This window comes from Cibotium barometz, chromosome 44 (assembly GCF_041138505.1).
Source record: "Cibotium barometz isolate CiBa-2024 chromosome 44, ASM4113850v1, whole genome shotgun sequence".
Taxonomy (NCBI): domain Eukaryota; kingdom Viridiplantae; phylum Streptophyta; class Polypodiopsida; order Cyatheales; family Cibotiaceae; genus Cibotium; species Cibotium barometz.
In genome coordinates, this window is record NC_141089.1 from 18646273 (window position 1) to 18718361 (window position 72089).

At 44.5% G+C, this 72089-nt stretch overlaps 1 protein-coding gene across 1 annotated transcript; it reads left to right on the top strand.

Annotated features, from left to right (window-relative positions):
- Window positions 1-4443: 4443 nt before the first annotated feature.
- LOC147613031 (uncharacterized) lies at window positions 4444-43650 on the top strand. Its single transcript, XM_086782325.1, has 2 exons — window positions 4444-4695; window positions 40973-43650. The coding sequence occupies exons 1-2, from the start codon at window positions 4513-4515 to the stop codon at window positions 42845-42847; spliced, it is 2058 nt and encodes a 685-aa protein (XP_086638451.1). The 5' UTR covers window positions 4444-4512; the 3' UTR covers window positions 42848-43650.
- The last annotated feature ends 28439 nt before the right edge of the window (window positions 43651-72089 follow it).

Genomic DNA, 72089 nt, shown 5'->3' on the forward strand with positions numbered 1-72089 from the left:
ACGGCCATCCTTTGGTTCTTGTACGGCCATCGCACGAGCACCCTGGTAAGTGTGTACGGTCCAAATTTTGGGACAGGGTTCCCAAATTTGGGACGTCAGCCTCGATTTGCGTGCTAGCGTGCCTTAGGGGTGATTTTTTTTTTGTCCGGGATGTTCTCTTGGTCGCTGGGGTGCAGACCGTTCGTCAATCGGACACCCGGTCGTGCATTTATTAAGGTTTAAAGGTCGTCGCTTTTTAACTAAAAATGACTGAAATTTGCATATAAGCTTGAATCCGGTGTCCGTTTTGGATGCTGTAAAATCCTATATTAGGATAAAATCACGCGTAGATTCCAAATTTGGGGTCAAAATTTAAAGATTCTAAGTAGAAATTACTCATTTAATAAAATCATTGATTTTTATACCATAAAAACTCATAAATTTATCTATTACATGGACATTTCTTTATTAGTGAAGATGGGTATATTACATCCTTCCCCCCTTAAAGAAATCGAGACGTCCTCATCTCGTCATGAATTGGGGATAATCCTTTAAGAGTGTAGCTTCATCTTCCCACGTTGCATCCTCTTCAGGGCCACTGTACTAGATGTTCTACAAGAGTTATATTTCGGAGTTGCCTTTCCCTAGAATCTATGATCCTACTAGGCTGTAATTCAAGGACTCCTTGAGTAGGGATTACAACTTGTTCATCATCAATAATATGTTCGAGAGACTAGGTACATAAGGTTTTAACAAACTTACATGAAATACATTGTGGACTTTGATATGGGCTGGGAGTTAGAGTTTATAGGCACTTTTACCTAGACACTTGATAACTGTATAGGAACCACAATACCTAGGGCTGAGCTTCTTATATTTCCCAAGTGATAGAGAACTTCGTTTGGGTTGCACTCGTAGAAGAACTTTGTCTCCTTCCTTGAAGATCCTTTTCAGACCTCTTGGTGTCAGCATAATGCTTTTGTCGATCTTGGGCAACTTTAATATCCTTTTGGATTGCCTTGGTTTGTTCCTCCATCTCTTCGAGCATTTTCCTGGATGCCTCAACTCTTATGGTCGGATCAGAGAAATTTAGAGGAGACAAGCATTCTTGCCCCCCGTAGAGTGCTTTGAATGGTGACATTCCTATGCTCTGATGATAAGATGCATTGTAGGCAAATTCTACCAGAGAAAGGTATTGAATCCACCTTCTTGGTTCCCGTCCACAATATGCTCTGAGAATGTCTTCAATTACTTGATTGAATCTCTCAGTTTGGCCATCCGTCTCTGGATGATAAGCTGTGCTAAAGCAAAGTTAAGTTCTCAGGGCTTGAAATAAGGACTGCCAGAACTTTGAAGTGAAGTCAGAATCCCGGTCACTTACTATCCTTTTTGGGAGACCATGAAGTTTGAGGACTTCCTTGATGAATATTCGAGCAACATCAGAAGCTTTGAAGGTCTTCTTTGCTGGTATAAGGTGAGCTACTTTGGTAAGTAAGTCCACTACTACCAGAATGGAGTCATATCCTCCTTGAACAGTGGGGAGACTTGTGACAAATTCCATACTAATGCACTCCCACTTCATTTCGGGAATATCCAAGGGTTGAAGTTTCCCAGGCATCTTGACCCTTTCAGCTTTGATCCTTTGGCATGAGAGACATTTCTTCAAGTACCGAAGGACAACCTTATTACCTTACAAGGGTTACATGCGGCGAGAGCACCTCCAAGAGAAAAACACTAATGTGAAAAGGTAGAAAAAATGCAGGTTCAGTAGAAAAATGCAGCTTGTAAAGACGATAAACGCAATCACCTTCTGAAACTAAAAATGCAGGAGGAGAGGGAATTAAAAAAAATGCTAATGAGGGCAGCGGGACCTGGTCATCTCTGATACCATGTTGGAGTATGCACAAGTGGAAGCATAGACAAGGAGAGAGAGAGAGAGAGAGAGAGAGAGAGAGAGAGAGAGAGAGAGAGAGAGAAATTGTTGGCAAGATCACCTTTATTAAGCAAGAGGCTTGTACAATGGCAATAGCAAGCAAAAGGAGCATTACAATGTGTAGGGATTGGATAATAAAAGTGATGATGAGGAGGCCCTTTATATAGGGATGAGGAGGCCCTTTATATAGGGATGCTAGGAGGTTGCTAGCTGCTCCACAATCCATAAATCAAGAGAAAATGCATAAAAGCCCAATAAATAGGCACAGTCTCCAAAACACTGAGATGGACAATATTCTAACAATTATGCCTGCCCTATTTTTGCATTTTAGTAAGGTAAAGAAAAGGTGGCTTAAAGGAATGCCCCTTTTTTTTAAGAGTTTAAATTGTGCCCCCCCAATAAAAAGTGTGCCCTTGGGGAAAAAACATCCTCAAAAGAAACAAAAAAGACATGTGCACTTGTGCAAGTATAACTTTATCATTTACAGCATTTGCAGCTTTATCTCAGTTGTTCTTGAGGTAAACTATAAGGGCTAAATTTGCACTTGGGGTTTGTTGTTATTGAGGCAAAAAATTGGGAGACCTCAAAGAAGTGAGAGAGTGAGCTCAATTATACACATGAAGTTTAAGTTAAAGAGGTACTAAATGGAGGAGGAGCTTCCCTCCACCTCATTATAGACAAGAAATCACTACCTAGAAAACATAACTACCCTAGAAGAAGACCTTTAGGCTCCCTCTCCAATGGAAAAGGGGATGCCTATGTACGTTGCATATAGGATGAAGACAAGATTGTAGATCCATAAAGGGTAAAGCCATTTTCGTTACAGAGGATGAAGATAATGATTTTGTGGATCTACAAAGTGGGAATCCATTCATTGAGCAAATTTGTTATGTAACTCTTTGATAATAATAAAAATCCATTGGCCATCCTTGATTTGCATTGTCTAGCATCATACATAGGTTAAAAAGGCTGCATCACAACAAAAAGAACCCTATGTTCCATGCTTGCAAAAAAGCACATTGAGATTTAGTATCACTTTGTGTGCAAGTTGATTTTGGATGAAGAGTGGAGATGGTCTACTACCCAACACCCAAAGATTGTGCGGTATCTTCATAAAGGATGCAAACATTTTACTAGATGCTCCTTTTGTTTTAATGTAGAGAGGAAGGAACAACATGTTCCACCATCACAAGCCACAATATGACAATCAAACTTGCATCACAATTGCAAAATGAACCTTGTGTTTCATACTTGCACAAAGCACATTGAGATTTATTAGTATCACTTGTGTTTAAGTTGATTTTGGATGGAGAGTCGAGATGGCCTACTATCCAACACTAAAAAATTATGAAGTATCTTCATAAAGGCTCTTGGGAGAGATCTTCTAGAATGACACCTTCATCGACTCAGCGTTGGGCCAAAGATGTAGTTTACCTTTTTGTGTGGGTGGGTTAGGAGGGGGAGAGGTGTTTGAAATTAATTCTTCACCCTGGGCATTAGTAGAGCCAGTTAGCTCTATTTTATGAGGCTCCCTTTATGAGGAGAAATTGCTTTGTGTTTGAGGAGCCCAATAAGTTTGAATATGGACTGGTTGAGTGTGATAAGATAGTTAAGAAGATAGTTCAATAGGTTTGACATCCACTCAAATAGGCTACATGCAATTAAGATAGTTAACAAGAGCTTCAATATGTTTGACATCCACCCAAATAGGTTACATGAAATTACAAGTTGCTATTTCCATATTTGATCACACCAAGGGTAGAGAGAGATTTTCTTAAGACACATTATTCTTGGATAGCGGGGCTCAAAATAGGTGCCAAGATGATCTTGAATATGTATAAAAGTTATGCCAAATCTATGGTCTTTGGTTTATTCTAACATTATCCCAATTGGGTGATGAGATCGGTTGGGTCTAGTCAGATCCAATGTAGGCTATCATCATATATCCCTCCATGGGAAATGAATAATGCAGCTCTCCATCTGATTAGTTAGGGATCTCCGTTTATTGTATGTGCACCCTTATTCCACAATGCATACAACCCTTTGTCTCAATGTCTTTTTATTAGAATGCCATTGAAGCTTCCAGCAAATCGGAGCACATGAGTCGAAAGCAACTGTCATCACTTGTAGTCATTGGTTTGAGCACATGAGTCGAAAGCAATTGTCTTCACTTGTAGTCATTGGTTTTTGAAGGAGGAACTAAGTATTCTTCTCTCCATAACTTAGTTACTCCATGTGTTTCATTTTGCAATTTGGTGTGCCTAGTATTTGTCGTCTAAAAATCATCCTTAAAACATACCAATGATTAATCCAATAAAATTCGCCGAATTGTACCTAGCACTCGAAAAAAAAAGTTTTTTCAACTTTTAAAATTAAAGGCAATGCTTAGGTTTAACCGAAATTTAGACTTAAAAATCTATAAAAATCGTACAAATGTCGTCAAAATTTATAACTAAAATGTACAAATTTCAACTTTAAAATTAAAAACAATAACTAAAATGTCAACCAGGATTTCTAAGTTTTAACCAGGAAAATTAAACTACGAATCGGGTTATGTGAGCCCTGGTCGTGAGCTTCGCACTTTACAGAACTTGAGAGCGATGGCCAGGGATCGACTGGTGAAGTGGGCATGGAGGCCGGAGAACAGCTACCCGTGGGCAGTCCGTATGCGAGGCCGCCATGGCATAAAAGCCGAGTTCTTGGAATGCACACAGAGAGCTCTCTACTGCACCCACAACCCTTCTTGCAGCACACCACAATACAGTAGGAGGAAGGGCCCTAAGGTTGGTAATGCTGCTGTTATTTCACTTCAAAACAGCTTTAAGGTTACATGTAACTAAGGACCCTGTGGTTGCTCTTGTTGCTTTTTTCTCACCATCTGTTAAACCTGAATGTGTCCTTGTCAACCTTGCTACTTTTTCCAGTCACATCTCAAATATCCCACCTGTTAAAAAGGACTCTAAGCCTCTGCTACCTACCTGGAGGCACCTTGGGCTTTGCTCCCAAATCAATAGAAGACACTTACCCAAATGCCTGGTGACATGAAGAAGAGGGAGGAATGGGCACCCGCATGAGGCCTTGTTTAGGAACCGGTTGGCCCTAGTACTGTTTTCTGTTTGCTCCCCTAATGCTTTTTTCTTTATCTGTCAATAAGGACCTTAATTCAATTTTCACATCACTGATCAACAACCATCTATGAAGGAAGACCCTAATGCTGTTTTTCAATCACTTATCAACAATCCATCTACAAGATCCAAAGCTTGATCATCTTGTTGTTTTGTGTCATGTGTCATTAACCCAGTTGTGGTAAATCGACGTGAATGTCAATAAGGATGCTGTTTATAACAATCCACTTGTGAAAAAGGAATGCAAACACTGTTTTCTGGAGTTTCTGCCCCCATTTCTGTTGCATAATCTCCTTTTAAAGGTATCCATAAGAGCTGATTACAATCCTCAAGAGGAGGTAGAATATACAAAAGATCATGAGAGGGGGGGAGCTCTCTCCATGGCTGTCTGTTCTTGGAGGGAGACTACATGGGATGGGGAGCTTGGAAAAGACACATTGGGGGCCTCTAGTGCCACTCAACACCGGAGGCCTCACTCCAAGTGTGAAGGAAGGTGGCCTGGTGTTGGTGCTGTTGCATGCACTTCGAATCATCAAACAAATGCATCAAGTGTCCATGCAGGGTGTGGGTGATGTCCATCCAAATTGAACTAATGGTCTACACTGGCAGGGTGACAGAGCTCCTTCGGTGGATCTCTCTCTCTCTCTCTCTCTAGCACATTCATCCCCAGATTCTGCTCTTTTATGGTGCCCATTTGGTCCCTTTTGCATGGCCCTTGCTTGTGGGCTGGCCACCCCTTTTTCTAGTATTTTTCTGGGATTTTTCCCAGCCTTTCTGGCATTTTCTAGTCGGCCTTGTACAGTAGCTCCAGTCGGCCTGTTTTGCAGCTCCAATTGGCCAGCTTACCCCTACTATAAATAGTGGGTGCTGGCCTCTCATTGTTCATTCAGTCTTGTACATATTTTGCTCCCTCACTTATGAGACTTGTAGTGTCTCTTGCTTGGGACTGTTTTGGTTCAGTATATTCAGCTGCCAGCATAGTTCTTTCCATATATCTCTCTCTCTCTCTTGCACTCTCTGTTCAGCACATTCTAGTGCCACTCTGCTTCCGCTCTGTGCACTCTTTCATGGTATCATCGCTCCCGGTTTAGCAACCTCTTTGCTGCCCCAGATTCAACACCCTCTCCTTTGCGTTTTCTCTCAGATTTGCAGCCCTTTGCTGCTGCGTTTTCTGGACAGCACCTGTTGGTCTTTTCGCCTACAGTTTGGCTTCACCGACACAGCCATCAGGTACTCTTTGATCAGCGTTTTCTTTTTCCACGTGGAGATTGGACATAGGCGGCCTGTTTTTTCAGGACAGCAGCCTTTTGTGTGCTGCGTTTTCCTCTCCAGTGGGCTTTCCCCTTTGCAGAGGGGGTCTGCGGTGTTGCAAGCTTTGGTGGCACTCTAGGTACCTGTGGAGGACACTTCTTCTTCAGAGTTTGTGCATTTTTTGAGATTGAGCCCAAGCTTTTGTGATGGCTGCACTGACTTCTCTTCATATGTTTGCTGAGTCTGCCAAGTTGGATGGTTCCAACTACACCCTATGGGTGAAGGTGAAATTGGCCTTGCGTGGCGTGGATCTTTGGGATTGGCTTGTTACACCGGCCAATGCCACCCCTCCCACCCTACATATTGATATTTGGCAGTCGAATGACCGACGCGTTTTCTCCTTTCTGATGTTGAACTGTCAGGATTCTGTTCTCTCTCATGTGCGTACAACAGATGCTGCACATGAAGTTTGGAAGGCTTTTGCAGATCTCTATGAGATTAAGTATCCGGGTCAGATTTTGGCATTGGAAAAGCAACTTATGAACTTAGTAGTTTCTGCCTTTCCATCTTTATCTGCCTTCATCTCGAAGATGAAAGATCTTCGGGACGAGCTTGCTGTTTGTGGCAAGGACATCTCCACAAAGGACATGGCTATTCGGCTGCTCTTCAAACTTCCAGAGAGGTTTGATGCATACTTTCAGTCTCTTGTTTCTTCTCCTCGTCTTGTTCCAGTTACTTGGGAGGAAGTTCTCCCCGCCATTATGCAGATTGAGTCTCGCTGTGAGGAGCGGACTGGCACCTCTGGTGGCCCTGATGGAGCTTTGGCAGCACGAGATAAAGGAAAGAATCAACAAAAGAAAGGAAATGGGAGTTCTGACAAGAACTCCTGTCAGAACTCCAAGGATTCCGACAAGGATAAAGACAACAAATCTTCAAAGAATAAGGACATTGAATGTCATTATTGTGGCAAGAAGGGTCACAAGTCACCCCAATGCCACAAGAAGAAGCGTGATGAAGCAGCAAAGAACTCTTTCTCAACGGTGGTGTCTCAACCCAAGAAGGATGATGGCATTCTTCTCTTAGCAGGTACTCGGCGTATACTTGCTCTTGTGACTTCTCAGTCATGGTCTTGGATTGTTGATAGTGTTGCTACTGCTCATATGACACCCCATCGAGATTGGTTCGAGGACTTCACTGCCAGATTAGGCGAGATCACTCTGGGTGATTCTTCCTCAGTGCCAGTGCATGGACATGGCACTATTCCCATCTTCTGTTCTGACGAGGACAAGAGGTACTTCTCTGACGTTCTGTATATTCCAGATTTGGCTTTTAACCTTTTGTCAATGAGTGCTCTTATAGCTCAGGGTGCGGAGGTGATCTTTTCTCGTTATGAGATTACCATTCGTGATAAGGCGACTGGTAGCATCTTGGCTCAGGCAGTCCAAGATAGTGCTTCTTCTAGTGCTTCTTCTGCTCTTTGGCATGCTCGGTTTGGCCATTTGATCTATCAGCTTCTGTAGCGAGCTTCGAAGGATGGGTTGGTTGAGGGATTACCGACCATCAAGGCTCCATCTTCTGCCTCTTCCTCTTGTTTACAGGGGAAGCAACACCAAGCCGCCTTTCTGAAGCAGGCGACACACAGATCTTCGACATCACTTGCTCTCATTCATGCAGACTTATGTGGTCCTATGAGTACCGCGTCTTTGAGTAATGTCACATGCGGAAGCCTCTGTGGCCAGATCATCACTCATAAGAAAACGCAGCACTCCCACTGGATGCTTGATGCACAAACAACTGGATGAAAACGCAAGAGAGAAAGTAGTGACCTAACCTACTCAAAATCTTATTCATATACTTGTCTGTTACAATGCCATGTTGGAAGCTCAGCTTTCCTTGAAAAAGGTCACTTGTACTCCTACCTATGACCCAAGTCCCAAGGGGGAACTTGAATGACTGACTAAGAGACCTGGCCCTCTTTATATAGGCCCTTATAATCTGGCTGACTGGACCAAACCTGGCCGACCAGCATTTAATGCTGCCGACCAGCACTTCTAGGCGTTTTCCTCTTGTCGGGCTGCTGTTGGCTGCCTACCGACTGTGGCTATACTAATGAATGCTCCACGTTGCCCTTCACAGCCTTGTGAGGCTGCCGCCTCGTCCACGCCTTCTCATCCACTGCTGCTGGTCACTGGCTCTACAGTCCTCTTGGTCCCACTCAGCCCTAAAAAGGTGTCTGACCCTGTCCTACTGCTTGTCCAGATCAGAAGAAGCATGTCCACGTGGCATGCACGTGACATCCCCCCTGCTAAACTTGATGACGGGGATCCAACCTGCCTCTTTGGATGACTGTCATCATCCCTCATTCCCTGCCGTGTCTCCTCACTGTCATCCTTGGATGTCTGGCAACTTGACTTGACCTGGAAACATTGCTATCCTCCGCGATTGCTCCCCTTGAAGAACCTGCATCCTGATCCACTGAGTCCCCCTGCCTTCATGCCTTTTCCCTTGAACACAGGGTCTTGGTGTCCTTCCTTGAGGCTAATCACTGGCATCTTCGCTCCACCCTTGGATGACTACCATCCCTTGGAACCAGTATTCCTATGGGCTCACCGGTATGCCCTTTGGCATCCACCCACGGATTGCCTTTTCCCTATGGCTTTGCTAAACACGGACCATCCTCCTTGGAGATCTACCCTTAGGTGTGTTCCTTGCCTCGGACTGTGCACCTTCTCTTGGGACTGCTCTTGGAGCACTGGAAATCCTGCTGAGTGCTGACGCTCTGATACCAATGTCACATGCGGCAGCCTCTGTGGCCAGATCATCACTCATAAGAAAACGCAGCACTCCCACTGGATGCTTGATGCACAAACAACTGGATGAAAACGCAAGAAAGAAAGCAGTGACCTAACCTACTCAAAATCTTATTCATATACTTGTCTATTACAATGCCATGTTGGAAGCTTAGCTTCCCTTGAAAAAGGTCACTTGTACTCCTACCTATGACCCAAGTCCCAAGGGGGAACTTGAATGACTGACTAAGAGACCTGGCCCTCTTTATATAGGCCCTTATAATCTGGCGGACTGGACCAAACCTGGCCGACCAGCATTTAATGCTGCCGACCAGCACTTCTGGGCGTTTTCCTCTTGTTGGGCTGCTGTTGACTGCCTACCGACTGCGGCTATACTACTGAATGCTCCACGCTGCCCTTCACAGCCTTGTGAGGCTGCCGCCTCGTCCACGCCTTCTCATCCACTGTTGCTGGTCACTGGCTCTACAGTCCTCTTGGTCCCACTCAGCCCTAAAAAGGTGTCTGACCCTGTCCTACTGCTTGTCCAGATCAGAAGAAGCATGTCCACGTGGCATGCACGTGACATCCCCCCCTGCTAAACTTGATGACGGGGATCCAACCTGCCTCTTTGGATGACTGTCATCATCCCTCATTCCCTGCTGTGTCTCCTCACTGTCATCCTTGGATGTCTTGCAACTTGACTTGACCTGGAAACATAGCTATCCTCCGCGATTGCTCCCCTTGAAGAACCTGCATCCTGATCCACTGAGTCCCCCTGCCTTCATGCCTTTTCCCTTGAACACAGGGTCTTGGTGTCCTTCCTTGAGGCTGATCACTGGCATCTTCGCTCCACCCTTGGATGACTACCATCCCTTGGAACCAGTATTCCTATGGGCTCACCGGTATGCCCTTTGGCATCCACCCACGGATTGCCTTTTCCCTATGGCTTTGCTAAACACGGACCATCCTCCTTGGAGATCTACCCTTAGGTGTGTTCCTTGCCTCGGACTGTGCACCTTCTCTTGGGACTGCTCTTGGAGCACTGGAAATCCTGCTGAGTGCTGACGCTCTGATACCAATGTCACATGCGGAAGCCTCTGTGGCCAGATCATCACTCATAAGAAAACGCAGCACTCCCACTGTGGATGCTTGATGCACAAACAACTGGATGAAAACGCAAGAGAGAAAGCAGTGACCTAACCTACTCAAAATCTTATTCATATACTTGTCTGTTACAATGCCATGTTGGAAGCTTAGCTTCCCTTGAAAAAGGTCACTTGTACTCCTACCTATGACCCAAGTCCCAAGGGGGAACTTGAATGACTGACTAAGAGACCTGGCCCTCTTTATATAGGCCCTTATAATCTGGCCGACTGGACCAAACCTAGCCGACCAGCATTTAATGCTGCCGACCAGCACTTCTAGGCGTTTTCCTCTTGTCGGGCTGCTGTTGGCTGCCTACCGACTGCGGCTATACTACTGAATGCTCCACGCTGCCCTTCACAGCCTTGTGAGGCTGCCGCCTCGTCCACGCCTTCTCATCCACTGCTGCTGGTCACTGGCTCTACAGTCCTCTTGGTCCCACTCAGCCCTAAAAAGGTGTTTGACCCTGTCCTACTGCTTGTCCAGATCAGAAGAAGCATGTCCACGTGGCATGCACGTGACAAGTAAGGCGTTGTACATGCTCGTGATGGTGGATGATTTTACCAGATATACTTGGGTTTTCTTTTTGAAGACCAAGGATGAGACTTTTCAGCACTTTTGTGATTGGAGAGCCGAGGTGGAAAAAGAGACCGGTCACTCGGTCAAGGCTCTCAGGACCGATGGAGGGGGTGAGTTCACATCCCAGGAGTTTAAGCAATATTGCAAGACACATGGCATTCGGAGACATCTTACTACATCATATACTCTGTCACCATTTGGCCACCCGAATGGTTCACTCTTGCTTTCACACTATGTACATATTGGATTGGTGTCCATGGCTTATGGAATGTGCCTATGCATGTGATTGACACGTGTCATGCTGTATAGTTGGATATGATATTCCGCTGGGACTTGATGTTATCATGCCCGGAATATCTGGAGGACTTGGCTTTCCGCTGGGACTTGTGTCTTTGTGTACATACCTAGAAACGCCTGGAGGATTGGCTTTCCACTGGGTCTGGTATCGCATATACTTGCCTGGAAATGCCTGGTCTTATATGGTTTCATGAACGGAAATTGCTCTTGCCCATGCTGCATTGCACAGCATCTTTATGTGCTTGCCTGTAAATGAAATTGCATGCTGTTTTCATGCCTGCATGACCTATGTGTAGTTCCGGGCTAGGGGACGCCCGCCCGTGAACCGTGCGTGTGAAATTGTCTGCTGACATGGTTGTGTGGCATGTGAACAGGTAGTAAGTATTACCTAATCTAGGCTCAAATAGCCCTTAGGACTTAGCCAATATTTATAAGTGAGTGCGTTCCCATTTCATTAAAGTTTGGGCGTCCAAAAGTCACTTATAAATTATGACCGCTTCCAAGTTCACACTCACTGAAGTCTCGAGACGGACAAGACTCAATGTCCAGGACCTGATCCTCCCCTTTTACTCATAAATGGGCATCTCCCCATGTCCCTTCACTTGATTGGACCCCAATTCACTTACTTATTAAGAGAAATTCGTGTTTTCTCTTCATGAGGATTTTTGGAGGCTGAAAACTCTGTTTTTCCACCATTTCTCTCCATTTCCAAGCTCTCCATAGCCATACCCAACTTTGCTAGGGTGTTTTTCAAGCTTCCAAGAGTGTTTCCAAGTGCTAATCACTCTCCTACTCACTCCCAATGACTGAAATTCAGCAAAACAGCTCTCATTTTTGCTGTAATTTCTGGCCTTTTTGTTGAAAACCCTAATTTCAGCCTTCCTTTCTCAAGTTGAACCATAGGGGAAGCTTTCCCAGGGTTCCCTTCATCCTCTTGAAGACTTTTGTCGCGAAGGATTGCGGCAAATCGAAGATATCAACACTTCTAAAGCTTCAACGCGAAGGCTTCCGCTTGCAACAAGTTCTATGAAGACTGGTAAGCTAATTTGACAATGTGTTGTCATTACTTATTCAGTAGAAGGGCAGGACTCCTTGTTTAGCCACCCTGTGTAGTATTTCTCTTGTCCTATGTGCTCTTGAAGATGTTGCTACCTTGCTTGGTAGAACATAGAGCCAATGGTAAAGAATATGGGCACTGAAGTCGGGCCGGGCATCAAGGCAGCTCCTTGGTGATCTACATCGACATACCATTGTTTTCTAAATGCTGAATTTCATATGCATTGGCATGGAGGATTTGGCAATGGATGCCCGTGAAGCTATGTATTGAATTTCTCCAAATGTAACTTGGTTGAACACAATGCTAATCAATACACTTAAATACACTAAGATTTGAAGGACATTTTGCTCATATACAAGAAGTAACTTGCTGAATTGACAAGAGACACACAATGAGCCGAAACGGCCGATCCCTCCCTTGAGTAAATTTGTATTACTATTGGAGAAATTCAATACGTAGCTTCACGGGCATCCATTGCCAAATCCTCCATGCCAATGCATATGAAATTCAGCATTTAGAAAACAATGGTATGTCGATGTAGATCACCAAGGAGCTGCCTTGATGCCCGGCCCGACTTCAGTGTCCATATTCTCTACCATTGGCTCTATGTTCTACCAAGCAAGGTAGCAACATCTTCAAGAGCACATAGGACAAGAGAAATACTACACAAGGTGGCTAAACAAGGAGTCCTGCCCTTCTACTGAATAAGTAATGACAACACATTGTCCAATTAGCTTACCAGACTTCATAGAACTTGCACGCGGAAGCCTTCGCGTTGGAAGCTTTAGAAGTGTTGATATCTTCGATTTGCCACAATCCTTCGCGACAAAAGTCTTCAAGAGGATGAAGGGAACCCTGGGAAAGCTTCCCCTATGGTTCAACTTGAGAAAGGAAGGCTGAAATTAGGGTTTTCAGCAAAAAGGCCAGAAATTACAGCAAAAATGAGAGCTGTTTTGCTGAATTTCAGTCATTGGGAGTGAGTAGGAGAGTGATTAGCACTTGGAAACACTCTTGGAAGCTTGGAAAACACCCTAGCAAGTTGGGTATGGCTATGGAGCGCTTGGAAATGGAGAGAAATGGTGGAAAAACAGAGTTTTCAGCCTCCAAAAATCCTCATGAAGAGAAAACACGAATTTCTCTTAATAAGTAAGTGAATTGGGGTCCAATCGGGTGAAGGGACATGGAGAGATGCCCATTTATGAGTAAAAGGGGAGGATCAGGTCCTGGACATTGAGTCTTGTCCGCCTCGGGACTTCAGTGAGTGTGAACTTGAAAGCGGTCATAATTTATAAGTGACTTTTGGGTGCCCAAACGTTAATGAAATGGGAACGCACTCACTTATAAATATTGGCTAAGTCCTAAGGGCTATTTGAGCCTAGATTGGGTAATACTTACCACCTGTTCACATGCCACATAACCATGTCAGCAGACAGTTTCACACGCACGGGCGTTCCCTAGCCCAGAACTACACATAGGTCATGCAGGCATGAAAACAGCATGCAATTTCATTTGCAGGCAAGCACATAAAGATGCTGTGCAATGCAGCATGGACATGAGCACTTTGCGTTCATGAAACCATATAAGTGTAGGCATATGCTCACTTATGGTAGTGCTATGTGTGAACAGGGCTTAACTAAGGGCACTTTTTCCCATGTGGTTTTTCCCCTTGGACATCAAGTGTGAAAGGACACATATAATATTTTGTAGTTCTATATTATATGGATGTGGCACACATGCAAGGGTTGACTTGCATTTTGTGGATACCACACTTTTGGCTCTCTCTCTCTCTCTCATTTCTGTGTGTGAGCTTCTCAACCTTGCACCTAACCCTAATGTGCAGGTTTGTGTGTGTGAGTGTGTGAGTCCAACACCCAACATTTGGTATCAGAGCTGGGAGCTGGGAGATGGCCTTGGAAATCTGCTGCTGGAAAAATTTCTGTGAAATTCCGTCCACAGGCTGCCAATTTCCGTCGCCTGCGTTTTTCCGTCCGTCAGATTCCGTCGCCGCTGTGTTTCCGTCCGTCGAAGCTCAGCCGTCCGGCCGCCAGGATCGGGCGGCACTACTGGGGAGCCCACCACCGCCGCCAAGCTCGCGGGCGGCGCCGCCCTCAACGGCTGCCGTGGTCCCGTCAACGCCACCAGCCCAGGCCGGTCGACGCTCAGCACAGGTTAGCCGTCCCATTCTGTCGACGGCTGCAGGCTAGCCGTCCCAGCGCCCGTTCGCGCTTGCCGTCACCGTCGCCCGTTCGCGCTGCCCTCCTCACCGTCTCCCGTTCGCGTTGCCGTTCCGTTCCGTCTCGCTCCCGCCAGCGACTACAACGGCTTCCCGTTCTGACCTGCTTCTCTGACTCTAGTCGCCCTCCGTTCGCGCCTGCCGTCCTCACCGTCGACCGTTACAGGCCATTCGCGTTAGCTCACGACTCCAGCACGCCTAGCTGATGACAACGCTTACCTCCTCGCTAGCCCACGACTCCGCCTACCTCTTCGCTAGCGATTCCAGCGCTGGCCTCTCTCTTGTTCGACTCCAATGCCCAAAGCCCGCCTCTGCTGGTCCGCCACTGCCCAGAGCACACCTCCGCCAGCTGCCACGTGCATAGGTGAAGAATCACCTGCAGCTCAGTGTGCTCTCCACCTGCATCGACTCCCTCCAACGCCTTCACCTGCAACGACTCCCTTCAACAAGGTCTCTTCCCGGCTGCCCAGGTACCTTTGTTTCAGCAAACAGAAAAATAAACATTTGGTTTGCAGGCAGATTTTGCCAGGAAGATTTGTAAGCTTGCAGGTGGTACAGGATTAAGGCAAATTTGGGGGTTTTTGAAATTGAGGTCAAAATCAGCAAATTGAACCTCTCTAATTTGCAGAAATTTGGGGGTTTTTCAAATTGAGGTCAAAATTGGCAAATTAAAGCTCTTACATTTGCAGAAATTTGGGGCTTTTCTGAAAATTGGCCAATTAGATGCACATTGAAGCGATTGGAGTGCATAAAAATTGGGGATTTTCTGATTGGAGCATGTAATTGGGCATTACAGCTGCGATTTGTCGCGTATGTATACACATTGAGTGTAATTGGACAATTTGGTGCAGGTTTACACTTGCTTTGGTTTGCAGGCATACATTTGCACAGGACATTTGGTTGCCTGGCAGTGCACATTGGTGCTTGGTTTGCTTGCAGCTATACTTTGTTGACATGGCACAGAATGCTACAGATGTATTTGGTGTGCTCACCCAGTAGGACAAGCTGGATGGATCTAATTACTCCCTCTGGAGTTTTATGATCTGTAATTTGCTGGTAGCCAAAGGGCTTTGGGGCATCGTGTGTGGTGATGACACACGCCCACATACCATTCAGCCAGCCACGCCTCAAAGGGGAGGTGCTCAAAGAGCTCTTGATGTAGATCCTGCTCCCACATGAGTAGAAAAGATGGGACTCTAGAGATGCACAAGCCATGTCATTGATAGCCCTTTCAGTGAAAAGGACTATTATTCCGCACATTCGTTCATGCAAGACATCGAAGCTTGCATGGGACACATTGGAAGCAATGTATCAGGTACGCAACGAGGCAAGAGTTGCCTACTTGAAGAGGCAATTGGATCTTCTTTCTATGGATGAGGGTGATTCCATGGCAGATCATCTCACCAAAGTGAAAGATTTGCAGGAACAATTGCTCAACATTGATGAGGTTATCCCAGACAGACAGATGGTCACCAACACTCTTCATTCTTTACCGCCTTCCTACTTGGGCTTTCACACCTCTCTCAACCTCTCGATGAGAGGAGGTGGTGATCCCGTCGGCTGTACCAATCCTTGTACTTGTTGTACTTGCTGTACCACCCATTGTACCGGCTCTACCAACTTCTATACTTGCTGTACCAGCCACTGTACTTGTTGTACTAGTCACTGTACATGCTGTACCAACATTTGTACTTGTTGTACCTGATGTACCAGCCACCGTACCAGCTATACCAGCCACTATACCTACTATACCAACCACTGTATCGCCATTGTACCTGCTGTACCGGCTGAATGGAGAGTTGTACTTGTTGTACCAGCTCTATTGCATGAAGACCCGTGGTTTTTGGGGAAGAATCAGTACCCACACGGAGGTATATGGATTATGTTGTTGGCTCGGCATTTCTACAGCCTATGTTCCGGCTTGGTTGCCTCGTGTTGGGTTGTGTTATGGCATTTGTATATGGATAATCTGGCATCTCCCGTGGGGAGAGCAAGGCCCTCAAAGCTTGTACATGATATTATTCTCCTTGGGTAATAAAATACTCCAAGAGGGGGATCGGCCCATTCCGGCCTCTATGTGGTGTCACATGTGCAAGCTCCATTTTCAGCATTTGTGGATGTTTTGTCCAGCTTTTATGTTTTATGCAAAGTGATGATGGATGTGTTAAGGCTATGGCCATGTTAAAGTGTTTTAATATGCATTGATGGTATCAACAAGTGTGTCAAAGGCCGCGAGTTACATCATGCCTACTACACGTATGATTGAGAGATATTTCTTTTGGCCAAGCATGCGTAAAGACATTGAGGCATAAGTACGAGCATGTCTTACTTGCCAAAAGGTGAAATTTGATAGGCAAAAGCCTCCAGGTTTGCTTCAGCCATTGCCTCACAACCATGGGAAAGCATTGCTATGGACTTCATTATGCATTTGCCTAGATCCCAGCATGGGAATGATGCTATTTGGACCATTGTGGACAGGTTTAGCAAGCAAGCTCACTTCTTGCCTGTCAAGAAAACCATTAAAGTTGATCATACGGTGAAGCTTTTTCTTGCTCACATATTCAAGCATCATGGTATGCCAAAGTCCATCATTGGGGATAGAGATCCCAGGACTACGAGCCTCTTTTGGAGGGCTTTATTTGATAACATGGACACTAAGCTTGAGTTTTCATCAGCTTATCACCCCCAAACGGATGGCCAAAGTGAAGCTGCAAATTCAGCCGTGTTGGACTTGTTGAAGTGTTATGTGGCAAATCAAAAGACTGTGTGGGAGAAGTATCTTCCACTTGTAGAGTTTGCCTACAACAACACAGTTCATGCCTCCATGAGAAAGGCCCCGTTTAAGATAATTTATGGCAGAGTGGTCTTGCCACCCATCCTTCATACAAAGGATGAGATTTTTACAGCTGAAGAGTATGTGAATGACTTGGATATAGCCTTTGCTCAGGTGCGGACAGCCATTGCAAGGTCACAAGACAAGCATAAGAGGGCTGTTGACAAGCATAGAAGGGACATGCAGTATTGCTGAAATTTGAGAAAGCTAGGCTTCGAAAGAGACCAGGACGAGAGGGATCATATCCAAAGCTTTCTACTCGATATTATGGACCCTTCAAAGTGGTTGACAAAATCAATGAAGTGTCCTTCAGGCTTGCTTTACCCAGCCATTGGAAGATTCACAATGCTGTCAGAGGAGCCTGTCACACAGAAGATCCACCAGAAGTTGATGAGCTTGAGGAGATCCTTTAGCCAGAGCAGATTGTATTTCACAAGGAGAGAAAGTTACCACATGGGAAGCTTTCCAGAAGATACCTTGTGAAATTTAAAAATTATTTGCCAATTGATGCAAAATGGGTAAACGAGGATTATTTTGCTGACTACCCTCAGCTTTTGCAAGCATATCTTGAGGCTTTTCAGTTGAGAACAACTGTTTAGAAGCCTGGGGGGATGTCACCATTTGGTCCATCTCCATTTCTGGAGCCACTTCTATGGTACTGTCACTCCATAGAGCGGCCAGATTTGTGCCATGTTCACATGGGGCCAGGCCAGTGTCCCATGTGAAAGGGCTAGTCTTTTGGTGTCACATGGACGGAAGCCAGATTAGTGCCACCCGTGTGACCAGTGCTGCGTCACATGGACGGGAACCAGTTTCGTGCCACCCGTGTGTGACTTGCTTCGTGCTGTATGGACGGGAGCCTGTTGGTGACACCCGTGTATCGCCAGGATGGCATCTTACCTATGGGACTGTCACTCCATACGAAGACCAGGACATATCTTTATATTTCTGTCACGCCAGTTTTGTGTCCGACAGGAACTTCTTGTACAAGTTTCATGAAAGGGAGATTTCATCCATTATATGTACACATGCATTTATGCCTCCATGCATAAATTTGTTTTTGCATGACTTGTTTGCGTGTGTCTGCCTGTATGCCGTGCTAGTACATTGGACGGGGACGCTCCCAATGTATCGTGGAGTGCTGTTTGCTGACTCGATGGTGTGGCGTGTGAACAGGTGGTAAGTACTTTCATTTTGGCCCCTTTAAAAGGTAAAATCCATAAACTATGGTAAACCTTAATATTTATAAGGTAATGTGTTCACATGCATATTAAAAAGGGGCTAGACATTTTCTTCTGAGGGTGCCCATAGTATTAAATTGGTTTTAAGGCTTTATAACCTTTTTAAAAAAAGGTATTGCATGGGATATGAATTTTTTAGCCCCACATGGGTGGTGGCTGGACTTGCTTTCCATCGCCTGCTCTTTCTCTTTCCATCGCCTAGTTCTCTCCATTATTCTTGGTACTTGCCGGCTGCCCCTACCTGTACCTGCAGCACCTGCCTACTGAACCGGCTGCCCCTACCCGTACTTGCAGCTGTACTTGTCTGCAGGGCAGCACCCGCCTGCTGTACTTGTAGCTGTACCTACCTGCAGGGCTGCACACGTACCTGTACCTGCTGTACACATACCCGCCTACTGTACCTGCTGTAATAGCTGTACCAGCAGCACCCATTGTACCTGCTGACCGTACAGTACTTGCTGCCTAAACATCAACTGTACCTGCTGCCCATACAAATTCAGTATTCAGCCATGTTGCTCCTGGCTTGTGTACACCTGGTGATGTTGATTTACTTGCATAAGGTGTTGCAAATGGTGTTATCTACAGCCTATTAGTTGTACAAACTGCTGCTATTGAAACCAAAGAACGAGACTACAAAATAGAGGAAGGGCTCTTCTGTTGTTTTATCTGCAACAAGCTACTCCAGGTGCTATGTTTAAATTTATGTAAAATTTAACTTTTAAATTAAGCTTCAAGTTCTACAAGTTTTGTGTAGTGCAGGAATAGAGAATTTCTTTTTCATTTCCATTCCTTGGAAATTTTCTTGTTGGTTTGTTTTCCCCTATGTGTGCGTGCTAACCGCGCCCTCAAGATCAGAGGGCCAGTGAAGGTTAGCCAAAAACCTAGGGGAAAAACCGGGTGCAAAGCTAATCTGGGAGAACCAGGTCATGTCTCTCCGCGGTGTACCACTTTGCCTGCGTTAGTACGGACATGCCTGTTTGTGCATGGTCCCAGAAGACCAGTGAAAGGCAGGTGTACACCCAGTGAAGGTGGGAATGAGCCTGTGATTTGAGGCTACTCCGACCAACACATCTTCATCGACTTGAACCAGCTTGTTTGGTTGTTTTCACTCCCTGGTGGAGAAATCTGGCCTATCAAGCCCGTGACACTTGTACATATAAATACTCCAAGAAATACAAAATGTATTGAGGGGGGGGGCCGGCCCTTTCCGGCCCCAGTGCTAGTGTCATGTGTATTTTCAGTATTTCCAGTATTTATGTTGCTGTTGTTGTTTCCATTGTTTAATATCAGTTAAATTAAGTGTTCTAAATATGTGTATATTGTCTTTCGATCTGTAGGCCTCCTGTAGGGAGCGGTCACATATGCACAGGCAAAAGCGTAGACAAAACAAGAGAGAGAAGAGGGAGCAAAGGAGAGAGCTTGTGGACAAGATCACCTTTTATAATAGCAAGAAGCTTTACAATGGCAATAGCCAGCAAGTAGTGTGTTGTGCTTGGATTGGTTACATCAAGTGAATATGAGAGACTCCTTTTATAGTGATGAGAGTGAGTTGGCTGACTGCTCATGACTTCCTAAATTAGGAGAAAATAAATAAAATACCCAATAAATAGTGAAAGCCTCATAACACTGAGATGCACAATTTCTAACAATAAGGAGGCTGGAAGTCCGTCCTCTCTCGAGCATTTGCCCCTAGGTAATGCCGTCATAGCCTCTGCCAACTCCTCTGATGTGAAGGGGGTCAAGAGCAAAGTCCTAAGAGCGCGAGGGGCCACCTCTCTCATATGCTGCCACACCCGCTCGCGCATCCAGCACCTTTGAGGAAATGAGGGCACCATGTGAAGAATGCTGAAGGAATCTGTGGTGATGGCTCTCACATGAGGGGGTATATAACAATGGATCCATCTGGGCCTCGCAACCTGTGGCGGATGCCCTCTCTTCATCTGTGTGGCCCTGCAATCTCAAATAAATCTCCAATGATCATGTCTTCCACCTGTGTCCAAAAAGAGGATCTTACATGGTATCCGTACTCCACCCACAGCTTCTCTATGGATCTGAACACTGTACGTGCAATAGCTAGCTGACTCTCAATGCACAGGCTATCTGGTGCACTCTCCTGAAGCTGTTGTAGAGAAGCAAGACCCCTGCGAATATGCCTCTCTTGCTCTTGGAAGCCAGCCAATCTACTCTACGCTACCTCCTATAATAGACTGCTAATCTCACCAAGGCCTGCATCTAGGGTGCCTGTGGCTTCTCTTGAGTGAAAATCTCGCCTCTCCCAAATTCCCTTTATCCTACTGCAAATCTCAAGGTCCTGGATGAGGCTATTTGGAATTCGGGTACTCACATGTTTATCCTGCCTCCAAGGGTCGTCCACGAAGAGAATAACCAGTGTGGTCAGAAAAAGTAGAGCTAACCAAAATACTAATCATGCCACCACAACCACAAGCCCACTCATCTACATAGAACTGATCTAATTTGGATAGGTTCGGGCCAGTACTCCTCCTAGGACTGCATCCAAACTCTAGAAGATGCCAAGGGTCCTGTCCCTTGAGAGCAAGAATCAACTCCTTCCATGCCAAGTACTCCGTATCCGATACTGTAGCCGTGCCACCTCTGAGTCTATCATCAACTGGCTCTGCCTGGTGCAACATTCGGCGCGTACACCGTATGCATTTAGGAAGCCCACACAATCCTCTCCAATCCTGATGGTCACCCACTGAGCTTGTCCAGTGACAATGGTGCCTGGGTCAACCACTGCCCGTGAAAGCTGCTCACTAATGGAAATGCATACTCCACCTTGTGTCCCAGAGGGACCAAAAGAGTGGGACTAGAAGTTGTGACTCTTGCCCTGCAAGATCTTCTTGCATCGGCGGGTACGTCCCTCTAAAAGATGGTGCACTTGAGTGAAGAGAATGTCAATGGGTCCTCCAGCTACTGCTCTATGGAACTCCTCTCTAAGGACACCACACCTCTGAAAGAACTATGGGCCCCCCAGACCCTGAATGTTCCATGAAACATTCTGTATAACTAAGAACGGTGGGAAGCAGAACTGTCGAAACTACCCTCCACTTGAAGAGCCTTGGGCATGGGTTTCGATGGAGAGTAATCATGGTTGGTGTTGGGGCGAAGCCACGCCAGATGGGCACATATCTTGGCCTCCATGTGAATCCACTTTGTTCGAGCCCTGGAGTATGCATACTTTGGACTTCCCTTGTCACAGTGCAGGTATTTGTAGGAGGGGGAAAATAGTACTGCCACTGAAACATGAAAAAATATAAAAAGCAACACCTCCAGGCTGGAGAACATCAGTGATACGCAAAGGCAAAGGCCAAACGTGCGTAAACACATCCATGATACACAAGTTGTGCAGATGATGCAAAAGCTCTATGGCCTACCCCTGTATAGTGGTGGACATTGACTTGGTGCTCCAGTCCGTCCCTGTGCTACACTCAGGCAGAAGATCATCACGCCTCTCTGGGGTGGATAGTCTGGAATGGTATAACACGACCCATATGCAAATGGGAGCCACCGTCTCCTCGAACATACTAGCTCCCTCAATGGAGAGGCACGGAAAAAACTGTAGTCAACTAGCTGCCCCAACACCCTACCAGAGAGGCAGTGATGGTCATCTACCGGCTCCGAATAACGATGAATCAAATGGCAGATTGAGCTGGTCAGCTGTCTCCGCATCGGGTTAGGCACAGTTGGAGGGTGGCAGGAGTGCTCTGGAGAGGCGGAAAAGAGGGGGATGGGATGGGGGTAGAAGGGTTCACTTGCAGGGGGATGGGGATGGGGGTGGGGTCGGTCCCACTACAGGTAGGTTCCTCGAAGGAACTAAGGAGGGCCCATCAGCATTGGGGGGTTGCTGAGATAAGTGCTTGAAATGGTTCTCTAACACAACTGTATCCTCCTAGCCTGGTGCGCCGCTTTCCTCTCGAAGTCGGCCGGCGATCTGCCACTCTCCTGCGCTGGTCTCACCTAAGGTCGAGGCCCGGTGCTCTAGTACTTGGGGACCTATCTTGCCCACCCCTTGGGGAGGATCTAAGCTGGGGCCCGCGGGGGGGTGGGCCAATTGGAGGCGGCCTCCTGGACTGCCAACGAGGGCAAACTCTGGTGAGGTATCCCATTTGGCAACATATGAAACATTGGCATAGGACCAAAGTACTCAACTCTCTGCAAAATCGGGTCCCCCGGGCCCCCGCAGACTAGGGAGTGAAATGGTGTGAGGCACTGAGTCTGAGAAAGCAATGCATATATGAAGGGATGGAATCCCAGCCGTCCATGACCAAAAGCAACAGTGGAGGGGGATTCCATTACTCTCCCGATAGCACCACCTATCATCCGGAGGAGAGGAAGGCATTCCTTCCTAAGACCTAGAAAGCAAGCAAAGGGTCGGACGTCAGGCTTACCCAAAACATAGACCCAATCATAGTTGCAAATACTACGAAACTACATAACACACTCCGATTGTCTGCAATCCTCAATCTTGTTCTTCCTTCCTTCCTGTAATAGATTTCTCGAATCAGCTGCCGCTTCCCCTCAATCCAAAAACCCACCAAATAGGAATATAGATGTATCCAAAAACCCTGGGTCAAATTTGATAGGCAAAAGGCACCAGGTTTGCTTCAACCATTGCCTATTCCCACGCAGCCATGGGAAAGTATTACAATGGATTTCATTATGAACTTGCCACGTACCCAACAGGGTAATGATGCAATTTGGACAATTGTGGACAGGTTTAGCAAGCAAGCTCATTTCTTGCCGGTCAAAAAGACCATCAAAGCTGAGCATATGGTTAAAATATATCTTGCACAAGTGTTAGAACATCATGGAATGCCGAAGTCCATTGTGGGGGATAGAGATCCCAGGACTACAAGTCTCTTTTGGCATGCCTTATTTGATAATATGGGCACCAAATTGGACTTCTCATCAGCTTATCACCCTCAAACGGATGGGCAAAGTGAGGCTGCAAATTCAGCCGTGTTGGATCTCTTGAAATGTCATGTGGCGGATCAAAAGTCTTCTTGGGAGAAGTACTTACCGCTTGTGGAATTTGCATACAACAACACAGTGCATGCATCTACGGGAAGGGCCCCGTTTGAGATTCTTTATGGTAAGGTGGTTTTGCCACCCATCCTTCGCACAAAGGATGAGATATTTGCAGCTGATGAGTATGTAAGAGACTTGGATATTGCTTTTGCTCAGGTGCGGACAGCCATTGCGAAGTCACAAGACAAGCATAAAAAGGCTTCCGATAAGCATAGAAGGCAATTGGATGTTAAAGAGAATGATTGGGTATTGCTGAACTTTGAGAAAGCAAGACTTGCAAAGAGGCCTGGCAAAGAGGGTGCATATCCTAAGCTTGCAACCAGGTATTATGGGCCTTTTCGAGTGATCGAGAAGATCAATGAAGTGGCTTTCAGATTGGCATTACCTAGTCATTGGCACATACACAATGCTTTTCATGTGAGTCTCCTTTGCAAGTATGTAGGGCCGGAGCCCAGTGAAATGGTCATTGAGGATCCACCAGAAGTGGATGAGCTTGAGGAGATCTTGCAGCCGCCAGAGCAGATTGTGTATCACAAGGAACGCAAGCTTGCAGGCAAAGTTGTGAGGCGTTACCTTGTGAAGTTTAAGAACTATCTTCCCATTGATGCTAAATGGGTAGATGAAGAGTTCTTCAAAGATTGCCCGCATGTGCTTCAGACATATTTGGATGCATTTCAGTTGCGGACAACTGTTTAGAAGCACGGGGGAATGTCACCATTTGGCCACCCGAATGGTTCACTCTTGCTTTCACACTATGTACATATTGGATTGGTGTCCATGGCTTATGGAATGTGCCTATGCATTTGATTGACACGTGTCATGCTGTATAGTTGGATATGATATTTCGCTGGGACTTGTTATCATGCCCGGAATATCTGGAGGACTTGGCTTTCCGCTGGGCCTTGTGCCTTTGTGTACATGCCCGGAAACGCCTGGAGGATTGGCTTTCCACTGGGTCTGGTATCGCATATACTTGCCTGGAAACGCCTGGTCTTATTGTTGGGTGTTGGACTCACACACTCACACACACAAACCTGCACATTAGGGTTAGGTGCAAGGTTGAGAAGCTCACACACAGAAATGAGAGAGAGAGAGAGAGCCAAAAGTGTGGTATCCACAAAATGCAAGTCAACCCTTGCATGTGTGCCACATCCATATAATATAGAACTACAAAATATTATATGTGTCCTTTCACACTTGATGTCCAAGGGGAAAAACCACATGGGAAAAAGTGCCCTTGGTTAAGCCCTGTTCACACATAGCACTACCATAAGTGAGCATATGCCTACAAATCACACACACAAACCTGCACATTAGGGTTAGGTGCAAGGTTGAGAAGCTCACACACAGAAATGAGAGAGAGAGAGAGAGCCAAAAGTGTGGTATCCACAAAATGCAAGTCAACCCTTGCATGTGTGCCACATCCATATAATATAGAACTACAAAATATTATATGTGTCCTTTCACACTTGATGTCCAAGGGGAAAAACCACATGGGAAAAGTGCCCTTGGTTAAGCCCTGTTCACACATAGCACTACCATAAGTGAGCATATGCCTACAAATCCCCCCTGTAGTGGAAGTGTAAACCTGTACAAGGTAGCAGATCACTCTCTGTATGAGAGTAAGTCCAAAGCTTTGCGAAAAGCTTCAAACTTTTCTCGAGGTAAAGCCTTTGTGAATAGATCTGCAACATTATCCTGTGTAGGGCAATAAGATAAACTGATCTCCCCTGCATGTAGCCTCTCTCTGACATAGTGATAATGAATCTCTATGTGCTTGGTACGTGCATGAAATACTGGATTTCGTGCCACGGCCATAGCACTCTGGCTATCAGTGAGAATGGTGGTGGGTGTCTGCTGACACTCACGAAGATCAGCCAATAGTCTCCTCAACCATACACAATCTACTGTAGCTGTAAAGACTGCCCTGTACTCAACCTCACAAGTAGATGTAGCAACAGTGGGTTGCTTTTTACTCAACCAAGATATGCATGAGCTGCCAAGAAAAAAACAATTCCCACTGGTAGATTGCCTGGTATCATAATCACCAGCCCAATCTGAATCACTGTATGCATAAAGCTGCAAGCTGCCCCCCCTGGGATAGAACAAACCAAGATCCAGGGTACCCTTAAGATATCGAAAAATGCATTTGATTGCTTGCCAATGCTTTGTGCCTGGGCTGTGCATGAATTTGCTCAACAAAGACACTCCAAAAGATATGTCTGGCCTCGTGTTACACAAGTAAATGAGGCATCCCACTGCCTGGCTATAAAGGCCGGCATCAAAAGGCTCTCCAATATCATGCATAGTAAGCCGTACACCTGGTTCTACCGGAGTAGAAATGGGCTTACATTCATCCATGTGAAACCTTTTTAGCAAACTTTTTATGTACTTAGTTTGCTGCATAACAATGCCATCATCTATATGCATAAACTGTATGCCGAGATAGTAGTGTAAAGGCCCCAAATCTGACATATCAAATTCAGCTTTCAAATCAGCTTTGAAATCTGAAATTTGTGCTTTGCTTGTACCTGTAATGAGCATGTCATCTACATACAAGATGACTATGAGAATATCGGCATCGGTTTTCTTCACATATAATGTGCTTTCAGTTGGACTATTCTCATAACCTTGGCTGGTTAGATGAGCATGTATCTTATCATACCAAGCTCTTGGAGCTTGTTTTAACCCATACAATGCTTTGTGCAACCTGCATACTTTATGTTCCTCACCAGGAACTACAAAACCAATGGGCTGATTTACATATACTTCCTCCTGTAAATCCCCATTTAAGAATGCAGTTTTGATATCCAATTGATGCACTTTCCATCCTTTATGGGCAGCCAATGCAATCACAGATCTTATTGTGGTCATTTTCGAAGTAGGAGCAAAAGTCTCTTCATAATCTATTCCCTTTTTCTGGGAGTAGCCTTTAGCCACAAGTCTTGCTTTGTACCTGTCAATAGTACCATTAGACTTTCTTTCGACTTTGTACACCCACTTTGTTCCAATTACATGCTTGCCTTTAGGCAATTCTACAAGATCCCATGTATTGTTCTTCATGATAGAAGAAATTTCAGCTTGCATAGCTTGCAACCAATGCTCATTCTCATGTGCTTCTTCATAAGAAGAAGGCTCTTCTGAATCAAAGAGACCACCCATTGCGAATGCAGACTCCCCACGATATACATTCAAAGCATGGCTGGAACTAGCCCTTGTTCTACCTGTGAGTGGAGCTGCAAGTTTGCTTTCTTGCAAAGTTTTCAGCAACCATCTTGGCACTGACTTGGCTGTGTCTATGGCTGTTTGCTCTTCCCTGACAAGATCTTCCACTTCTTTTACAGAAGGGGGCTGAATGGTTGGCTGGTCCACATGTTCTACATGTGGATTTTCTTGTGTAGGGGCTGGCTGATCTGAATCCCCCCTAATTGCAATGGGTAAAAGTCCATCAAACATGTCTTGTATGCCTGTATCATTGCTTTTATACAAGCTGACCATGGGCTGTTCTGAATTTTCAGCAAATACCACATCTCTACTCACAAAAATCCTTCGTGTAGTTGGATTATAAAGACGGTATCCTTTGCTTTCATTGCTGTAGCCCACAAAAATGCATCTAATTGCTTTGTCATCAAGCTTTGTTCGGAGTTGTTCTGGCACATGTGCATATGCCAAACACCCAAATGTACGCATATAATCCACTGTTGGCTTTCGGCTATACCAAGCCTCAAATGGTGTTATGGTTTTCAAAGCTTTTGTTGGACACCTGTTCAACACATGAGTTGCACACATTATAGCTTCCATCCAAAATTTGTGAGGCAACTTTTGTGCTTTCACCATGCATCTTGCCATCTCCATGAGAGATCTATTTTTCCTCTCAGCTACACCATTCTGTTGCGGTGTATAAGGCACAGTACATTGGTGTTTGATGCCCTTTTGAAGCATATAATCCTTGAATGCATTTGACATGTATTCTCCACCTCTATCTGAGCGGAGTGTTTGGACTTTACATGCACACATATTTTCAGCCATTGCTATTTCAGCTCTAACAGCTCCATCTTTGGGGAATGGTTTCCGTTGCATCTTTCCCAAAATACACCCCTCACATACATGTCTTGGTGGAGACTCAAGAGGCGGCATATTATCAACCATATGATGCTTCTGCAAAAGCATCAAACTCTGAAAATTTACATGCCCAAAACGAGCATGCCATAGCTCTGCATCATGCATAGCAGGAGTGTGGGCAGCCACTGTATTTACATCATAAGTGCGCTTGTCATAGCTGTCCAGCTTATACAAGCCTTTGTATCGTGTTCCAGAAGTGACTATTTCATAACCCTTTGATGGGTCTTTTACCAAACACTTCCCATCTTCAAATTCAACCTTTAAACCTTGGTCGTTTATGGCCGAGACGGAGAGCAGATTTTTCTTTATTCCTGGAACATACAATACATTTTTCATACATATATTGGCACCATTGGCTGCAATAAGTATGACATTACCAATTCCCTTTACTGGATATGTGGTATGATCTGCACATGATACAGTGCGGCCATTTGAAGCATAAACCAAGTGCTGACATACATCTTTGCATGAAGTGATGTGGCTCGAAGCACCACTATCAAAATACCATGATGCATTCTGTCTGTCAGATGCAATGCAAGACATATCAGTGTCTGAAGCACCTGGTGTGTCACTAGTGCATGTGACCAAAAAAGTGTACTCTTCCTGGATTACATTAGCTGATTGCGGTGCTTTGTCATCCGAAGAGTCTGCTACTGCATTGCCTGCTTCTTTCTTTTTCTCTTTTGCAATCCGCTTCCTACATTCACTGATGTAGTGTCCAGGCTTATGGCAGTAGTGACATTTGCCCTTCTTTTTGGGCTTGTTTGCATCCCCTTTGTCAGACTTTTCACCACTAGAAGAGGGCTGTCCATGACCAGCCTTGCTAGACTGTTGTCCCCCATGCTTAAAGCTCTTTGCTTTACCCTTATCCTTGGCTGTAAATGCCTTTTCTCCACCACGGTTGCTCGATATGTTTGCTCTTGTTTGCTCTTCCTGCAAGAGTAAACCCACGAGCTCTTCAAAAGTAGTACAATGGCTGGTACAGCAGGTAAAAAGGCTGGTACAACAAGTACAATGACTAGAAATCATAATAAATGATTAAATACCCTTGCCTTCAGTATTTCTTCGCGATGGAAGCCTCCAAAACAGTCCCCAACAGCCGGTATTCTTCATGGGCAGCCTTCAAGTGAGAGAGAAAGAGTGTAGCCATCATTAGGGAAGCCTTCAACGGTGTGCTCAATTCCAGGTATAACGACGCCAACAGAATTTCCATTGGAGTCGGGCCAAAAATAGCAACTCTCCTAAATTATAGGAGTGTGGTCCTTTGTATTCTAGGATAATCCCCCATTCCCAAAGCTTGTACTTTCCAAATATTCAGACATCCTGGAGTCCACCAGACCCCTTTCATACTGGGAAAGGTCCAGGTTGGTGACACATGATACCTCTATGACCAGCATAAGGTGGAGCATGACATTCCTCCATAACCTTTGGACGCATATCCTTCACCACACATAAGCAGTTATCCTTCATAAGATAACCTTCTTTGATCACATAAGAGGCATGTGAGTGACTAGCCATCAAATCAGTCCATATATGACAAAAATCAACATCCAATTGATACAAATCTCGCATGGCAGATAAGTCCCCATGAGAGGCCACTGAAACTGCAGCCACATAAGGCCTCCTGGACAATGCATCTGCCACTACATTCAGCTTTCTCGGAGTATGTACAATTTGAAAATGAAACATGGAAAGAAAGTTTGGCATTCTCATCTACTTCTCCGAAAGCTTTGTTTGAGATGGAAAATATCTCAAGCTTTGATGATCTGTCTTGACTACAAATTTAGTCCCAAGAAGATAATGTTTCCATATCTTTAAGGCATGAATTACAGCCAAGAGCTCTTTTTCATACATGTCCATATGAAGCTCGGCATCATGCAATCGACGGCTCTCATATGCAACTGTGTGACCTTCTTGATTCACTGTGAATGGCTTTTGCAAGTCGGGAATAATCAAGACGGATCCACATATGATAGCATTCTTGAGTTGCAAAAAGGTATCTTGCTCCTTTGAGGTCCATTTAAAAGAGGCTTTCTTCTTCGTGAGATCATGTAAAGGCGTGGCAATCATAGCAAAATACCTTATTAAGCGATTGTAATATGAACATAACCCCAGAAAGCTACGTACCTTGTTGGGGTTAAAGGTCCCTGTGTCGTCCGGGCGGTCTCCCGTGTCCGGGCGCCCACATGTGTACACACTTATTCATTTACATATAGTGAATAAGGGGAGGGCTCACAGTACTACTACTTTGGTACTCCCCACTACATCGTGTCTCTCTCTCTCCCCCTCTCTCTTGTGTGTGTGCTCCGCCCCGGTCCCCTTCAACTGGTATCAAAGCCCGGTGTGCCGCATGCGCGCGTGTGCGCTTGCGGGTGTGCGGAGTCGTCTTCATCGCAAAGAAGAAGCTCGGCTATGGAGCCTTGAGCTTGGCACGAGCAGAGGAGATTGCTTGGAGCTTTCTGGTGCTCAGCAAGGAGGAGAGAACTACTGATTTGCAGATCTGGTAAAACCACTGAATACCCAAAATTATGTTTGCTCCTACAAGAGGGGCAACCATAAAGTCACGCACAAACTTTATGCCGCCCGGAATCACTAACTTAGCACCTAGAGCTTCATACTTAACGCTCGTTGTCATGCTTGTGCTAAAACCCTCAACCTGTTTGTCCACCGAAGTCAGCTCAAAACGGGCACGCCTAGCGGTCTGTTCCATGACCACATCCTTTGTGCTGCTGCTGTCAAACAAGACGACGACTCTCTGGCCACCTATGTAGCCAAAGGACTTGAGCAATTCTTTGCGCTCATACTCCTGGTCATGGGCGCCCTTCTGCTTATCTTCGAGCTCCCGGCTAATAATTGCTCCAACTGAAGTACCGGGGCTTGAAGAACTAGGGGTAGCCGCTGGGGACTATGTGGGAGCTGAGCTCACCACGGAAGCTGTGGAGGCGGCGGCGGCGGGCTTTGGAGGCTTCTTCGGACAATCCCGAGAAGTATGTCCGTTTGTATGACAAAAGAAACATCTGTCAAAATATGCAGCGGAAATGATAACCAAACTTGGGTCCACAAGAGCAAGTAGAGTGGAGAAAATAGACAGCACAAGAAACACTGAGAGATAGGCGTGTAAACTCTTCTCTATACACAAGATCCCGTACAAAACTGAATGAGAAAATGGTGAGGAACATGGGGCCTATTTATATGCCCCATGGATGCAGTCGGCCAGCGCCTGAGGGCTCTCCACGATTGCATAAAGCAAGTCGGCTAGTAGAAAATATCTCCAGGACTGTACAAAACAGGTCGGCCAGCATCAAAACCTTCACGACTGCATCATAGGTAGTCGGCCAGCCACCAGGAGCACATGAGGTGCAGTCGGCTAGCACCAGGGGCTCCTGTCAACAAGTGGCATCCATCCGCACCATGGAAAAATGGGGAAAATTGGGAAAAAAATACGGGGAGTGAGGAAAAATGATAAAACACCTATACAGGGTGGGCACACCCACAATAGAAGCCCTGGTTTCTGATTAAGACAGGAGATGACTTCTAACACCCCCTCTCAGCTCCTGGCTGTGCAATCAACCCATGGGAGCTGGAGTGCTGCCTGAGCGTAGCCTGAGGTAGAGACTTCGTGAAGAGGTCTGCCGCATTGTCCTTCGTCGAACAATAAAGGAGCAAGATGTCACCAGCCAAGATCTTCTCACGTACAAAGTGATACTGTATCTCTATGTGCTTGGTCCGGGCATGGAAGACCGGGTTCCGAGCAATAGCTATACAACTCTGGTTATCGCACTGGATGACTGTGGGCTCCTTCTGTGGAAACCAATCTCGCCTAGCAACCTCCGCAACCACACAACCTCGCAAGCAGCACCACAAGCAGCCCGGTACTCTGCCTCTGTCGAAGAGAGGGCAATAGTTGGCTGCCTCTTGCTGCTCCAAGAAACTGCTCCTGAGCCGAGGGTAAAACTGTATCCTGAAGTAGATCTCCTCGTGTCTGGATCTCCTCCCCAATCTGAGTCACTCCAACCTTGGAGTCCGACTCCATCCCCTCCTGTGTAAAAGAGTCCTAGATCCTTCGTACTCTGCAGATACCGCAAGATCCGCAATCCTGCGCCGCAATGAGACTTCAATGGCGTCTGCATAAAAGAGCTCAACAGCCCCACGGAGAAGCTCAAGTCCAATCTGGTGTTCAGCAACCAGATCAATGAACCAACCAACTTCCGGTACTGCGAGGCATCAACTGGCTCACAAGGATCAGTAACGGTTAACTTTGTGTTTGGGTCCATCAGCGAAGTAATAGGCTTGCAGTTCTCCATCCCAAAGGCCTCAAGCAACTCATGAACATACCGCTGCTGAGAGACAAAAAACCCCCTCTGGGTCTGCCAGATCTCCAATCCCAAAAAGAAGTGGAGTAAGCCTAAGTTGGTCATCTCAAACTCCTTTGACAAGGCAGCCTTCGTCACACCAATGTGCTCCACATGACCGCCGGTGAGAATGAGATCATCCACATAAAGGATGATTATCGTAACCATGCCACGTTCCCGAAAGAGATACAGGTTAGGATCTGCAACCGATCTCTGAAATCCAGTCCGAATAAAGAAAGAATCAATCTTCTGATTCCAAGCCCTGGGAGCCTGCTTATGACCATACAAGGTCTTACGTAACCTGTAAACCATCCCTTCTGATCCTGGAACAACAAAGCCTGGAGGCTGCTCAACATACACCTCCTCCTGCAGGTCACCATTAAGGAACGCAGATTTTACATCCATTTGATACACGGGCCACCTCTGAGAAGAAGCAAGGGCAAGAACAGTCCGAATCGTGGACATCCGTGCTGTCGGTGCAAAGGTATCCTCGTAGTCGATGCCTGGTCTCGCTGAGCATAACCTTTAGCCACAAGTCTGGCTTTGTGTTTGTCCACCGACCCATCAGACGCATATTTGGTCTTAAAGACCCATTTGACACCAATGACTGACCGTTTCGACGGCCTCGGTACCAACTCCCATGTGTTGTTCTTCTCGATTGCATCAAGTTCCACTTGCATGGCTTTCCTCCAAGTATCCTATGAAAGGGCTTCCTTGATGGAAGTGGGCTCTTTGTCCCACATAATACGAGACATCAGAGCATAGTTCACCTGAAGAAGCTCCGTTGTATTGCTTTTATCTCGGACTCTGTGTGATCTTCGAGGGCCGTCCTCTGTGGTCCACTCGGAGGGTAACTCCGTGACACCCGACTCCCGAAGAGTGTCCAACAACCACCTAGGTACTCGAACAGATCATGGAGCCTCTTGTGGTTGCGGGGGCTCTACTCCAGCTGCGGGCTCAACCTCCTGTACTGACTGAGGTTGATCAACTGGAATAATGGTCTGGGAATCATCGTCAGACTCCTTGGATCTCCAAGAAGTGGCGGCTCCTCGACAGTGGATACTGGAACATGCTCGTCGAAGACCACATCCCGGCTGACAACAATCTCGTTCCTGTCTGGATCATACAATCTGTATCCCTTGGAAAGAGAATTATACTCCACAAATACAAGCTTGCGGGACTTGGAGTCAAGCTTCCCCCTCTGCTTCTTCGGAATATGTGCATACGCATCACTCCCAAAAACACGGAAGTGCGAGACATCAGGTTTCCTGCCAAAGTATGCCTCAAATGGAGTCATACGAGGTACTGAAGTCGTCGGAGATCGGTTGAGGGTATGGTTAGCCGTTGCCACAGCCTCTCCCCAAAGTGGACGAGGAAGATCACGATGCTCCAGCATGGTCCTCGCCATCTCCACCACAGTCTCGTTCTTGGGCTCTACAACTCCATTCTCCGAAGGCGATCCTGTATTGGCCAGTTCCCTCTTGATGCCATGATCTGCACAAAATCTGAGAAATACAGCCGAGGAGAATTCACCTCCTTTGTCAGCCTTGAGAGTCTTTACCTGAAATCCAGACTCTTTCTCTGCCATCACGTGCCAATCCTTGAACCGTGCAAAAGCTTGGTCCTTCTGGGAAAGAAAGTAGACCCACGTGAATGTGGTACAATCATCAAGGAGCAGCATAAAGTAGAGAGATCCTCCCAAAGATGGTGTCTGCTGAGGTCCACACAAGTCAGTGTGAATCAACTCCAATGGTTTCGAAGCCCACCTAGAAGCCTGCTTCGGAAAGGATTCCCTGTGCTGCTTACCACGTAAGCAAGAACTGCAACGCCCTTGCCTACTGCTAACATCTGGCAAGCCAACCACCATCTGGTCTCGGAAAGCTCGCCGAAGTGCATCCACATTTAAGTGGCCAAAACGAAAGTGCCACAAATCTCCGACCTGAGAACACTGTCAATGAGGAGAGTGCAGAGAGCTTGTAGATACCATTCTCCACATCGCCTTCCCAAACAACCTGGCCAGTCTCACGGTCCCGTAGAGCAACTGAATGCTCCTCAAATTCCACCCGAAAGCCAGTCTTGCATACTTCATGCACTGACAGAAGATGAAAACCCAGAGCAGGGACATAAAGAACACAGGAAGCATGCTTGCCTCCCTTGCTATCGGGAATAATCTCCATCTGGCCCTCACTATGTATCGGAATAGTGGAGTTGTCGCCCCAATAAAGATGCTACCTGACTGCCGTTTCAGATCCAAAAAGAAGTCACGGGACGGAGTCATATGCCTGGAAGCACCACTGTTAAGAATCCATTCCCGGGTATCCTTCGCGGTGAAGCCAACTGCCTCCTCGCTTGAAGATGATGAAGCATTGGAGTCCATCATCTCTAAGTGCACAAATGCAGGCTTCTTTGCAGCTGAGGCTGAGGAATCAACACTCTTCCCAGTCCGCTTAGGACACTTCCTCCAATAGTGGCCTTTCTCGCCACAATCATTGCAGGATCTTTCGGCCTTCAGCTTCTCTCGTTCTGAGTCAGGCTTCTTCTCAGAAGACTTCTCCGGTGAAGCCTTCCCTTTGCCCTTGTTGTTATTCCGGCCTTTCGACCGTTGGCCAGTTAAGGCCTCCGAACCGCCGCTATGAGGAGGGTTCGTGAAACGTTCCTCCTGGTCCAAGACCATTGGCACAAGCTCCTCCTAGGTAATGGTGCTGAGCTTGCCACTCGTAATCAATGAGGAGTAGAAAGCAGAATACTGAGCAGGCAAGTGGGATAGCAAAGTGATGGCCATGTCTTCAGATGATATCTCCTTCCCAGCTTGGAGGACTTCCTGCTGAATGGCCTGCAGCTTGTTAATGTGTTCCCGCATCGTCGAGGACTTTGCAAGGTTCATAACCCGCATTTGCACTTCCAAGGAGATCCTCTTCATGGGTGATACCCTGTTATAAAGAGAAGCCAAGTGCTGCCATATGCCTCTGGCCAGCATCGTGCTTTACATGATTGATCACTTGTGGTGTGCAGTTGAGGAAAATAAATGACCGGACCTTGGCGTTGACACGATCCCATATCTGTGCCTATGCCTCCCGGTCCTTCTTCATCGACAGTACCTCCCCTTCCTCTGCTTCCGGCCGTGGAACCCCGATGACGATGAAATCAACAAGGTCATATGACTCCAGTACAGACTCCATCATAACCTTCCAGATGCCGTAATTGTTCCTGTCTAACTGACGGTCCACAGGGAAGGTGGCGCGAGTCGGGATCTTCACGTGCTTCTCAGCCATCTCTAACAAATCTGCCATCGCGGGGATCAGGGTTAGTTCCGTACGTCGCACGACTGAAATCGTACGTACCTGCCGTACGGTGCGGTACCGTACGGATTCGTACGATACCGCACGTTTTTTTTGGGGGGGTTTGGTGTGGTGGTGTTGTTGTTGTTGTTGTTGCGTGGAGCGATTTCAGTCTTCTAGAGAGCCATTCATCGCCCTTTGCAGCCTATAGGAAGCTGTTTGTCAGGAGCGTGTGCACTTGCCATTGCCATATTAGGTAAGCGATCATATTGCCTGATGAGGAGGAGGAGGCAATCTTCATGGAGCTCTATAGTGAGCTTCCATTGCCCCCTCATGATGATACCCCACTGCCTAGAGAGCCCTTGTTTGATGATGATGGCAACCTACTTAGCGAGAATGATCCCCAGAGTGTCTCGTCCACCTTCGAAGAGTCCTCTTCAGAGAACTCTCTTGATGGACACTCTAGTAGTGATCATGTTGATGATCATGTAGATGTTGGTGATGAGGTAGACTTTTGATATGTTATAGCTATCTAGGCATTGGGCATCTATCTCCTTCTAGTCCATCGATGATGTATTGTAGTATGTAGTATACTGTATCATGTATGTACGCATGTTGGCGGTCGCCCATGCCATGAGTTTTTGGCCTATCCTTTTGTAGCAATTTTGTACTCTAATGGCATGATGACATTATGTTCATGGTTCTACTATTTTGTAACTTCTTGTCTACAATTTTTAAGTTTAGGAAGTATTTTTTTTAAAAAAACGTACTAATATCGTACCGTATCTCAAAAATTTTAAGGTACCAATTAGTACCGTATTTTATCGTACCGTACCGTATCGTACCTTTCGTACTAACTAACCATGGCGGGGATTAAATTGAAAAAGGGTCGGTGGGTGGGTGGGAAAAAGAAAACTCTAAACCTGCAAGTGGCTGTCCAGCACCTTAGCCCGCCTTACTCTTGCAATTTCTCTTCCCGAACAGTCCAAAACAGTCCACCAATCAGCAACTTACCTATCCCCCACTTGCTCAGAAAACTCCCAAGATCTATCAAGAGCCTAGGGCTCTGATACCATGTCAAAATACGCAGCGGAAATGATAACCAAACTTGGGTCCACAAGAGCAAGTAGAGTGCAGAAAATAGACAGCACAAGAAACACTGAGAGATAGGCGTGTAAACTCTTCTCTATACACAAGATCCCGTACAAAACTGAATGAGAAAATGGTGAGGAACATGGGGCCTAGTCGGCCAGCGCTTGAGGGCTCTCCACGATTGCATAAAGCAAGTCGGCTAGCAAAAAATATCTCCACGACTGTACAAAACAGGTCGGCCAGCATCAAAACCTCCACGATTGCATCATAGGCAGTCGGCCAGCCACCAGGAGCACATGAGGTGCAGTCGGCTAGCACCAGGGGATCCTGTCAACATGTGGCATCCATCGGCACCATGCAAAAATGGGAAAAATTGGGGAAAAAATACGGGGAGTGAGGAAAATGATAAAACACCTATACAGGGCGGGCACACCCACAACAGAAGCCCTGGTGTCTGATTAAGACAGGAGATGATTTCTAACAACATCTCCCCTTCTCCTTGTGCTGAGGAAGCTCCTTAGCACTCAACTTGCCACCTGTCTTGCTTGCCTCCGCTTTCTGGTATGGAGTAAGCTTTGACGCATTGTTCGAGTTCTTGGAGCCAAAGGCTTCCGGGCTCTGTCCTGGGGAAGACCCCGTCTGGTTACGGCTTTTGCCCCCCGAGGCGGTAGCCCTGGGAGAAGCCGGCTGGGAAGTCTTGGGCTTGCCACCATTATGTTTCATTTCTGCACTTTGCGCAAGCGAGAGTGCGTCCTCAAAGGTGGCTGGCCTAAACATACGCACCTCCCATTGGATTTGCGTGTCCAGGCCATACAAAAACTGTCCTTTCTTGTCCGTATCAGATAAGCCTAATTGCAGACATAAAGTCGAAATTCTATTGGCAAACTGAAGGACTGGTTGCGCGTTCTAACGCGCTCCCTTGAACTCGTCTTTGAGTCGCTCAAGGTAGTGGGGCGGTAGAAACCGCTGCTTAAGGTCGCGGACAAACTCGTCCCACACATAAGCTGCCATACCTGCTCTGGTGTGGGCATGAGCCCACTGAGTCCACCAAGGAATGGCCTCACCTTCCAAGTACCAATTGGCTAAGATCACTCTGTCAGTATCTGTTTTCCTAACTGCGGCAAAGTAAGCTTCAAATTGATGTAACCATGAATAAAGAGTTGTGGGATCGAGTTTACCATTATACTTACTAAAGTTCATTTTCTCGGGAAAATGATTCGAGGGTGCCGTCGGTGTCAATCTGGTGTCCAAAGCTCTGAGGTAACGCTCGTGTTCCACGCGTGGCATGGCTTCGTCTTCTCGTTGTCGGATCTCCAATGCACGCATCTGCAACTCAAGCGAAGAGCTTGGCTGTGGCTGTGACCCCGCGAGAGGGTCCCTGTGTTGAGGATCTGGTATCTGGGATACGGAAGGAGAGGGAGGAGGAGATGGAAAACGCGACGCTGGAGAGCGGGTACGCTCCTCCAGAGCCAAGATCTGCGCCTTTTGCTCATCCAACTTGGCTGTCTGTTCTGCGATTGCTCGCATCATCTGCTCGAACATGTCTGTGACACTCAAGCCTGGTGCCCTAGCTGGGCTGCCTGGTGCACTCTGTCCCATGGTTCTTGGTCTCTCTCGTCATCGAAGCTCGCCATAGCAGGAAAATGCAATTCCTTTCTGGAACGCAATCTGACCATCCACTATCTGTGTGGGAGACGTCCGGAGGCTTCCGGAGGCTAAAAACCAACTGTCCTTCGAGGGACAAGAGTCACTCCGAAAGGGGTAGTCCACCGGCGTCTAAAAACCAACCACACGAGCGAGAAAAAATTTTGGTTTCTTTGCCGAGTCTTTGTACTTGAAGTAGGCTTTGATACCACTGTAATATGTGAAAGCTTCGGAGAAGAATCGGTAACTTCAATACTCAGAATTCAGCACTCTTTTCGCGACGGAAATTAACGCACAAACTGAAAGGAGATGTGCAGAAAATAGAGAGAGAGAGGGAGAGATGGAGAGGACACAGTATTGGGTCCAAATCACCCTCTGTAGGGCCCCTACCACGGATGGTGTATTTGCTTTATTAGAATGATGAGAAATCTGAAAGAAAATACAGCAATCTTGGACCTTCTTGCCCTTGACCTGAATCCTTCACCCCTTTGCTTAGCACCCTCTTGGCTTTGTCTAGCCTCTTATGCTTGAGCTCTTGGTGGAGAATGAGATGAATGAATGGGATTGTGGGCATCTCCTTTTATACTACCCAATCATGAGCAGTCGGCTAGTACTACAGCAGTCGGCCAGCCCATAAATGTCCCACGACTGAGAAAATACAGCAATAAATACCATTAAATACAGCAATAAATACCAATGCACGCATCCCTTTGTTGCTTGGCTGGGCACTTAAACGCATGGGAAATAGGGCTGGGCACTTCGGCGCCTCCTGCCTAGGAGGCTGGGCACTGAATGCCCCCCGTTTTGGAGGCTGGGCAGCCTGTATGGGCTGCCCCATACTTGCCTTAAACCTCTCCAAGAGCTGGACAAGCAGTCCGCTAGGGATGCCCCTCGGGGTGTCCTACAGCCCCCCCATGGCCTACCCATGGGTGGTGGGTATAGCCAGGGCCTTCGTGGCCCTCATGGGGGTGGTTTTACACCATCCCCATGCCCACACTACGACTTGGGGTAGCCCTATGGGCTGGCCCCTTGTCCTAAACACTAACTACTCATTGATCTGGCATCCGGTACCATACCAGATACACAGAGTCACTGACATCATTCCAGAGGGCGACTCACAACGCGGACTGGCACTGTTTCATGTGCAGGACAGTGCACACCTGACCTCGGACAATTGAGATGGATCCCTGGCTGACTCGTCCCGGACTGGGCTCATATGGGACCAGTTCACCATCCTAGGTCCTACACCTTCTGTACAGAAATGTCTACGTGGCATCCAAGTGCGGGATGCACGTGACATGTCTCCACTTGGCAAAATACACATGGGTGCTCCATTTTGGAACGTGGATCAGTGAAATGATCTTCTCAACGAGGGAGGCTGAGTCAAATTCAATTTGGATGTGTACCTATTGCACAGGAAGATGGCGATTATGCATGTGTGCTAGTTGATAAGGGCAGCTTGCAAAAGGTGTCGACTCTCGCCATGGTTGGGTGTGCTGAGGAACTTGCAAATCAAGGTTGTTGTAACATGGGTGCTTGCGGAAGCGTGTTTATGAATTGATTGATTGTTGCGATTAGTGCCTAATCAAAGACTTAAACCCATGTTCAAACTGCTTTTCTTCATGTTCAATTCACAATAGAGAGATGACCTTATCTGCCATGTATTACTAACATGAAATATATACAATGCTGAATAGAGATACTCAATGGGAGCACTGCTCCTGAGCTCTCAATGACTCAATGATGACCAATTGATCAAAGACTCATATTTACAGTGTCTAATGTTGGTGAGTTGGCTACCAACTCTACCAACCCTAATAATAATGTCCAACTAAGTGTGTTCACACAATAACCCAATAACTTTGTCCACACTAGGCTGTTCATTTGGCACCTAGATAATATTACAATGATCTGGCACAATAGCCCTTACAAACACATGAATCCGGCCATGTACTCTTACCTTTGGGGTGGCCAATGGATAGAAGCATGTCCACGTGACACTTGCCACGTCACACTCAGAAGAGTGTGCACGTGACAGTTGTGGCCTCCAAGGAGGCCATTCAGGATGTTGGAGGTCCACTTCTGAATAAAGGCAGTTGAGGGCGGCTTGAGTTGTGGTGGTTGGAACGGCTGCTAGGAGGGTTTGTGTAGGGGAGGAAGGCAGGGGGTGTTGGCACGAAGGGGAGAGGGCATTCAGATGCGTCAGGGCCCTGGGGGGGGGGCGGGAAGGAAGGGGGGTGGTGTTGTCGAGGTCACAGGATGCTCTAGCTCTATCAAACCACTTGACAAAGAATTGTTTTATTTCTTGTTTTTCCCCATGCTCATTTTTCATATATACTTTATAAAGTTGAAGACCCGCCATTTCAATTTCCATTTTCTTTCCCTCTTGTCACATGCATCACCCATGTGAATGCCACGTGGACATGTTTCGTACTTGCAGCTGCCTTCTAGGCAAAGTAGGTGGCAAAGTATGGCGTGTTTGGGGCTGTTTTGGCAGCCCAATAGGCGTCTTGAACATGGACCAATTATTGGGACACAAAGTTGGGCACAATATGAACACCAGAAAAGGTTTTTTTGATGACTTGTTGGGGTCATAATTGCCCTAGCTGATCTGAATACATCAGTAGATAGATATATGTGGAGATCCAAGATTATCATTGTAAGTATGGCTTGCTTTGGAAATATATAGTAGATTAGGTCTCTCTCTCGTTCTGTATTGTGTCTTTCTAATTTGATTAGCGTTAATCTCTCCTGTGTTTAGTGTTAATCTATATTTAAGTCTTTCTGCTGTGTCACTGATGTGACACTACTCCATGTGGCTGCATGTTTTCATCAATTCCCTTTACTGATTTCCCATCACATCCAAAACTTCTTATACAAAAGGACTCTATGGTTCATAATGCGTACTGATTTCAACAACCCATTTGTGAAATAGGGTCCTTAAGGCTGATCATCTTACCGTTTTGTCATCACAGGTTAACAACTCATTTGGCGTTAAGCTCGGTAATGATGTTCTGAACGAGCCATTTGTGGAAAAGGATCGTCGTATCGGTGTTTTCTCGTCACATGCTGACAACTCACTTGTGGGCATTGGCTTTGTCCTTGGGAAAATTGTAGCCAGAGCGAGTGGAAAAGGGCCTCCTTTGTCAACGTACTCCGCCGCTGCAGAGGGTAATGTATCGTCAGTATGGCAAACTCTGCTTCATAATCAACTCTCCTTTGAGCCAAAGGCCCAGACCCCCCTCAGTGAGTGGCTTACTTATGTGGAGTTGTTAGCACCCACAAGCAGAGATAAGGTATCAAAATTTGCAGTAAAAATTGTTCAAACATTGGACTCTAAACAAGATGCACAGTTGGAGAAATTTAAAATGAAACTCACTGTCCCGGATGCTGTCCATGTATTGACCACTTTGAAGTCCCCGTCATCTGCTTATGCTTTCTATAAGTGGCTTAGGAAGCAGTCCTACTACATTCCCAATAAGTCTATATATGGGGCAGTTTTGGAACGCCTTATCACATGTATGCAATCGTCGGTGGACATATGGGATGAGCTGCATGTTGTCATGGAAGACATGTTGAGGAAGAAGATGGCTTTGGATGATAGCCAGTTTCAGAGATTGTTGGTGTCTGGTCGTGAAAGTGGCTCAAAGCAGCCTTACAGTGCTACAAGAATGCAGTGGTATGTGGATTGGTTCATGAAAATGAGAAAAGTAGGGTTTTCACCATGTTCTTCTACTTATGAGAAACTGATGAAGATGTGTAATAAGCTTGGAATGTACGGCAGTACCCTTTCTCTCTTCAAGGAGATACCCATGAACACATATCTTTGGTCATTCAAATTGGCCCTTTCTGCATGTAGAGGTATGAACAACCTGGAGATTGCAGAGCAACTCTTGAAAGAAATGAAAATGCGGGACATCAAACCGGATGCTAAATGCTTCACTAACCTTCTCGGCTTGTACGCGGATCATGGGCATGCCGACAAAGCAGAAAAGCTATTTGAGGAGATGAGACAGGCAGGGGTCATGATCGATTTACCTGTTTACACCTCTGTTATACATGCATATGGGAGAGTAGGAAGGGTGGAACAAGCTCAACTTATCTTTCGAAGTATAAGGGGGAAACTCGACCCTGGCATCTATCGGGCAATGGTGGCATGCTATAGGGATGCGGGTTATCTCAATGAGTTGCTAGCCCTTATAAAAGAGGCAAAGGGAGACGGGATACAGGTGGGGCCTACCTGTTATGAGTCAGCTTTTCAAGCTTGTGTAGACAAGGGTCACTGGAGATTTGCCGTGGACATCATCAAAGACATGCGGGTGTGTGGAATGTCGCCCTCACCAAAGCTTTATTGTATGTTATTGCATGCCTATACAATGGTAAATGATTACAAAGCTTGTGAGAGTCTTTTCTTTGACATGATAAAGATGGACTTGCAGTCACCGGAAGCCTTTGAAATAATCATCAAAATGTATATGTCTATGGAAAGGTTTTCATGTGCTATGGGTGCCTTTAAGCTTATGAATGAGCGGCAGCATTGTTCACCAACTGCTGAAATTTATGAACAGATTATCCCCTTAATTATGAAGACGAGCCTTTCGGATGCAATGAAATTGTTTAACGATATGCGATTCGCTAATTATGTACCATCTTCGAGTCTCTATGCTTTGCTGCTATGGGAGCATGTTAAAGCTGGAGACTTGTTGCAAAGCAGAAAGCTTTATAATGACATGCTAAGGGCCGGTTTGCAACCTGATGAACACATTGCATTGTCTATGCAACATGGCGAAGAAGCCCTGGAAAATGCAGACAGGTGTGCTGATGGTCTCAAGTTGGCTTGCAATAGATGATCTGGAGGTGTCAGGAACAGGGTGTTGTTAACCATACAACTCAAAAGTACATGTGCAAATTGGAAGCCATTGGGGGACCACCTTCAGAAGGCATGTGACACTTAAATGTATACATAAGCTTTTACAGTTTCATATGTTCACTGTTCAATCTCTTGGAAAGCTTGCAAAAGTTCAAACTTTGCACCATGCCTGCATAGTTTCCCTATTCTCTTTTATTATGATCTCGCATTTGGAATTGCCGCTGTTCCCCAAACAAATAATGGCATGCTGTGAATTGTCAATTATCAACCATTTGTAGCAACATGTGGCATGCAAGCATAGAAGATGCTCTTTGAATCTCCTCCTATCTTATTTCCACAATCAAGTGTCAAGAGGGCTTTGAAATGAAAAAGAGCAAATTATTTTGAGAGGCATGTGCCTTTTGTAAATCTCCCTTTGAGGGCATTGGTTGATGTTCATAAGTGCCTATCATCAGACCTTGGGAGACATCTCTAAATATATTTCTGCATGATGGATTCTTGCACTGGCTTTGGTATCTACTGTGGGTCTAACAAGGTATGAAAATTTCTCAAAATGTGACAGCAATGACCTTGTGGTACAAATCCAACGCTCTTTTTGCTTGTTGGGGCATCTACCTTTGCTAAAAAAGAACTACCACAAAATCTATGTTATGTATGATGGAGGTAATGATTTGAAAGATTGTTAGTAGAGACATGGATAGGAATTTCATAGCAGTTTAAGCCTTGTCTGTTGGAGTTTAAGGTTTTACTCTTTGTTAATAGAATAGACTCTTATGAACTAAAGATGAGGCAAATCATGGGCTGTCCAATGAGTACACACATCAGTTTATGAAAGAAGGTACACCCTCCAATTGTTAAGGGCTAACATTGAAAAGTGATTAAGAATTAAGGTAAGTCTTGAGTAAGTCTTGGGATTGATCTCTTTGATTCATAATTGTATGCAAGTTTGTGTGTTAATTTATAGGATTTAGAATGGTTAGCTTTTTAGATTGATTCTAGAGATTAAGCCACATTTCTAGAAGTTGTCTCTCTCTCTCTCTCTCTCTCTCTCTCTCTCTCTCTCTCATACGCACACTCGCATACACATATACACGCGTGTGCATGTGTGTACACATGACATGTATGTTATGGCTCAGCTTAATTCTCCTTGAAACACATCCAAAAGAGATTACTTGGTAGTCACAACTGTCGAGGATCTTTTCAATGGCCGAGTTCGTAACCCTTGAGGTCTTCAAGCTCTAGAACTTCTTAAAGATGCAATTTCATTGCGTCTCCCGTGAGCGTTGTCACACCGTCGCGTTGCATTATGGGTACGCGTCTTTCCTCTCACATTAGGAAAAAAGGGAGCTCATTTTGGGGCCTTTTAGAAGAGAGAGAAAATAGGCTCTCAACCAATCAGGAGTGGGCCAACGTTACGTTGAAAATTCAACAAAAGAAGAAGAAAATAAGAAAAAGAAATAGCACTGTATGTTCGTAGAAGCGTGTCACATTAATAAGGTGATCCAATTTGAATCTTTAAAAAAATTATTTTTTTGTGCAAAATTTGGTGATTCTGACACCGCAGACGCGTTCGAAACGGCCCAAACCCCGAAAACGGCACTGGAAACGCTGGAATCGGACATCCGGAGGCCCGGAAACGGCCAAAAAAGGTCCCAAAAGTGAGATTTGCTGATAAACGCGATTTGGTACCTTCTTCCCCGGAGCTGAGAGGGGGTGTTAGAAGTCATCTCCTGTCTATACATATACACAAGGGATGGGAAGAAGGTACCAAATCGCGTTTATCAGCAAATCTCACTTTTGGGACCCTTTTTGGCCGTTTCCGGGCCTCCGGATGTCTGATTCCAGCGTTTCCAGTGCCGTTTTCGGGGTTTTGGGCCGTTTCGAACGCGACTACGGTGTCAGAATCACCAAATTCTGTACAGAAAAGTGTTGCTCTTATATGAACATTGAATGTAAAGCATGTGAAAGAATATATTTATTCCTTTTCACACTGACATTTCTCACGCAAGTATCCATATTTTCTTGCTTTTGTAGAGAGAGAAAAGAGAAAATAGTGAATTTCTTACAGGGCTCCAAAATGAGCTTCCATTTTTTCTAATGTCTCACTTTACTCACACACTCACTAGTATGCATTAAAGAGAGAGATTAGTAAGAGGATTAGCAAAAGCAAGACTCAATTACACAATGGGAGAGTATATTGTATTATGATAGATATTCACTTATATACATGGCCATAAGTGTTCACACTCACTTAAATTGTGATCGACTGGGCACTTTAGGCTCATAAGAGGCTTAATGCTATTGTAATGACTACTCTCATAATATATTCATGAAGTACATCACTTAGGACTTCATCTTAACTTGTTACCACATGCTCTTGAAGCGAGAATCATCATAAATACTCCGTCACATCATTACGGGCGTCCGTTCAAGTTGTAGCTTTGGATACTATTGCTTCATATCTTGAATGTATGACCCTTTGGTGTATCTATCGTGACTCCTTGATGTAAGATAATGGCGGTAGATCTTGTTAACTCTAGAATTGGGTTAACATCCGGGCACTTTAGGTTCGTAAGAGACCTAATGCTATTACAATGACTACTCTCATAATATATCCATAAAGTACATCACTTAGGACTTCATCCTAACTTACTACCACACGCTCTTGAAGTGAGAATCGCCATAATACTCCGTCATATCATTATGGGCGCCCGTCCAAGTTGTAGCTTTGGACACTATTGCTTCATATCTTGAATGTATGATCCTTTGGTGTATCTATCGTGACTCCTTAATATAAGATAATGGTGGTAGATCTTGTTAATCCTAGAATTGGATTAACATCCCTCCCCTTCCTGATGGCGATCGCGTTGAAGACCTTTGTGTATAGGGAGAATGGACAAGCTTTGTCGATGGCTTTGATGTTGAATGATGCTTAATGGTCTTTGTCCCTCCGGAAGGAATAAGAAAAGCTAGTTAGTGAATGAAAAGTTTAGTGGTTTATTGGGAATTCCTAACGAGGTGGAGAGTGGAGTTTTTTGCGAATGATTGCATTTGTATATTTGTGTAAGCTCTCTTTTTTTTGGCTCACTTTGTTTTTGGCAATCATAAGCAAGGTTACATGTGATTTTTGTTAGTGGAAATACTAAGAGATGTTAATAATGGGAGAGAAGAGGGAGACGGATCCGGAGGAACGTAAACTTAATCATCAGAACAAGATGGTGATTCTCAGTTCCTCATGTGATTCATTGAAGCGACATTCATCATTTGAAAAAATTATCCTTCGTCGATGATGTCCCTTTGTGTGTCAGGATTCTTGTCAATTGTTGTTGAGTAGGACCTGTTCTTGTTTTCTTCTGTCCATGTACTTTTTATGTTTTTATGTATATTCAAGTGCTCTTATGAAACAAATACATATGAAGTACAAGGATTGACTCATATAGACTCTTATTGAACTGCTTTGTGTTGAAGTAGCCACTTGTTGGTGAGGATTGAAAGAATTACATTGACTTGCAAGGTAAATATAAATATCTTCACTCAAGATTGAAGATCATGGTTTTCTTGTTTGGAGAGGTTTGAAATTTGAAAGAAAATTCTAGGCAATGGGTTGTACCATTGACCAAGCTTTTGCCCACCATGGCTTCCCCATCGAGAGATATACCTAAAAGTTGTCGGTGGTGAGGCTTTGGTGTAAATGTTCTCCAGTGCATGAGCTATTTAAGATCGTTGAAAAAGTGTTAATGCGTGAGATGGTTTAATCCGTGATGTGGCTTAAATCATGAAAGTGCGGGTTCTTAAGCCGTGAGTTTGTTAATTCGTGCGAAACCTGAACTCGTGATATTGCACGTTTTTTGGCTGTGAAGGGATATTCCGTAAAATGGCCTAATCCCATGAGATTGCAGGGTTTTTTGGCCGCCGTAAGGTGGAATTCCGTGAAAGGTAATTTCGTGAGATGGAATTCCGTGAAGCGTTATTCCGTGAGATGGAATTTCGTGAGTTGGAATTCCGTGAAGTGTAATTCCATGAGATGGAATTCCGTGAGTTGGGATTCCGTGAAGTGTAATTCCATGAGATGGAATTCCGTGAAGTGTAATTTCGTGAGTTGGAATTTCGTGGGATTACAGGTTATATATATATATATTTATAGACCGTGAAAGGTTATTTCCTGAAATGGCCTAAACCCGGGACGGTGTAGGTTCTGACCTCGATGATTTTTTATTGAAATGATTCTATGGGTCAGATAGAGCATGACATGCAAGCAACAGGTTCTTGTGCACTTATGCTTCACATCCAAAGGCGTGACAAGAGCATTGTGAGTTTATCTTTGATGTGCTCATAAGTCTCTATTGTAGACGTGAGAATTGATTCTTGAATTTTTGGCTCACATGTTGTCAAGGCCATAGATAAGACTGCTGTTGGTTTTACCATTGGGGTTGCTTGAACACACAAGCTCTTGTGTAGGTGCTGAATGCACGAGAGTGGTTGAGTGACTTACTTGGTGTTGCTTGGGCCTCCACTCTTGTCGAATTTCAGGTGAAGCTGTTGGGGTTGAAGTCCGTGGTGAGGTTTTCTTCACGTTGTTTGATTTTAGCAACCATATGATGGGATTACCATCATAGTATCCTTGTTGTTGAAGCACATGCACAGGCACCCATCTTTGATGAACATCATAAACTAGTGTGGATGATGTGCTTGGTGTTGAGGCTTCCTTCTTTGTGCAAAGCTTAGGGGACTTTGTGATGCGCTTGGGAATCCAAGCTTTGGTATTACTCTGGTAGTACCCTTGTGCTTTGCAGTAATGTTTTTGGTACCCACACTTGTTGACTTGGTGGAGCTCTTTGAGGAACTCACATAGGCTTTTGTGGATGGTGGTATGCAGTACTTTTCTTTTTCCTTGGCCCCTGAGTGCTGTGTTGAGAAGAGGCTTTGACTGTCGAGACACCCAAATTTGATTGGCACCTTCATAGTAGCCTTGAGCTACAAGTAGTTGCTTTTTCACCCACATTTTGATACCATTAAGATACCTTGATCTTGGCTGTCTTGGTGGAGTTTTCTTTTGTGTTGATGTGGAAGGTTTGGGGCCCTCCTTGACTTTGGTTGGTACGAAGGCTACATGTTTGAGACTCATGTATGTGGGCATTTTTGACAATAATGAGGCTAGAGTCTCTTATGGAGTGGCTATCGATGATAAGGCTTTCAAGCATGCGGTTGTCTCCTTTGGTGGGATTTGTTGATAAAGATGCATAGGCTCCGGCTGTTCCTTTGAGTTCCTTGTTAGAGATAGATGGTTGAGCTATGGGAACTTCTTCAGGAATAGATGTTGATTGCGAGGTTTTGGCATCGAACTTCGTAGGTGAGGTTGGGTTTGAAGGAGTAGATGCTCTAACAAAGTCAGTTGTTGACGTAGATGTAGGTCATTGTGTAGAGGGCCTTCTATGGAAGAGGCTTGTACTCTTTTGTGTTCAGCATCATAGAAATCCATTAAAGTTGGATCCTCTTCCTTGCAATAAGATATTGCCAACTTTTTGTCATTGACCATCATGATGACTCTATCGCTATCAAAGCACAATGGTGCTTGGGCAGCAATAGTCCATTTATGCCTCAAGATCAAATCTTCTTTCAATACGTACTCAACCACAAAAAATTTACAAGTAAGGGAGTTAGTTTCAATATATATTGTATGTTCAAAGTACCCCAAACATGGCATGTTCAAGACTTGTGTAAAGGGAATTCTTTCAAGATGTGCCGTGAGTGTTGGTTGACCTAACAAATCCCATAGCTCGAGGGTCATGACATTATGTTCTCGTGTTGGATAAAGCTGTACTTGAGCTGTGGTGATTTTATTTGAAATTTCCAATCCAACCATAATCCTAGGGATCTTTTCAGTCAGATATGTTGGAAGTTCCAGCTCCTCCAAGGTCTCTTCCTCTCGTATGGCAATTGTACATTGCCTGCAGAAGTGTTCAAGGTGACTGTTTGCATGGATTCATCTGTTGAATACAACGATTCACCTATCCAAGTTCCACCAAGGACGAAATCATACTCAAGGGAATCTAGGATAACATGGAATGTAAATTCCATATCTCCACCGATAGTTTGAGTAGTGTAGCTAAAGTAACTTGAAACTTTAATATTTTGTCAATTGGCTCCTCTTGCAAGACTATTGTCTGTAGGGATGAGTTTAGGTTGTCCCAATGACACCTAAGTGTCTATTTTCATGATGTTATGAGACTAGCTCGAGGGCTAATCAATGCACGTTTGCGCTTAACATCATTGCCTATAGAAAAATCTAACCATATCATGATAGAATCTTCCAGAGGAACTATGAATGTTTTAGTTTTTGTTTCAGCTTCAGATCCCGTTTCTGTTTCATATTTCCATTCACTTTCATCCTCTTTTTGGCTCTCAGCTTTTTCAAGAGTACTCAATGTGTGTACACGGGCACACTTGGCCCTCTAATAATTCTTAATGAGGTCTATTTGGAAACTTGCGAGTCCTCACAGTCCTGTTCTATGGAGGTCTTTATGTCTTGGTATAACTCATGTTGAGCCCTTAAAGGTGGAAGTGCTGGTGTTATGCTGGCTTCATCAATGAGATACGAGTATTCCTTCCAAATGAGGTTTTGAGAGACTGCTTTAATTTTGTAAGAGAATTATCAAATTCCTCACGTGCTTTCTCAAGCGTATAATTCATGCAATCTATCTCCATTGACTCTTCTGTAGAGAGTATGCCTTCCTCTTGAAAGGGGAAGTGGTACTCCTCCTGGGCTTTGTATTTTGGTTGCTTTTTTAGGATTGGCATTATGAGGCTCAATCACAACCGGTGATCCTGTAATACATTCAACCAAGCTAAGCATGCTCTCTTGAGCTTACTTTTTGTGTTCTGCATATGTCATATGATCATTATTATCAATTTGGGGTGGTTGGGTGGGTTCTAGTTTCTTGATTGGTCTGTGAGGTGAAGGGAATTTAGTGAGGAATTAGAACTTGTTTCATCCTCACTAAGTGACGTACTAGAACTTGTTTTATTTTTTGACTTTTTTTGGATTGCCAGTTTTTCATTATGTTTGTCCATGCGACGAGATCGAATTTTCTTTTGGGCTTTTTTATCTTGTGTCACACATATGGGTTTTGTGGTTTGTGTAGTGGCCTTTGAGGTGGATACTTTTGCATCCTTTGTAGCCTTTGGCTCTTTTGGGTTTATATCCTCCCCACAGGCTCCTTTTTCCTGTCCTTTACTTCAACCTTGCTTTCAATAGTTTGTTGTCCCTTGTTTTTCTTGGGTTTAGAAAGTTTTGCTTTTTCTTTTGGGTTCTACTTTAAAGCATATTCTTCTACCCATGTTGAGGTATTGTCTTTTGCATTCTTTTTTACTGTCTCTCGTGCCTTGGCTTATAAGCGTGTAAACACATTCAAAGGTACTGTGGACAATTGCCCATTTTGGACACTTAAGATGTTAAGAGTTGTATTTTTTGAGACAAGTTACATTGAAGCAACTCGTCCTGGGCAATCTTAGAACATGTGATCAATGCCACATCGTTCACACATGGGTCGCAAAGCGTTAGTGACTATGGGTATGGAAGTATTCCAAACTCTGCAGTCTGCCACCTTGTGAGGTCCACGACAATAGAAACACTGAAGTGTTCGATTAACTGCTTTCTGAGCGGTTTCCATCCTTTGGATTGTTTCTGTTTGGTGCATGGGAGATGGAGGTTTTGAGTCAATTGTGGATGAAGTGGGACACTTTTTAGTATCATGGTCAAAGGTTTTACAATATATGCAGTATAGAAAAACAGGTGCCTTGTATGCACAATGGGGATTAGGATGGTCATATAGTGATTGCACTCAACACAAGGCATTTCATTTCTCACTTGTAGAGGAATTAAAGATGTTTGGTTTTTGAAGGATCTCATCCTCTCTTAGAGATGTCGATTGAAAGCTTTTAAGCAAGGCTACATAGAATTCGGGGAATGTCAATTCCAAGATCGATCTTTCTTTTGCCATTGCTTTACTTGGTTTAGATGAGGAATACCTCGTAGCATGATCATCTTCCAGCATGTTGTCATCTAAACGTATTGCTTCGTTACAACATTGATCGAATGTTTCTGGATTGGATACAATGATCAAGTTGTGTAAGATGCTATTCTTTAAGCTCATCACTCAGGAAACATCTCTTTAATTGAAAATTGTTTAATTTTTTCCATGACTCACATTGTGAGTCCAAGAGTTTTGTCCGTAGGATAAAGTCTCTAATGGATTCATTTCGTTGACGATCAATTGAATAGAGTTCTTTTGCTGCACTCCACTAATCACCTTGTCTAAAAAAGCCATGGATAAAGGTTGTTTTCAAGGTTCTGAAATTGGTCTTGATGATCGCCAGCATCAATGTGATGAATCATCGACTAGCCTTGCCCTCTAAGCATAGATTCAACGCATGTACCTTAGTGGGACAGTTGGGATTTCCAAAAGCTTCACATCTCTGTTCAAATATTTGAATGAATTGAACATGGTCTGTTGTTCCATCGTATTTTCCCATAATTTTAAAAATATGTACGGCCATATTTCTATATTAGTCATTGAGGCCGTATGTGAGTGCCCTTATTGGGAGAGACTCTCAGTCCTTGCACTACCCCCCTTCCTAGACTAGTGAGTATGTCCAAGGTGTGGACATCCAAGAAGGGGTTGGTACCTATAGGATTTGTGGGAATGCTAGGTAAGGGACCAAAGCTCGACGGGATTGAAGTGACATGGAGTATAAAACCCGATGACACACTTGTTATAGGCATGGCCCAATGGCATTGGGAGGTGCATTTATGACATAGATCTCAATGGCTCGAAGGTGTCAGCCATTGGGTTCAGTCCTTGTGTGATCCCTGGCGATCCCTCTATCGTTACCATGTCTGATTGCGTAATTGCCTCCTAATGAGCAAGCACACGTTAATTCTTTACTTTTTATATTTTCTCATAGCTCGTTACAGCCTCAAGAGACCTGGCGTACTCTTTGTTGTTGGGTAAAACGGGTGTCCGTTCGCCCTAAATAGCTTAGGCACTTTTCGCACGTGAACGACTTTAGAAATAATTTTCTGAAAAAGTGTATGCTATTAACTTCCTAGATGAAATAGGAGGTCCTAAAACCTATTTTCCATCATTGTCAGACGAAAAATAATTTTGAAAAATTTTCCCTATTTTGCAGCACTGTTTTAAGGGTGTTCCAAAAGAAATTTTGAAAAACTCTGTATAAGAGAGTTGTAGTATTTTTGGAGTACTACAACTTTGTTTCCCTGAGTTGTCGTGATTTTATCGTTTACACCCTCAAAAAGTAGCCCGAATATGGCTCTTTGTCGTTTTCGCACTGCAAAAATGTTATGGGCTACCATACCTCCAAGAGGGAACTCAATGCATTCACCTAAAGGAAGAGCAATAGAACACAACTGTCGTAGAGAACTTACCAATGCTTCGAACTTGAGTCTCTTCAGACCTCCAAGCTCACTTGTTAAGCTCCAAACCTCCAAGCTCCACCTCCACGCTATCACCATAGAGTTGCTCGCACCGCCACATGATGCAATCACTCTCACTCTCTTACACAAGCATGAAACATACAAGCATAGAAGAGGCACAAATTCTAGAATGCTCTCTCTCACTCTCTCTCAAGACACAAAGAAGAGCTCTCAATAGCACACAAAGAAGAGCTCTCAATAGCACACAAAGGGGGATTGTGCCTATTCATTTATGAGAAAATGCCTTATATACATTTAGCCCTTCTTCACACTTGGGCACCCAAAACTTACTTAGCTAAGGCCTTGGGTGGCCAATATCTCATAATGTACAACTTTTATAGTGCCTTTACATAACACTTATTAATGTCCTCAATTATAGGAGCATACTTGTTAATCCAAAATGGGATTAATATCCCCCCTACCTAATGTAGGTTCTTTCCTCATAACCTGTTATACCGAGGTCAAAAGGCCTAGTCACCAAACTCATGACGATAAAAGTTTCGACGTGATTGAAGTTTTTTGAGAGGGTTCTTCTGAATGCTGAGTGTGATCTCCAGAACCTTGTGTCCACCATGTCCTTGAATGTGACATGCATGTAGTCAAGAAGACATCTCAAGCGATGATAGTACAACATCATGCCCCTGTCAGATGGACCTTGATTCATGTCGAATTGTAGTTGTTTCAGTCTCATATCCATCATATTGTTCCTTGGGTTGATCAATCCGGACCACGAGCAATTTTAAGAATCTAACACTGGGCCACTATTGTTGGGGTCCAGGATACGGCGCCATGCCTGTATCCAAGTTAGCATTTGTTTTCTTTGCTCTCTTATTTCTATGAATAATGCTAGCATAAAGATTGGAAAGTTATAACAGACATGCAAGTCGCATTGCTTGGCCTTGAAACTCAGCGGAGTCCATCTTCTCTTTAGTGGTATGTACAAGGGGTCAACTCGTTGAGTTGGTGGCACACACATATAGACATGGCTGTATTCTGGAATTGTCAAGAATTCCTTTCTCAAGTCTCACTATATTCTAAAATCTTCTAACTTGGGGTGTGCATCATCTGTGATGATTGTTGCATAGGCCCCTCGTGCGTGGACTAGGTGAGCTTTCCTCCACCTACAAAAGCAATAACTGATCATAAATGTAACCACTCGGATTTCCAGAAGGTCGGCCAATTCTAGATTGGCTAATTTGGTTTGCCGTGCGACATTAGACCACAAGGTACTCTCTCCAGCCAAAGGTAGTAGTTCTTCTAAATCTGGGCGAGGTGCTTGTAGAGGGTAAGGTACATAATGTTGTTTTGTTGGCGTGACATCGAAGTAGGTCTCTGGTAGAATCCTTCGAGTTGGCTCAAATGGTGTTATTTGCATTAACACCTTGAACATTAGCTTTGGCTTTAGTAGAGGATTGCCAGCTCGTATGAAGCTTTCATGCTCTGCACCAGACAATGACTCCAAAATAGTATCATCAATAAAAGCTTCAATATTGTCTTGGGTGAGTGTATGGCATACCTCTTGAGTTTGCCGTGGGGGAGACGGGTCAGGTGCTGGTACCTCCTCGGGGGCAAGAGTGTTAGTGGGAAATTCTATTTGTTGAGAAGGGAGAGTAGAAAAAATGCAGTCGGCTTGAGACTTGTTAGTAGGTGGTGCATTAGGGTACGGATTAACTAATTTACTAGCTACATTAGAATACGTTGGGTATGTAGGGTTGGATGATGAAGTTGGTGTCTCTTCCTGACCATGGCTTGAGCTGGGGGTGGGTGGCTAGGTTTGTGGGATTTCATAAAATCTTGAAGCTCAGTGATATCCTCATAACTTATGTTAGGATATTCAATATAAGTGGTATCAAAAGATTAAAGGACATTTGTTAACATGGATTCTAAATGTTTGTAGATATTATGGTATAGTTTTAGCCATAAGGCTGCTGTCAGCTTCTTATGCTCCTAGTCCATTCGACTTGCTTTCCAAAGTTTTCGTCAAGATAGTACATAAAATTTTGTTTGTACTCTCTGCTTGACCATTAGCCTGTGGATAATAAGGTGATGATTTCCGATGGACTACTAAGAATCTTGCAAGAAGTAAATGATCAATCAACTCATAAATGAAATATGAACCGCGATCACTAACTAATTCCAATGGGCAGCCGAATCTCGAGATAATTTGCTCATATAAGAATTTTGTTGTTTAGTCTACTAAGTCTTATCTTAGAGAAAATTTCCTACTCATCAACACCTTGACCATGCAAAGATTCAAGGATACGATTCATAGGTAAGACGTAGTTCTATCCTGCAGGGGGAGCGTGGTCTTCTAAAAGTCAAATCACCCATAGGGTAATTGATCATAATTTGGGCAACTACTAGTCGTGAGTCCTAGAGACAATGCTTTTTTCCTCATCCATGCAAGGCACATCCGCTGGCCTAGTCTTCTAGAATAGAATTGCCTGAGAACCTATTTATCTAACGTAAGGCTTTCACTTAATATGTTGTAAAGTTACCCGACTCATCGGGTCCAACCGTCCGTGTAGGATGGTGCCGTCGGGGCATTCCATCCTCCCACTTTCCACCCTACTGGAAAATTGTTATAAGAAGCAGGCTGGCATACAAAATGGAAAATTGCAGCAAAACAACTATGCATCCTCGAGCAGAAACAATAAGGATAATGAAAGGTTGTTTGTTATGCAGCATGTCGTTAATGCCATGTCTGAAAATGTTGAAGCAACACATAAACATGATGTATGGTACATTGATTTAGGTGCTTTGAACCACATGACAAGTCATGGGGAGTGGTTCAAGGAGATGAAAAACCTTGAAAGACAAGGTTTGTGGAAACAGGGGATGACACTGCTCATCCAATTTCCCATGTTGGAGATGTGCCATTGTCTATACAGGATGGCAAAGTGAAGTACCTTGCAGATGTACTTCATGTTCCGAACATAACAAAGAATCTGGTTTCAGTTGGCCAGATGATTGAGCAGGGTTTGCAGGTTTGGTTTAACCCTGATGGTTGTTATGTTGAAGACTTTAAAGACAAGTGCACGTTGGTTGCAAAAGGCAACAGAGTGGGCAGAATGTTTACATTGAATGTAAACATGCCTGAAGTGAGTGCTGCGATGCTTGCAAATGGTTCATGAATTGTTGCAGACATAGACATTTGGCATAAAAGAATTGGACATGTGAATGTGCAGAGAATGAAGTCTATGTAGACTAAAGGAATTGTGACAGGGCTGCCAAAGTTTAAAGTTGAAGGTATGCAGAAAATATGTGAAGCATGTCAATTTGGAAAGAAAACAAAGCATGTATTTCCACGTGACAAAAATGTGAGCAGAAATGCACTAGATGTTTTGCATTCAGATGTATGGGGTCCTACGAAGACCATGTCTATGGGAGTGTAACGCCTTCGCTACGGCTGTGTCTTCCTCAAGCCGCCATAGCCTAGGCGTGGAGAAGAAGAGAGGGTGAAAGTCGGTTCACCTCCCAACCATATAATGACGAGTTAGGGTTTCTCGTTGGGTTTTATACCAAAACCTTGGCCTGTGTCCACACCTCCTAGCCCGGCCGCCCATCTTACTTAAGAGCCGTGCTAACTTAGATGTGTACACACATCGACCAAACCCTAACGCCCATTAACTCCTGAACCCCGCTAGCACTAATAATACTCTCGAGACTCCGAAAGCTATTAACTTATGCTAGGGTTCGTCGACTTCCGTAGGACCATAGTCCTGACATTACTCTCCCCTTCGAAAAAAGTTTTCGTCCTCGAAAACAAAAGTGGGGAAACGTTTCCTCATCACACTAATGTTTTCCCAAGTGGAGCCTTCCTCTGGACGGTCCTTCCACTTGATAAGAGCTTGTTTCCGAACTTGGTGGCAAGTACGTAACATGTGGTAATCCAATACTCTTTCTGGTTCATGAGGCAGTATTGGGGGTTCATGAGGTAGTATTGGGGGTTCCACATATTCTACCAAGAAAGAATCATCCACCGGCCTTTCATGACCCATAAGGCGTTTCCTCAAACGGCTTACGTGAAAGATGGGATGAACCTTGGAATGTGCTGGTAACTCAAGTTTATAGGCTACTGGGCCCACCTTCTTGAGTATCTTAAACGGTCCACAAAATCGGGGCGATAATTTTGGTACCGGACTCGTTTTTAAACTGGTGGAGTTTTTTGGTACCTTCAGAAACACCCAATCACCTTCTTGAAAGTGAAGTGGCCTACGTTTCTGGTCCGCAAACTTCTTGTAACGATCTTGCACTTGACGAACATTTAATCGTGCAAGGCGCAACATATCCATATGGTCTTGGATAAAATCCTTAACCTGACTGATTTTCTCATTCGCCAGTCCCACCGACACTGGTGAACGTGGCTGAAAACCATACATCAACATGAAAGGGCTAAAGCCTGTCTCGAGACATGCTTTGCACTATTGTAAGCAAACTAAAGAATAGGCAAATAAGACTCCCAATCAGATTATTTTTTGCTGACATATGCCCTAAGCATATCTTCCAGCACTTGATTAACCCGTTCAGTCTGACCATCTGTTTGCGGATGATCAACTGTACTAAGGTTCAACATAGTACCCAGCTTACTGAATACTGCTCGCCAAAAATGGCTGTTAAACTTGCGATCGCGATCACTGACAATATTGGACGGTAAGCCATAAAGTCGGTAAACATTCTCCATGAAAAGGCGTCCCAATTCTGGAGTTGTAACTGTTTTCTTAGTAGGCACAAACCTACAAAGCTTGGTTAATCGATCCACGATTACCCAAATGGCATCATGTCCACGATTCGTTGTGGGCAAGCCCGTTATAAAATCCATAGAGATACTTTCCCACTTTCTGTCGATCTCTAATGGATGCAGTAACCCGCCAGCTTTAAGACGTTCTGCTTTGTTCACTTGACACTTGTGACACTGCAGAACATAGTCAGTAACATCCTTGTGAAGTCCAGGCCAATAGAAATGCTTTCTTACGAGAGCATACGTTTTGCGAATGCCCGCATGACCTGCACTTGGACTATCATGACACTCAAAAAGAATTTGGCGCCTAGTGTCTAAGTCCAATGGAACACAAACTCTCCCCTTGTGGAGTAAGTATCCATCATCGATGGAAAAGTTTTTCCATCGCTGCAGTTCATCTTGTGATAAAGAAGAACCATGTGTGGAAGAACTGGGAACACTACCGTTTGAGTGAGAGGGACCCCTCATTTGAACATGATTCCACACCTTTGAGTATGTTGAATCCTGCTTGCATTTGTCTCGTAAAGATTCTAACAATTTGCTTTTCAACTCTGTGAATAACAGCGAATTAATCTCTGGCATACGACTCAAAGCATCAGCTACAATATTGTAACGTCCTTTGCGATAGCGTAGCTTGCAATCATACTCCTGAAGGATCTCAGCCCATCTGGCCTTTCGACCCTGCAAATCTGTTTGGTTCATAAACCACTTTATGCTTTCATGATCAAAAACAATCTCGAATTGCGCACCATATAAGTAATGTCGCCATTTTTGTAAGGCATATATGATGGCAAAGAGCTCACGCTCATAAGCTGAGTAGTTTTGTTGAGCACGATTGAGCTTCTTGCTCTCATAGGCAACATGATGACCATCTTGAATGAGAACCGCACCCACTGCCTTAGCACTGGCATCCGTTTCAATCACAAATGGTTTTTGAGGATCCACAATTGCCAAGATGGGAGCCGTAGCCAAAGCAACTTTAAGCTTATCAAAGCTATGTTGTTGCTCCTCACACCATTGAAAGGTAATTGCCGCACCTTTCAATTGATCAGTCATGGGAGCGGCAATCTTTGCATAACCGTTCACATATTTGCGATAAAATCTTGCCATTCCCAAGAAGATTTGAAGTTCTTCCTTACTTCGAGGTGTTGGCCATCGCATAATAGCATCAACCTTACTAGCATCCATAGCAATTCCGTCTGCAGAAATTACATGACCTAGGTATTGTATGCTATCCTTGAGAAATTCGCACTTACTTTCTTTCGCGTAAAGTGCATTCTCGCGTAGTAACTGAAAAACTTTTCGTAAGTGTTCCAAATGCTCTTCTAAAGTCGAACTATAGACCAAATGTCATCAAGAAAGACAATGACAAATTTGCCTAAGTACGGCCTTAGTACGCTATCCATAAGCGTCATAAACGTTGTCGGGGCATTAGTAAGCCCAAACGGCATAACCAAAAACTCATAGTGTCCAAAGCGAGTCCGGAACGCAGTCTTGGTTATATCATCAGCGTTAATACGCACTTGATGATATCGTGAACGTAAATCAATTTTAGAAAAATACTTTGCACCTTTGAGTTGATCAAACAACTCATCTATCTTAGGTAGCGGGTATTTGTTCTTAATGGTTACCGCATTCAAGGAGCGATAATCCACACACATGCGCATGGATCCATCCTTTTTCTTCACCAAAAGAATGGGCGATTCCCATGGTGAAGCACTATGGCGAATGAAGCCCTTACTAAGGTAGTCAGTAAGCTGACGTTCCACCTCAGCTGCTTTAGTCGCACTAAGCCTGTACGACGGCTTACTAATTGGTTTGGTGCCCGGAACGACATCAATGCGATGAGGCAAAGCTCGTTCGGGTGGCAAACCCTTTGGTAAATCATTAGGAAAAATATCTTTAAATTCTTGTAACAGTTGTTGCAAAGACAAAGCATTAACTGGTTGCTTAAGATTATTTAAAGAGATTTTAGAAGAAGGTAAAGAGAAAGAAGGCATCGCTGAGGAAGATTCATTTGAAGAAGAAACATCATGCACATCAAACCCACTAGTTTGAGACACACAATAACAAAAATAGACTTCTTCTATTTGATTACTATGCTCCAAAAAAGAGAGTTCGGCATTACATATGAGTGGTGTTGGGGGTACATCACGTTCCCTAATAAGTAAAACATGCTTACCATTGGCCTCAAACGTAAACGTATTATGTTCATAACTCCTTTTGAGTGATGACCCTAACCCATACAACCACTCCCATCCTAAGATGACATCCGCACGAGACATATTCATCACTTGGACGTCAAGAACCATAGTGTGTTCTTGCACAAACACAGGCACTTGCCGTACAAGAGTATCCCACACATCGTGATCATCCCCTTGAATGGTGGACACCACATAACGATGAGAATTCTTTGTCTCCGGCAACTTTAATTTCTTAACTAATGCATAGTTTAAGAAATTGTGCGTGGCACCATCATCAATGAGAATACGTACTCGATGACCATAAATGGAGCCATGCATACGGACCAAATCATGTGGTCCAACTGTCTCTTGCCACATAGATGCAGTGATATTACACTCATGCATCTCGGCAGTGTGCAAAACCTCTACCGCAGAATACTTAGGATCAGCATACAAGGGAAGCGTTTGCACCATGTGTACAGCCTTCTCCTTGACCTTATCCTTATTCTTGCGAGGTAACTGTGGACAAGTTTTCTTCTCATGATCACTACCTAAGCAATGATAACATAGTTTCTCCTTCTTGGCCCGTTCAGAGTCTTGTGGAGACAACGGACCACTTGACCCTTTAGACTTCTTTGTGTTTTCAGTAGAATTGCTGGCAAGTTTACGCTTATTAGCATTAAATTACGAGCCATTGAATTTGGCCGGTCTATCCATGCCCTTCTTATACATGGTGTCATCAAAGATAAGGGCACTTTGGATAGCCGCTTCCAAAGTTTTAGGATACTGGGTTTTAACCTTTGCCTGATATTCTTTATCAAGGCCTCTAACAAACCCACGAACCTTTTGAAAGTCGTCCAAACCATCTAGCTTGAGAATGACTTCACGGTATTTGGACACATACTGATTAAGTGTAAGACCTTCCATCTTGCACTTGTCCCAGGCTATCCAACTCCGATCTTTCTCGTTTTGCGGTAAGAACTCCTTTTTAAAAGCTGCCGCAAACTCCTCCCAAGTCTTAGGGCGAGTTTCAATAGGTAGACTCATCCACCACTTGTAGGCTTTACCTTCAAGTGTGAGACTCGTCTCAGTGACCATAACAACAGAGCGGGAGTGCGGTGTAAGCGATGCAAGTCCATCATCTAGTGGACTCGCACCCCCTTCAGCATCGATCATGTTGGCATCCCGATCAGGCGCAACGGCATGTCGCGAATCACCCACACCACCACCCAAAGGGTGTGCCTCACTAACATCATGCATATCATTCTCAAAATCGAAGTGAACATGAGACGGTTCCGCTGAGGCCATGGTATGCACGTGTTTACAAATAGAGAACAGATTACCTTCAAAAGCGAACTCCAATTGAAGCATCGTAGAAGAATTCCTCTTGCATGCACGGAAATCGAGAAGAAATCACCACTCGAGTCGTCAATCAACACATGCATGCAAAAAAGTGTGTTGCATGTAGCATGTCGTTGAAGATCCGTCCACCAAAAACTTCCAAACTTGGAGCATAGAAAACTCCTCTCACAAATTGAAAGAAGGAAAGTTGAAGGTGAAAAGGTCACTTTCCTTGTAGTTTGTGTCACTTTCCTTGTAGTTTGTGTCCTCCCTTGAAAGAATAAGTAGAGTTCTTTTGAAGAGAAGAACAACACAAGTGAAAAGGTGAAGTGGCTAGCACACTTGCCTTGGAGCTTTAGGTGGTGGGTTCAAAACCCCACTCCTTGGATGGTGAAGCCTCCCCCTTGTGCCACTCAAGTAAGGGAGAATTCTCGCGTGCTCGCCAATGGCGCGCCAACGATCGCTCACGATCGCCTTCTAGGACTGCTGGACTGCCTTGGTCGCCGCCTTAGGCGTCCGCTGTGGTGGCCGTCGAGCTCTTTCTCGTGCAGGTCACGCCTGCCCCATCACTGGCTCTGATACCAGTGTAACGCCTCCGCTCTACGGCTGCGTCTTCCTCAAGCCGCCATAGCCTAGGCGTGGAGAAGAAGAGAGGGTGGAAGTCGGTTCACCTCCCAACCATATAATGACGAGTTAGGGTTTCTCGTTGGGTTTTATACCAAAACCCTGGCCTGTGTCCACACCTCCTAGCCCGACTGCCCATCTTACTTAAGAGCCGTGCTAACTTAGATGTGTACACACATCGACCAAACCCTAACGCCCATTAACCCCTGAACCCCGCTAGCACTAATAATACTCTCGAGACTCCGAAAGCTATTAACTTATGCTAGGGTTCGACTTCCGTAGGACCATAGTCCTGACACGGAGGCTGGTATTATGTGACATTTATTGATGACCACACAAGGAAAGTGTGGATATACTTCATGAAGGAGAAGAGAGAGGTGTTCACTCATTTTCAGAATTTCAGAGTTATGGTTGAAAAGCAAACAGGGAAACATGTAAAGTACCTAAGGTCAGATGGAGGGGGAGAGTACTTCTCCAATGGTTTCTTTGAATTTTTGCAGAAGAATGGTATTCAGAGACAATTTACATGCAGATACACCCCGCAGTAAAATGGAGTTGCTGAGTGAAAAAATAGGCAGATTGCTGAGATTGCACGAGCATTGATGGGAGAGAAGAATATGCTGCATGGCTATTGGACTGCTGAGGCTGTTTCTACAGCACTTTACATCATGAACATGACTCCAACTACAGCCATACATGATGTAACTCCAGAGGAGAGGTTTACTGGCAGAAAACCTGATTTGTCTCATCTAAAAGGAGTCTAAAAGTCTTTGGATGCATTGCATATGTGCATGTGCCAGATGAGCTGAGAACTAAGCTGGATCTAAAAGCTAAAAAATGTGTGTTTATTGGGTATTCCCTTGAGCAAAAGGGATACAGGTGTTATAACCTTGCTACACGTGAGTTGAGGGTAAGCAGGGATGTTGTTTTTGATGAGATGAGTAGCTGGTATGCTGCTGAAAAAGAAGCTATTGGGGCTGATATGAGTGGAAATGTGGATGCACAGAATACAAGTCAGCAATCACAGTCTTTGAGTGGACCAGGAGAGTCCTCATCTAGTGGTTTAGTTGATAGACCATGGAGTGGCAGGCTGCGTTATAATACCAGTCCTGCAAATGTGATTAGGACATCACATAAAGGCAAAGAGAAAGTGGTTGAGCCCCTTAAGTATGCCTGACATTTCTACTCGGGGGGGGTCACTATATGTAGAATACCCCTATCGCGTGCGTTCAAGGCCTATATTTTAAATCCCTTATTTGTGAATCTTCTTATCTATATAATATCCCCTTTTCTTTATGAATATGTAAAAAAAATTAAAAATTTTTAAATCATACCCTTATGTAAATATATTTCTGTAAGTTTCATAAATTAAAAATATGCTTCTGTTGAACGCACGTGATATTCACATTTTTTTTGTGAGTGACCCCCCCGAGCATTTCTACAGGGCATTCTCATGTTGATGGAGAGTCTAGTGGCTTAGAGATGAGCCTTGATGAGGATCTTGGGATACCAGCTATGAGAACACCTGGTGTAAAGAAGGCTATGGAAGCCATGAATGCAAAGCTGCGAATATCTGGGAGAGTGAAGAATCCTGTGTAGAGGTTTACCTATGATGGTTATGTGGCACATCACTATGCATGCATGGCAAAAGTTGTGCAGGTTGTTGTAGAGCCCACATACATTGATGAGGCTGTTGGAAATGTGTGTTGGGAGAAAGCTATGGATGAGGAGATGGATTCACTATATGGAAATGAGACTTGGGATTTAGTGCAATTGCCTGAAGACAAGAAAGCCATTGGATGCAAGTGGGTGTACAAAGTAAAACAATGCCCTCTAAACATAAAATTAATGCCCTCTAAACATATCCATACCTCCATTGAGTATGGTAGAACATTATCATTAATTTCATACACTTGCATTTTAAATAACACAAAATTAAACATATCCATACCCCCATTGAGTATTGTAGCAACACTTGTTGATGCAACATTATAACCTGGCAGTAGAGGAATTGGGTAAAGAAAATAAATGAAGGCAAATATGCTTTTTTGGTTCCACTTGATGGCATTAGAAAATTAAAACTCTCTTCATTGTTATCCATGCGTAAATAGTATATGAGAAAAGAAGAGATTCAGGTGAAAGCTTAGAGGCTTGCTTAAGAGATTCAGGTGAAAGCTTAGAGGCTTGCTTGAGAGATTTTTCCCCCTTCTAAAATAGGAGAAACACTTAAGATAGTCCACTAAGTCTTAACTTGGAGAAAATTTCCTATTTATTGACACCTTGATTATGTAAAGATTCAAGGATACGATTCATAGGTAAGACCTAGTCCTATCCTGCAGGGGAAGCGTGATCTTCTAAAAGTCAAATCACCCATAGGGTAATTTATCATAAATTGGGCAACTACTAGACTTGATTTCTAGAGGTAATGCTTTTTTCCTCATCCATGCAAGGCACAGCTGCCGCCGCTGACCTAGTCTTCTAGAATAGAGTTGCCCAAGAACCTATTTATCTAGCGTAGGGCTTTCACTTAATCTGTTGGAAAGCTACCCGACTAATCGGGTCCACCCGTCCGTAGGATGGTGCCATCGGGGCATTCCATCCTCCCACTTTCCACCCCGCATCAATTTGTTTTCTTATTAATCCTACCACACTGTTTGACATAAATAAACATGTTCCTTAATTAAGGCTCTTTTCACAAGGTTTGTTACAGCCTTTTTACACGATACAATCATGCCAAAGACAAGATATTTTTATAAATAGTTTATACATGAATTAATTCCATACAAGCCAAACCGGCTCTCTTATTCATTTCCTTTATTCTGCCGATGATCTAGAATTCGGCCTTCTAGCCTCTACATGCTGGGAAAAACCCTACGGGACCATACACCTCATCGTCGGGCTGGCGAGGACTCAAGCCGGCCTGTCAATTGTTGGTAGCCACACTATTTTGCAATCCTTCTTAAGAAGATCCGTCAAAGGTGCAGCTACCAAGGCATAATCTTTGATAAAAACCCTATACCATCCCATGATTCCCAAAAACCCACGAACTTCATGAACTGATTTAGGGGGTGGCCACTCCAGAATATCCTTGACCTTGGCGGGGTCTACTGAAATGCCATCTTTGGAGATGATGAATCCAAGATACTCAATTTGATGAGTAAAGAAGGTACATTTGCTCTTTTCTTGGCATAGAGTTTGTGTTTGCGCAACAATTGTAGAACTCTACAAACATGTTCCTCATGCTCTTCCATTGATTTGGAGTAGATTAAGATGTCATCAAAGAAAACAAGCACAAATTCATCCAAGTAAGGACGGAATATATCTTGCATTAGGCGGTTGAAGGTTGCAGGAGCATTGGTTAACTCGAATGACATTACAGTAAACTCATAGTGGCCATACGGGTATTGAAGGCTGTCTTGGGTATATCTGCTTCCTTGACTTTGATCTGATAGTAACATGACCTCAAATCTATTTTTGAGAAGACTTTGGCCCCATGAAGCCTGTCAAGAAGTTCGTCGATGTGAGGGATAGGATACTTATTCTTGACAGTGACTTGATTTAGCCCTCAATAATCTATGCAGAGGCGGAGAGTTCCGTCCTTTTTTTGGAAAAGAACAGGTACCCCCAAGAAGAGCTACTGGGGCATATGAATCCTTGCTCAATGAGTTGGGAAAGTTGCTCCTTAAGTTCAATGGCTTCGAGAAGGGACATTTTATAGGGCGTTTTTGAGACAGGTTGAGCTCCAGGGATCACCTCGATTTCATGATCAACTTCTCGAGGAGGCGGTAGCCCTGTAAGCTCGTCAGGGAAGATGTCAGAGAATTCTTGGAGCCAAGAGGGTTCTGTCTCCTTACTAGGTTCAATGGCTTTGTTGAGCTTGACTAAGAAAACTTACTGGCCCTTACGTGTTCCCTTGAGAAGATGTTTTGCCTTGACTACCCTAGATTTAGGTTTTCCTGTTATCCCCTGAACAGATATTACTTGGCCATGCTCATTTTCAAAAGTGATACTCTCCTGGTTACAATGAATGCTAACTTTGTTTGCAATTAACCAATCCATCCCAAGGATTCCATCATAAATTCCTAATGGCAAGACTCTAAAGTGGCCATGGGTTTGCTCATTACCCAGCTCAAAATCAAGGTTTCCTATAGAGTGGCGAGATACTACTTCTTTCCCACTGGCTAACTCTACAATCATTCTTCTAGCTGTTTTTTGACCCAAGTTTAATTTTTGCAAACACCTAGGAGAAAGAAATGAATGGGTACTGCCATAATCAATCAAAAGCTGAAATGGCTTATCCTGGGGTTTGGATTACACCAAATTGTTTATTCGGACCTTGGTGTTCTACTGCCGCATGGACGGTGGCGCGCTCTTCTTCAGCCATTTCCAAGGTCGGTTCTTCACTTATAATACAGGTGGTCCTAGCAATTGTTCCTCTGCGGCCTCTACCACGCCCACCGCCTCTTGCTCCTTGGTGGATAGGGGTTCCACGACCTCTTGCTCCTTGGTGGATAGGGGTTCCACGGCCTTGATTTCCTCTGCTACCTTGGGGAAATGATGTTGCCATCTTGGGATAATTGGCTCTAAAGTGTCCCGGCTCATTGCACTCAAAACATAGAGGGCCTTCTCTGGAAGAAGCAGCATAGGAGCGGGGGACAAAAGAGTTGCCTTGTCGCCCTCTGTTGTAGTAGGGGAAATTCTGTTGGGGTTTCTTGTAGGGTTGATCTTTAGGATTTGCCTCAGGGTAAGATCTCTTTTGATGCTTAGGTTTGTCAGTCTTCATTTCTTTCACAAGGGGTTTTGCTCATATGAGAGCATCCTGTAATGTGCTTGGCCTCATTGCTTCAAGGCGGGAGTCTAAGGGTTCATTTAACCCTTGGCATAAACGAGCCACTTGTTGGGAAGTAGTCATAGCTGGGGCATACTTCTGAAGAGTGATAAATTTGGAATAGTAGTCCTCAAGAGTTAAGCTACACTGCCTAAGACTAAAAAACTCATTCATCTTTATGGATTCATGAGATGGGGGAAGATATCTTTCCTTCACTGCCTGTTTGATGTCTTCCCACCACGTTTGAGAATGCTCGGTGACTTCCTTGTCATGGCACCACTGCTTCCACCAGAGTTTAGCATCTCTGATGAGGCGAAACCGTGCAAGCATAGATTAATTTGCTACTCCAGTACCGGTGGCAGAGAAATAATCGTCCATTGCTTCAATCCAGACTTCAGCATCCTTCTCAACCTTTGAACCTTCTCCTTTAAAGGAGGGAGGTTGCATTTGCTTGAGCAGGAGCTTCTTCTCCTGTGGGTATCAGTGTAAAGTGCATTGGGCAGTGGAGGGTGATAGTCCTAGCCACCATTGTAAAAACAATTTTAAGATTACAAGATTCATATTTGCACCACTTATTTTTGGAGAGAAACATTGAAATTATTTTATTTCCAAATATTTACAAGGACGAGTTTTATAAACAAAATCTGAGACTAATATAATTAGTCTTATTTTCCATCAAAGGAAATTTCTAAGCTTGACTATGATATAAGGGTAGAGCGGTCCACATAGGTGAAATATGGGGGTTCCGCTGTCGTTTCTAAGACTCTAAAAACTGATGGTAAGGGGTGGTAGACTCTGGATTGGGATAGATCCCAACACAGCTACCCTATCAGCATGTAAGATCTGCATCACTTGGTCATATACCTAGCGATCCTGAGGTATGCGGATCCCATCTATAGTCACAAAGGTGTCAGCCCTGGGGGGGTACCGACGAACCAAAATAAATGGATCATCTTCAACTTTTCTATCCAACGAATCCGCTTTAGGTCGGTGGTAAGGTTCCCAATTCGATCTACTCAGATGAAGAAATATCTCGGTCCATGACTCCAAAAATCTCTACCCCAACCTCTTTCAATACGAGAGAAATGAGGGAGGGACATCTTCTCTAGTATCTGCACCATGGTGTCATGGAACTCGAAATTTGAGGAGTGACTAGTCTCGAAGATGCATTGAAAAACGAAACTTCGAGTAGGCATCTTCCTCTTCCTACAATCATTCAAACATCAATTTAACTTGTTTGTTTTAGTAGGATGTTTTTATTAATTAGCATTATGTTAGGTAAAACTCCCGGCATACGGCGGGGTCTTTTCACTTTACATTCATTGCAAAACAGTCCTTGAATGGCAGTTCCTAGGAACTAAGATCAGCTCTGATACCAATTGTAAGGTTTCCCCCTTCTAAAATAGGAGAAACACTTAAGATAGTCCACTAAGTCTTAACTTGGAGAAATTTCTTATTTATCGACACCTTGACCATGTAGAGATTCAAGGATTGATTCATAGGTAAGACTTAGTCCTATCCCGCAGGGGAAACGTGATCTTCTAAAAATCAAATCACCCATAGGGTAGTTTATCATAAATTGGGCAACTACTAGACTTGACTTCTAGAGGCAATGCTTTTTTCCTCATCCATGCAAGGCACAGCCGCCCCCACTGACCTAGTCTTCTAGAATAGAGTTTCCCAAGAATCTATTTATCTAGCGTAGGGCTTTCACTTAATTTGTTGGAAAGCTACGGGTCCACCCATCCGTAGGATGGTGCCATCGGGGCACTCCATCCTCCCACTTTCCACCCTACTCACGCATCAATTTGCTTTCTAATTAATCCTACCTTACTGTTTGACATAAATAAACATGTTCCTGAATTAAGGCCCTTTTCACAACAACAGCCTTTTTACACGATACAATCATGCCAAAGACAAGATATATTTATAAAAAGTTTATACATGAATTAATTCCATACAAGCCAAACCGGCTCTCTTATTCATTTCCTTTATTCTGCGGATGATCTAGAATTCGACCTTCCAGCCTCTACATGCTGGGCAAAACCCTACGGGACCATACACCTCATCGTCGGCTGCCCCGCTGCTGGCGAGGACTCAAGCCAGCCTGTCGCCCTCTCAGGCTCCATCGCTCGATCCTCCCGCCCCTCAGAGGGATGTCTGCACACTAGGGTGGGCTTATTCACCGAACTAGCCTGGGCCCTCTAAACTAGGCAGCATCATAATCTCTCGCCTCAATCGGCAAACCTTATTCTCCCAATGGTATGAGGGATACCTTGGGCCATTTTCGGGCTTTGCTAACGACGCCGTTCGGCTACACAAGCACGGAACGGAGTTAGCGTTGAAGCCAAAAAAAACCTGCACTCTTTAAAGATAACAATTTCAATGCAATTTATTGAATACAGCATCACACAATTCGTAACTTCATACAATTTTATGTCATTATTTTAAAAGAAAAAGATACATATTTATTAGCACTAATTAAAAAAAACTCTTCTTTTAAAATATAACCAAGCTAACCTGGCCACCATTTCCTTGAGGAGCTTGTAAAGGGAGGGTTGGAGCTGCATCGGGAGCATCTTCCGTAATCTCGTTGTTGCGCGCTCCTCTCGAGGCAATATTTTGACGTTTTTAGGAAGGGACCATCTTGGATGTCGTCTTGTAGAGCTCGCTATCGCCGTCGAAACGCTTCAGTCGGATCTCAATTCTGAGATCGTTTGCTCACCGTATGAGCAAAAGACTATAGTGCATGAACTCTCTCTTAAGGCAAAAACCTCTTATTAAAGTCTACGCAAATGGGGGGGGGGATTGTGAGATGTCCTTAAGACAAAAACGTTTTGTAAAAGGGGGAGAAGGGCTAAGGGGCTGCTATAAGTCTATTCACACGGGGAGGAGAAGAGTTAAGGACACTGCCTCCTAGCAAGAGGGGGATGGAAGAAAATTGGCTTATCTGAAAAGAGGCAAATGAGGGGGTGTGAGAGGGGCAGCTGCAAGGGGTGGCTGTACTGTAGCAAGTACACTACACAGGGACGAACGACGGTACAACAAGGCATACGCTACGCAGAAATGCGTGTTTCCTGTGGAGCATCCCTGCTGGGAGTTTATATAGATGTGGGGTACGGGTACGGACACTGCGCAAAAAGCAAGGATGAAAGGACGGTGTACCAACAAAGGCTATGGATCAGTGGCCTGCATGGGTCTAGGGGAAAGGTACGGTGTCAATTGTCAGGGAAAGGAGTGGTACGCATGTACCTTATCTAGTCTGGGGCAGCATGGGTGTCCACGTAGGGGTATGTGTGGACCACACAGTGGGCAGCCGTCCTTTGGTTCTTGTGCGGCCATCGTACGAGCGCCTTAGTAATGTGTACGGCCCAAATTTTGGGGCATGGTCCCCAAATTTGGGACGCCCACCTCGATTGCGTGCTGCCGGACCGCCCCGAGGGGCGAATTTTTTTTTTTGTTCGGGAGGTTCTCTTGGTCATTGGGGTTCAGACCATTCGTCAATCGGACGCCCGGTCGTGCATTTATTAAGGTTTAAAGGTCGTCGCTTTTTAACTAAAATGACTGAAATTTACGTATAAGCTTGATCCGGTGTCCGTTTTGGATGCTGTAAAATCCTATATTAGGATAAAATCACACGCAGATTCCAAATTTGGGCTCAGAATTTGAAGATTCTAAGTAGAAATGACTCAAATAATAAAATCATTGATTTTTATACCATAAAAACTCATAAATTTATCGGTTACATGAACATTTCTTTATTAGTGAAGATGGGTATGTTACAATTCTCGTACTTGTTTTCTTACTTTACATAGTACTAGCTTTTCACATTTATGAATTTTGACTCATAGTGGTTGAAGTTACATGGAATTTCTTTGAATCTCTTTCAAAAATAAGCATTGAATATCTTTCAAAAATATGGAAAAAGTTAAATTTTGATTCTAAAGAAGAGAGAAAAATCGAATATAATAATATTATTTTTGCACTTTTCCTAGATTCTAGAGAGAGAGAGAGAGAGAGAGAGAGAGAGAGAGAGAGAGAGAGAGAGAGAGAGAGAGAGAGAGAGAGCCCTTAAAGGGTCCATTTGGAGCTTGAATTCCCCCTAACGAGAGAGAGAGAGAGAGAGAGAGAGAGAGAGAGAGGGGGGGGGAGGGAGGGGGGGTTGGGGGGAGGACCAAGGGAGAGGTATGTAAAGAGCTTTAAATGCTTTCCCCAAAAAACACCAAAGTGCCTTGAAACAGTCCAAACATGTTGTAAAGAAAAAAAATTATATTTGAAAATTTTAATTTAAAGATAACAAAAAATTCTAGTTTGAAAAAACTTGTAAGATCCCAGTCTCCACCGCGCTACAGATTCGGGGTACTAGCAGCGAAAGTAGCACATCGTGCGCGGGGCAGGGGTCTCACACTTGGGGCCTCGTCCCCACGGATATCCGGACAAGAGACTAATCCGTCGGTCCCGAAAAAACTTCCCTTACCCGAAAAGCACGGGCGATTCCACCAGGATAACTTTTTACTCTAACGTAGTCAAGATCATTACTGATCACGCTGATCCGACTACACCTATAAAGATACTTGGTCGGATCAAGGAAGAAACTTGCACTTGGATCATTGGGATCAACGCTTTTTTCCCCATCAAGAGGCACAGCCGTTGATTCCTATCCATAGAACAATTACTATTCGGGATTTACTTTTTCTATCGTAATAACAGAAATTGAGTCTCGATTTATGGATCCATCAGTCCAGCCTAACCCCATCCAGTCCCATGGGTTAGCCAACCTCCCAACCACTGTAGTGATGCGATCCAATTTGGAATTTGGTTAGGTTTTGTCCCGGGTACCAAGGAAAAGAGTTCCAAGGCCCCCCTAGCCGGAAGTTCATGCAAACATAAAACTAGTCACACCACTTACACACCCAATATGAAATTGCCTTTTTCTCAGCATCAGCTAACTTTAAAACAATCCTTTAATGAAACCATAGTACCACTGATCACAATCTTCCAAATTATCCGGTTGATTCTTAATTTCCCATCATTCCTTCATCAGAGTATCTATGGCATCATTGGCAACTAGAACGCTCACCACCTGTCCACTCAGGGGCCTTTTCAATAGTTCCTAGCCCATAATACTCGGCAATATAATCACTTATAAAAATCAAGATGGACTCTCGTTGAAGATCAGCAAGATCAACCCACAGATCCATATAAAGAGCCATGGACTCATCCATTGAAGACCAGCAAGGTCAATCAACCAGATCCATGCCCGGTTTCACAAAACAACTCTTAGTGCTTGTTCCAATATCTTCCTCGACGCACGTGTGGGTATCCTAGGTGACCCAGAGCCCGAGCACCGTATGGTCAGCACCCTCTAGGATCCTTCGCAGGTGACCTAGCGCTTCACTCATAGGCCGCTTCCTTGGTCCCTCATCCATCGTACACTGGAAGCTCACCATTTTAATCGAACCGAGGCTGGTCAAGACCTCGGTCGACCTTGCTACGCGAGACGTCCTCCATTGACTCTCCGTCTCAGCAGTTGCAACTTTAACAGTTAGGTCTTCATGACCTTAATCCACAAGACGGTCAAAATGCTTCCCCAGCATTCTTGACATAAAACAGTCATTTACAAATAGTCACAAAATACAGTTTCTAAATCGGACTCTCGTCTTTCCACATTATCCCTCCTTAGTCCACATTACTTATTCCACATTCCATTCAATGTGTACTCATTCTCATCCATTTCCTCATATCGACGACACATTAATTCATATACACATTCACATTCACATCCATACATCCACATCTACATGCATACATCCATTTTTACATCCTCATTTATACATCCACATCCCATATCCACATTCATACATACACATTCATATCCGCATCCATACATCCACATCCACATCCATACATCCACATTTACATGCTTACCTCCATTTTCACATCCTCATTTATACATCCACATCCCATATCCACATTCATACATACACATCCATATCTACATCCATACATCCA

Coding starts and splice junctions, on each gene's coding strand:
- LOC147613031 (XM_086782325.1), top strand. CDS start 4,513: ATGGCCAGGGATCGACTGGTGAAGTGGGCATGGAGGCCGGAGAACAGC. Junction 4,696..40,972: donor GTAGGAGGAAGGGCCCTAAG/GTTGGTAATGCT, acceptor TTGTCATCACAG/GTTAACAACTCATTTGGCGT.